Source organism: Aegilops tauschii, chromosome 5, assembly GCF_002575655.3.
Source record: "Aegilops tauschii subsp. strangulata cultivar AL8/78 chromosome 5, Aet v6.0, whole genome shotgun sequence".
Taxonomy (NCBI): Eukaryota; Viridiplantae; Streptophyta; class Magnoliopsida; order Poales; family Poaceae; genus Aegilops; species Aegilops tauschii.
Genome location: NC_053039.3, coordinates 280,688,948 through 280,761,036, shown reverse-complemented (window position 1 = coordinate 280,761,036; position 72,089 = coordinate 280,688,948). Strand labels below are relative to the sequence as shown.

General features: G+C 44.0%; 2 protein-coding genes across 6 annotated transcripts; one reads left to right on the top strand and one right to left on the bottom strand.

Annotated features, from left to right (window-relative positions):
* Positions 1-34,420: 34,420 nt before the first annotated feature.
* LOC109742266 (histone-lysine N-methyltransferase TRX1) lies at positions 34,421-51,575 on the top strand. 5 transcript variants are annotated; one of them, XM_045228870.2, is made up of 25 exons: positions 34,421-35,238; positions 35,354-35,405; positions 35,502-35,576; positions 35,792-36,005; positions 36,559-36,682; positions 36,763-36,867; positions 37,008-37,204; positions 38,320-38,412; positions 38,527-38,624; positions 39,340-39,498; positions 40,373-40,498; positions 40,586-40,633; positions 40,718-40,835; positions 40,905-40,970; positions 41,056-41,117; positions 41,202-41,258; positions 41,334-41,402; positions 41,523-41,670; positions 42,028-42,291; positions 42,757-42,818; positions 43,007-43,084; positions 44,273-44,368; positions 45,034-45,137; positions 45,210-45,350; positions 51,163-51,575. In XM_045228870.2, the coding sequence occupies exons 1-24, from the start codon at positions 34,556-34,558 to the stop codon at positions 45,346-45,348; spliced, it is 3,237 nt and encodes a 1,078-aa protein (XP_045084805.2). In that variant the 5' UTR covers positions 34,421-34,555; the 3' UTR covers positions 45,349-45,350; positions 51,163-51,575. The 5 variants fall into 5 exon arrangements, with proteins under 5 accessions (XP_045084805.2, XP_040245834.2, XP_020156942.3 ...); XM_040389900.3 differs by having other exon boundaries at positions 41,520-41,670; XM_020301353.4 differs by having other exon boundaries at positions 41,481-41,670.
* Positions 51,576-52,939: 1,364 nt separating this feature from the next.
* On the bottom strand, positions 52,940-55,375 carry LOC109742263 (PRA1 family protein H). The gene is made up of 4 exons (XM_020301349.4): positions 54,887-55,375; positions 54,609-54,748; positions 53,439-53,510; positions 52,940-53,356 (listed from the first exon to the last, which is right to left on the bottom strand). The coding sequence occupies exons 1-4, from the start codon at positions 55,309-55,311 to the stop codon at positions 53,262-53,264; spliced, it is 732 nt and encodes a 243-aa protein (XP_020156938.1). The 5' UTR covers positions 55,312-55,375; the 3' UTR covers positions 52,940-53,261.
* Positions 55,376-72,089: the final 16,714 nt, after the last annotated feature.

The following is a 72,089-nucleotide window of genomic DNA, read 5'->3' as shown; positions in this document are numbered from 1 at the left end:
GATACAAAGGTTCCTGAGTCACTTTACCCCCTCTAGTCATAACTCTAACAGCATTATCATTCTTCTTATTATTTAATTCATTGAGCAAATCATTCTGAGCTTTAAGTACTTGTTCTACTTGAGTGGTAACCATAGAAGCATGTTTACTACTGAGTTTAAGTTCACCTTCAACTCTAGACATATAATCGCCCAAGTGTTCAATCATATAAGCATTGCGTTTTAATTCTCTACCAACATAAGCATTGAAGTTTTCTTGTTTGACAATAAAATTATCAAACTCATCTAAGCATTGGCTAGCAAACTTAGCAGGAGGGATTTCAGCTTTATCATATCTATAGAGAGAATTTACCTTTACTACCTGTGTCGGGTTATCAAGACCATGTATTTCTTCAATAGGTGATGGATTAAAACCACGTATTTTTTCAACAGGCGGTAAATTAAGACCATGTATTTCTTCAACAGGAGGTAAATTCTTAACATCTTCAGATTTATACCTTTTTCTTTCATAGATTTCTTTGCCTCTTGCATATCTTCAGGACTGAGAAATAGAATACCCCTTTTCTTCGGAGTTGGCTTAGGAGTTGGTTCAGGAAATGTCCAATTATTTTCATTGGCCAACATATTATTCAATAGAATTTCAGCTTGATCAACAGTTCTTTCCCTGAAAACACAACCAGCACAACTATCCAGGTGGTCTCTTGGAAGCATTGGTTAGTCCATTATAAAAGATATCAAGTATTTCATTTTTCTTGAGAGGATGATCAGGCAAAGCATTAAGTAATTGGAGAAGCCTCCCCCAAGCTTGTGGGAGACTCTCTTCTTCAATTTGCACAAAATTATATATTTCCCTCAAAGCACCTTGTTTCTTATGAGCGGGGAATATTTAGCAGAGAAGTAATAAATCATATCCTGGGGAGTACGCACACAACCAGGATCAATAGAATTAAACCATATCTTAGCATCACCCTTTAATGAGAACGGAAATAATTTAAGGATATAATAGTAGCGAGTTCTCTCATCATTAGTGAACATGGTAGCTATATCAGTTAATTTAGTAAGATGTGCAACAACAGTTTCAGATTCATAGCCATAGAAAGGATCAGATTCAACCAAAGTAATTATCTCAGGATCAACAGAGAAATCATAATCCTTATCAGTAACAAAGATAGGTGAAGTAGCATAAGCAGAATCATATTTCATTCTAGCATTCAAAGATTTTTCTTTAAGCTTAGCTAATATTTTTTTAAGATCACTTCTATTATTGCAAGCAAGAAAGTCTCTAGCAGATTATTAATCCATAACATAACCCTCAGGCACAACAGGCAATTCATATCTAGGGGGAGAATCTTCATCATCACTTTCATCAATATTATCAGTTTCAATAATTTCATTCTCTCTAGCCCTAGCCAATTGTTCATCAAGAAATTCACCAAGTGGCACAGTAGTATCAAGCATAGAAGTAGTTTCATCATAAGTATCATGCATAGCAGAAGTGGCATCATCAATAACATGCGACATATCAGAATTAATAGCAGAAGCAGGTTTAGGTGTCGCAAGCTTACTCAAAACAGAAGGTGAATCAAGTGCAGAGCTAGATGGCAGTTCCTTACCTCCCCTCGTAGTTGAGGGATAAATCTTGGTTTTCTCGTCTTTCAAGTTCTTCATAGTGACCAGCAGATATAAATCCCAAGTGACTCAAAGAATAGAGCTATGCTCCCCGGCAACGGCGCCAAAAAATAGTCTTGATAACCCACAAGTATAGGGGATCGCAACAATTTTTGAGGGTATAGTATTCAACCCAAATTTATTGATTCGACACAAGGGGAGCCAAAGAATATTCTCAAGTATTAGCAGTTGAGTTGTCAATTCAACCACACCTGGATAACTTAATATCTGCAGCAAAGTATTTAGTAGCAAAGTAGTATGGAAGTAACGGTAACGGTAGCAAAAGTAACGGTAATAGTTTTGTAGTGATTGTAACAGTGGCAACGGAAAAGTAAATAAGCGAAGAACAATATGTGAAAAGCTCGTAGGCATTGGATCGGTGATGGAGAATTATGCCGAATGCGATTATTCATGCAACAGTTATAACATAGGGTGACACAGAACTAGCTCCAGTTCATCAATGTAATGTAGGCATGTATTCCGAATGTAGTCATACGTGCTTATGGAAAAGAACTTGCATGACATCTTTTGTCCTACCCTCCCGTGGCAGCGGGGTCCTAATGGAAACTAAGGGATATTGAGGCCTCCTTTTAATAGAGTACCGGACCAAACCATTAACACATAGTGAATACATGAACTCCTCAAACTATGGTCATCACCGGGAGTGGTCCCGATTATTGTCACTTCGGGGTTGCCGGATCATAACACATAGTAGGTGACTAATGACTTGCAAGATAGGATCAAGAACTCACATATATTCATGAAAACATAATAGGTTCAGATCTGAAATCATGGCACTCGGACCCTAGTGACAAGCATTAAGCATAGCAAAGTCATAGCAACATCAATCTCGGAACATAGTGGATAATAGGGATCAAACCCTAACAAAACTAACTCGATTACATGATAAATCTCATCCAACCCATCACTGTCCAGCAAGCCTACGATGGAATTACTCACGCACGGCGGTGAGCATCATGAAATTGGTGATGGAGGATGGTTGATGATGACGATGGCGACGGATTCCCCCCTCCGGAGCCCCGAACGGACTCCAGATCAGCCCTCCCGAGAGAGATTAGGGCTTGGCGGCGGCTCCGTATCGTAAAATGCGATGAATCCTTCTCTCTGATTTTTTCTCCCCGAACACGAATATATAGAGTTGGAGTTGAGGTCGGTGGAGCTCCAGGGGTCCCACGAGGCAGGGGGGCGCGCCCCCACCCTCGTGGCTAGGGTGTGGGCCCCTCGGCCTTGATTCTTTCGCTAGTATTTTTTATTATTTCCAAAAATAATCTCCGTTGATTTTCAGGTCATACTGAGAACTTTTATTTCTGCACAAAAATAATACCATGGCAATTCTGCTGAAAACAACATCAGTCCGGGTTAGTTCCATTCAAATCATGCTAGTTAGAGTCCAAAACAAGGGCAAAAGTGTTTGGAAAAGTGGATGTGACGGAGACGTATCAAAACACTCTAGTTTTGATATACATATATCAGTAAAAATAAATTATGCTTCACTGAAGACATATTCCTCGGGGCTGGTTTGATGAGGTTAGGGTGGGTGTGGCTGGTTTCAAGATAATAATAGATTTTTACAACATTGGTGAAAAAAATTCTAACATTTTGTAGCATGGCACGGCATCCGGTGCACCTAAGCGCCTGAAAAAAAGTGGAGTGCACTCTAAAGATACTTACATGCTCACATTTAGTGGAGTGCACTCTAAACACATTATCTATTTATTTTTCTCTAGCCTTCCCTAGCCATGCAACCAAGCCACATAAGCTAGTCATGCATGCAATCCATAAATTGCAATATACTCCAGCATGCAATGCCGCCACGTCATGTATTTATGTCTGTTAGTCATAGGCTGTTTTTTGCATTAGTCAAAATATTAATGTTTGATCAAACTAAACTCCAAATGTCCGCCGGAGCCGAGGCAGAGGACGTATGACGGGGGTGGTGGAGGCGTCTTCGTAAGAGGAGGAGAGCTCGAAGGATAATCTTGCACGTCCGCCGCCACCTGCATATCGGCACGGGACTCCTCGAGCGCCCACTGGAGCTCGCGCTCCTCCAGGGAGCGGTGGAGTCACGGGATTTTCCTAAACCACGATGGGCACCATGTAGTACTCTTCGTAGCCGGGGGCGCGGTGCTCACGTCCTGACTCCTGGGGTAATGTCTGGAGCACGCGCTCAACCACCTCATGAGCCATGAGGGTGCCATGCTCGCGGTCGTGCTGTTAGAGCACACGCTCGTGCGCCTGAGCGGCGAGGATGCGATATTTGTGGGTGTGCTGCCGGAGCACGTGCTCGTCCACGTCGAGAGCACCGATGATGCGATGTTCGCAGGCGGCGATGATGCGATGCTCGCGGGCATGCTGCTGGAGAACACGCTCGTCGACATTGTGAGCAGCGAGGATGCGATGTTCGTGGGCGTGCTGCCAGAGCACGCGCTCATCCACATCAAGAGCGGCGGTGATGCAATGTCCGCGGGCATGCTCTCGACAATGCGATGCTCGCAGGCATGCTCCTGGAGAACCCGCTTGTCCACATTGTGAGCGGCGAGGACGCGATGCACCTCCTCTTGACTGACCAGGGTGTGCTGCTGGAGCACAGCTACCCCTCATGGCCGACGAGGGCGAGCCGCTAGATCACACTGTCCTCCACATGGAAAGTCAGCGCGCGCTACTCGCGGCCGTAGAGGGCGTGCTCCACCTCGGCGATGTCGGAGACTCCATCCTCTTCCCAGGCCGCGGCACCATCCACTTCGGCAACGGCTGCGTGGTCCGGTGGGTGTTGTGTCCGTATGGGAGCTTCGAGCTATAGTACCAGTGGGGGAAGGGGGTGACCTTTTCGTGGTTTCACGTGGTCTGAGGAGAAAAATAGAATCGGAAGTGGCACAATATGTTGGGATGTGTCGGAGGAAGGCTGGCAGGAGCAGTACAACAAACATCACATGCGGACCATATTTTGAAAAGGGTTTAATGTAATTTGTGTGAAATGGGTATGTGTGATGTATGAGTAGTACATCCATATCATTGACATTCATGCATGCAACAAACATTTGTGTGCACGATTTCACCCTATTTTCTTATTCCGTATGGTAGTCGATTTGATTTCTGTAATCGGAGCTCATTTTTTGTACTTGGTTTCAATTGAAGGAAATATGCCCTAGAGGCAATAATAAAGTTGTTATTTTATATTTCCTTATTCATGATAAAGGTTTATTATTCATGCTAGAATTGTATTGATCGGAAACCTAAATACATGTGTGAATACATAAACAAACACCGTGTCCCTAGTGAGCCTCTACTTGACTAGCTCGTTGATCAAAGATGGTTAAGGTTTACTAACAATGAACATGAGTTGTCATTTGATAATGGGATCACGTCATTATGAGAATGATGTGACGGACAAGACCCATCCGTTAGCTTAGCATTATGACCGTTCAGTTTTATTGCTATTGCTTTCTTCATGTCAAATACATATTCCTTCGACTATGAGATTATGTAACTCCCGAATACCGGAGGAATGCCTTGTGTGCTATCAAACGTCATAACATAACTGGGTGATTGTAAAGATGCTCTACGGGTATCTCCGAAGGTGTTTCCTGAGTTGGCATAGATCAAGATTAGGATTTGCCACTCTGAGTATCGGAGAGGTATCTGTGGGCCCATTGGTAATACACATCATAAGCTTGCAAGCAAACAACTAAGGAGTTAGTCACAAGATGATGTATTACAGAACGAGTAAAGAGACTTGCCAGTAACGAGATTGAACTAGGTATGAAGATACCGACGATCGAATCTTGGCAAGTAACATACCGATAGACAAAGGGAATTACATATGTTGTCATAAAGGTTCGACTGATAAAGATCCTCGTAGAATATGTAGGAGCCAATATGGGCATCCAGGCTCTGCTATTGGCTATTGACCGGAGAGGTGTCTCGGTCATGTCTACATAGTTCTCGAACCCGTAGGGTCCGCACGCTTAACGTTCGTTGACGATATAATATTATATGAGTTATGTATGTTGGTGACCAAATGTTGTTTGGAGTCCCGGATGATATCACAGACATGACGAGGAGCTCCGGAATGGTCCGGAGGTAAAGATTGATATATAGGATGATATGGTTAGGCCAAGGGGTAAGGCCCACGGGGCTTTAAGTTGGTGCAAAAGGAGTTTTGCGGAGGCCAGGGGCCAAATGCCAGACGCCAAGGACTGTGGCGTCTGGTCCTGGAAGTCCGAGAAGGACTCTTCCTTGCGGGCAAAACCGACTTTGAGGAGGCTTTTACTCCAAGTTTGACCCCAAGGCTCAACATATAAATAGAGGGGCAGGGCTAGCACCCAAGACACATCAAGATTCACCAAGCCGTGTGCCGACAACCCCGTCCCCTCTAGTTTATCCTCCATCTAGTTTATGTAGTGCTTGGCGAAGCCCTGCGGATATTGCTCTTCATCACCAACCGTCACCATGTCATCGTGTTGCCGGAACTCATCTACTATTTCGCCCTCTTGCTGGATCAAGAAGGCGAGGATGTCATCGAGCTGAACGTGTGCTGAACGCAGAGGTGTCGTACGTTCGGGACTTGATCGGGACGGATCGTGAAGGTGTACAACTACTCAACCGCGTTGATAAACGCTTCTACTTACGGTCTACGAGGGTACGTAGACAAACTCTCCCCCTTGTTGCTATGCATCTCCATGGATAGATCATTGCGTGTGCGTAGAAATTTTTTGTTTTCCATGCAACGATTCCCAACATCAATTTATACTACGCATGTATTATTGCGAGAGATATATGGAGAGAGAATATTTGTGTGAGAAAGAGGGGGGCGGGGGCAGCGATAGCTAACAAGAGAGGGGCATATGCGTGTTCGAAAGACTTTGTGTGTTGTAGAGAGAGGAGTGTCCGAAAGGGAGAGAGAGGGTGTTATATATATATAGAGAGAGAGAGAGATAGAGAGAGAGAGGTGCGTGTAACGTCGGGATCGACAAGGTTACGAGGTTGCGGATATGGGAGAGCGACAGTGTGTGTGATGAAGGGAAACACTGACAGCGTCTGTTTGCGTGTGAGAGAGCTGGATAGACCTCGACAACATGGCTGTCTAGGGGTGGAAGGTTATGTGTGGTAGAAAGACATAGTAGAGAGACAAATGAATGCTTGTTTGTTGCAAGGAGACCTAACTAAATAGACGGGGGTAGCAAGAAGAAGAGAATGGCAGTGTGCCTTTTTGTCATGGGATGGAAGAGAGACCAAGAGACACACATCGTGTGGAGAGGTGTGTGTGTTTCAAGAGAGAGAGGGAGGCGTGGACCTGAATAATGAGATGGGTGCACATGTGAAGGAATTGTCTAGGTGGTAGTCTTATGATGGCGCCCCAGTCTTTCAATGAGAGTGGGATAAGTATCGACTTGGTGGATTTTGACGTTGACGATCCAGCTATCTCGTACCCGGTGATACAAATCGACAATCGTTACTAAACAAACCTTCGATGGACGATGATCTTGTCGTATGCACAAAATCAACCTGAATAACGAGATGGAGTTCCTCCAAGCAACTGAAGAATCAGCTAGAACTAAGATAATGCAATCGTAATTGCCAATATGAAGTAATTAAGGATAATGGTGGGGTTGTTGGTACTGAACAACAGGAAGTAGTCCTACACACACCCCGCAAATGAAAATTATAGCGAAAACAAAACAATGTGTACACAACAACGCGAGTTCTAACGTAGAAAAAGGGTAGTAGCCTTATTTATATCTATAGACTATATTACTATATTTTTTATTTGTATAGTTATATCTATATCTATTCCACTCCCTCCGTTTGTAATTTACTCCGCACATGTATAGCTTTGACTGCAGCCAAATTTTATAAAGCTTGACTGAATTTGGTGAAAACAATATGAACATTTACACTGACAAATTTACACGATGTGGAGATAAAAGCAATGATGAATCAAATGATATATATTTGGTGGTGTATATGTTAATACATTTTCCTACAAATTGCTGAAAGTATACAAAGTTTGACTTTAGAGAAACCCAATATGCGGTATATGTATTATACATTCTATATTCATTATTTTTCTGGAGTCAATGCGTGTATTTGCACGTACATGATATAAACCGTTGATTGATGTTGCTCCAATGGTCCAGGTGGTTGCGATTTGGATCTACTATAAGTACCCATACACGTTCTTCTCGAATGACTAGCACGACAGTGTGATCGATCCACACAAGAAGCTCTAAATAAGACCTCCAGACGTGCCACATGGCTTCATGGGTTCCCCCCACATCATATTATACATACTACGTTGACTGAAATAAAGATAAATCACCCAAAACAAGATCTTCCCATTTTTTGTTCCTACGATGTTGTGTCGTGCATGCACCTAGTTGTATAGTGGTAGTAGTAGTAGTAGTACAAACTTCGTAGTAGGTGTAGTACGGAGTGCTCCTACTCTATCAACAACTCCCATCTGACACCAAATTTCTTCCCCTCCTCGTTTCTGTTTTCCAACGCAACGGGCGGGGTGCGGTTTGCCGATAGCCGGTTTGCTCAACTGCCGTCCCACATCAAAGTGAAAATGCTAGGCAACACGCCTTCCCTAGGTATGTGGCGTGCCGGACGGGCCGTGGAGTACTCCCGATTCCGGGGTGTGTGGGGGTGCGATGCGAATGTAGCAGGACTTTTCCTTTTACTAGCAATGTGCCCGTGCATTGCGACGGATCCAAAGTAGAATATTACTTGTTCACAAACTTGAAAGAAAACACTCTTGTTTTGATATACATATATACCACTAAAAATATATTACTTTTCACTCAGAATATATTTCTCAGGCTATTTTGATGAGGTGAGGGAGGGATGTGGTTGCTTTCAAGATAATAAGGGGTTTTCTGCACATTGGAGCAGAGAAGTGGGCTATTGTTGCAAAAATGCTACAACTTACCTCACAGCCGTTAGATGCAGATCTAATGGTCAGAAATGACGAATGGCAGACACACCACCATCACCAACTGAGTCTTTTATGGGAGTGGAGAAACATGTATAAATTGTAACATTTGGTTCTGCTCCTTGGCACAATCGATAGATAGAAATAATAATTGGAAACGCTAGGGTGGGGCTTTTCCCGCCAGATAAGCAGGGTAGTAGCTTAGGTTGGTGCATCGTCGGTTTGGTCACATGCGGTCCCACATGTTGTAGTGATATAAAGCCTAGCCAATGCACGTTCACCGGGGGGCGGAGCGACAATGTGATATGCAACAGGGAAGGGACATGCTTCATGTACGTGTTCCAGTTTCTCGTTTTGAACTTGCGAACGTGACAGGCATGCTACACGAGTACTTTTGAATTTATACGTTCGGTCTCAGTTTTTGAATTTAGGAGTAGTTCATAGGTCGGATCAACCATCAAACATAAATTACGAAGTTGATGGAAAAGGTAAGCATGACTTATAAATTGACGGATGGAGTACTAGTTATAGTGATGCATATAATTGCCTCCAAATATGAGCAAAGGGATCACACATGTCTGTATTGACTGGAACGAGAATGCAATAGCACAATAAGAAATAAGGGCACGATGATGCAATCACAGTGGTGGTTACAGGAGGCAAGAAGAAAGATGCATCCATCAACGTATGAACTCCTCCTCCTCCTCAACTCAGTGCGCCGGGCCACCTACCGGCGACTTAGTAGTAGCGGCTTTTGTGGCGAGGTCAAGGTGCTTCTCAACAAAGGCGTCCAAGACTTCCAGACGATGGACAAAGGCCAACGTCGTAGCTTCCTCACCGGCCTTGTAGATACCCATGTACACGACTTCCTCATACACGTGGATGTGTAGGTTAACGAATTATTGCAGGGCGAGGCGCCTCGCGGCGAGCGCGACCTCCAGGTGGACATTCTTCATTGCGTCGGCGGGCAGTCGCAGGGCCACCAGTGCTTGAATGAGGTTCTCGCCATGGATGCCGATTAGGGTGGCAGGCAATGAGGAGCCCGGGCGCGCGGGCTGGAGGAGTACGGCGATGTCGTCCATGAGCTTCTTGACGACGGTGAACTTGTTGATGGTGGCAACGATCATCTGGTCCAACTGAGAGTCGTAGCTGGCGTCGATCATGGCCATGAACCAGCCGGTCGCCAACACCATTTGGAGACGATCCTCGATGCCATGCCGCAGGCCAGCGTCGTGGACCATCTGGCACAACCGCTGGCCACTTGTGCACATCGCCGCCATGGGTCTGGAGTGAGCACTTTTGCACTTAGTGTAGGTGCTTAGGTGCATACGATGTGGTAGATGCATTGGAATTGAGTGGCACCTTTATATGAGTGCAAACTGCGTAGCATTCACATTTTGCTGCCTCTTTTCCCCATCCTCCTCCCGTTACTTCCCTCATGCATTCAGGATGCTAATTGAAGGAGGATGCATCATTGGTCGTTCAACATTTCAGGAACCGCTACCCTCTCCCTTGTCTGCATTAAAGTCGTATTGAGAACGGTACTGGTTTACTAGTAGCTGTCAAATCGAATAGTACTGTGTTGCATGCCCGGCTGAACACGCCTCCTCGCCTCCATCAAACGCCTCCGTTAAACCCGCATGCAAACCAAGAAACCTACTCCGACCACACGTCCGTTCATGAGCGGGCCGGAATTAAATGCAACGCCGGGCGAGCTCCTCCCGTCTGCCCTCAGTTTAAACAAGGCCTGATGCCGGCCAAGCTCCTACTGTCCGCCCTCTATTTAAATGAGGTCAGACAGCGGGCAAGAATCACACCTCTCCGCCGCTCCCCCATCTCCTCCTTCACCATTTTCTCCACTCTTCTGATGGCTTCCGAGGAGCCGCTCTTTGGCATACTACCCGGCTAGGTGGCCCGCCGAGCCCTCCGGATATGAGCGAGGCCGCTCGGTGCTTCACCTACCTCGCTTGGCCCGACGGAGCCAGTTACTGCCCCAAGCCGGTGCGCGGTTCAGCAACTCGCTGCTCCAGTTCAGCTCGATGAGGAGTGGCGAGTTGCTCCACGCCGGCACGACGACGAGCACGGCGGCACGGGCGTCGTCGCTGCCGCATCGTACCGCGCCACCAGTGTCTGCGGTGGCCGCGCCTCCCATGTCTGTGGGCGCTCCTCCCGTGCCTGTGGCAGCGCCATGCAGGCAGAGACAGAAGTTGGGTGCGCGGAGAGCGACGAGTTGGTGGCCAACTTCTCCGTGTCCACCGCCATCATCGAGGAGAAGTAGAACACGGGAGGCCGCCACTGCTTGGGTCCCATGAAGACCAACACCGAGGCGACGACTGCATATACAAGTGGTTTCTTGGCTGCTTCGTCTCTTGCGAGGACCTTCGACGACCCTGAAAGTGTCTGCCGAACATGAGGAAGACAAAGGGATCCGTGGGCGGCCATTTAGATTAGGTATTAATTATACCACGAGAGCCGGATTAGCACCGCTTAGTTCATGTAAATGTAATGAAATCCGTCATGTTTATATGAAGATCCGGCTTTTTATACGAACTCCTTCATGCTTATATGAAACCAGTCTGTGTTTGCACGAATTTCCTCTGGTTTGTTAGAGTTGTGAAAATGTATGCCGCTGGCATTGGATGTTGTCCTTCGCGGAAGGAAGCGGGAGGTAATTTGTCGGTTGCCGTTAGAGAATAATAGTCACATCCAATCCATTTGAGTTAATTGCGTGTATGATTCTCCCTCTATAAAAATTTAATTGCATGTACAGTGTACATGACTTGCAGGGTGGCTACAAATTTGTACAGAAAGCTAAAAAGAAACAAATCCATCCTTAATCTTGTATTCTAAGTACTCTATGGGATGATACTACTCTTATAAAAAACAGAGTTGGTGATGATGGTGTGCCTGTCATCCTACAACATAGGTTGTCCGATTTATATCTGACGGATAGGAAGGAAACTATGGCAATTTTGCAAAAAGATACCCACACCCTCTCCACATTTGCAAATAAGGCCTTCCCTCGTTCACCCTTTTCTCTCAAAAGATAAACTACTCATACAAATGCATCTAGATGTTTCGTGTTGCTAGTATACTCATAAAAAAATAGAGTTGGTGATGATGGTCTGCCTGCCATCCTGCAATATAGGCCCTTCAATTTATCTCCGACAGATAGGAAGGAAACTATGGCAATTTTGCAAAAAGATACCCACACCCCTCTCCACATTTGCAAATAAGGCCTTCCCTCGTTCATCCTCTTCTCTCACATGATAAACTACTCATAATAATGCATCTTGATGTTCCATGCAACGCACGGGCATCTTGCTAGTTTCTTTTTAAATAGTTACTGCGATAATTTGGTTGAAGTGATATATTTTATGTCTGCCCGAATGATCTCAAATTCACTAGTAGTAACAAAGAAAAGGTTGCCTTGTTAATTAACAGAAAACAGGGTGAAAACTATCACATGAGGCCAGTAAAAACAAGGCACACTGGGTTCAGCGTCAGCGTCACTAGAGTTGTGCGCGCGCGAGAATTCTACATATCAGGGGGTTACGGAGAGAAAGACGTATCGAGTGTGTGTGAGCGAGGCACAAAGACACAACTAGCGCGCGCGCGCGTGTGTGTGTTTGAGAGAGAAGCCAATTGATAGATTAAAATCAAGATCGAGTTGTCACCCTTCTATTGTCATTGTTGGGGGTGGGAAGGGGGAGGGAGAGAAAGACATATCGAGAGTGTGCGCGCGGTAGGCACAAAGGCACAACTAGCGAGTGTGTATGTGTGTGTTTGAGAGAGAAGCTAGTATATAGATTGGTATCAAGATCGAGGTGTCACCCTACTCCTTCGGTGTCGAGAAGTGGGTGTGTGTAGGTGGGGGGGCAGTGACACTTAGATATAGGGAGAAGGAATTTGTGTGATATATATATATATATATATTAAGGGATAGGTAGATAGCATGTGTACGAGGCATACATAAAGCATCACGGAGATAAACAAATGGCGCGCGCACGTGTGTGTGTGTGAGTGTGAGTGAAATCTCAAAACAAAAGGTGTTGTGCTGGAATCCCATTGTATGTATTCATATGGTTCCGGGACTCGAGTTAACCTTACACATATGTGTGCGAGACATAGTTATACTTTGAGACATTAGTGGCGGTGGGTGGGAGGAATTAAAGGGGTGGGTGTGTTCGACAGAGAGAGCGTGTGTGTTTTTATGTGAGAGACTTGTAGGATGGGGTAGAAAGACGGATTCTAACCTTGACGGAGGGAGAGAAACACACGAAGTGCGCGTGTGTGATTCCGATGCCCAAGGAGAAATGAGATATGTACGTGTGTGAGAGAGATTGCACAATTCATTCACGTATCACTATCTAGCGATCGTGGACGTGCATTGCTTGAACATAAATCAATATCTACTTCGTATCGTGGCCAAAGATACAATATTGATTCAACGCTATAAAGATTGGACACTCACATATCACATTTTTTTCCAAATAGTCCTTTTCAATTGTGCATGCCAAAGTTTGAGTGATGTTTCTTCAAACAACCATTGTAGTTATCATGTAGATGCACCATTTTTAGTTTTGCATTCAAATCCATTAGTCTTGGATGATTTAAGGTTCTATTATGAAGTAATATATGTATATTCATATATGAATTCAACGGGTACACATTTTATGAAATGGAGGCCATGCAATCATATGAGGTAACACTTTTAAGTAGCGGACTACATTATCCATTTTTTGTGGGACTACAATATCCATTTCTTTCTGTGCCTATATACTAAAATTAACACGTCTATGCGTTATCTTTAAAATAAATAACCAATGGCACTAAATTATATATTTACACGAGAAAAACATAGGCTGAGCGTTTGATCCCTTTTTTGTGAACGCGCCTCTACACCCGTACGATTGGTTGCGCCCATGTGAACGTCCAAGTCATTGGTGCATCATCCCGAGTTATTGTCTTTTTTCTGCGATGGACTTCATACCAGTTCTTAAGTGCCGACGTGTGCCCCGTGTACACAGTCTCGAATGACCTTCCCGCTAGCACTGTCCAAAATTTGTTGAAACTGGATATGAACGATCCCGCGGGCGGCAAAATCTCTCGCCTCCTTTTAAAATTTCCGCCACCTAGTCTTTAGCATGCGAAGTCCCCCTTCTGTCCTTGGTGCACGGAGAACAATAGTTACAATAAGGCCCTCATTTACATAATAGGTCTGGGCTGCTTTGGTAGCTTTCGGTTCCCCCCACCACACGGCACCCCCATTTCCTCACCCCCTCCCGCAAAAATGACTACTCCACAGAACCAGAGCATCTTACATCACGCCGTCCGTACTTCATCGGCCTTACTACCCCTCCCCTCTCGAAACCCTACACTGCTCGTCCACCGGCATACCAGAGCCCATTCACTAACACCGGCATCCACCTCGCCGGATCTGCTTCTGCGGCTGCATCTACCCCTCCCACCTCCCCTAGAAACAAGTAGATTGCTCATCCAGCACTGTGCCACAGCCCATTCAGTGCTGGCCTTGTCCACGGCGCCGGATCTGCTTCGCTGGTACTCTCGTCAACTGCAGAGCATCTGTAGTGGCTCCTTCGTACTCCCCACTAGAGACGCTTCGTCCACACCCCCGGGCCGCCCCACCGACGCCCCCATCGACGGCCTCTAATCCTCTTCGTCGACACCTTTCTCAACCCTACCGAAGCCGCTTCGCCGACACCATCCTCAACCCTATCGGAGTAGCTTCGCCTATACCATTCTCAACCCTACCGGGGCTGCTTTGCCAATGCCCAAGTCCACGGCCTGAGATCCGCTTTGTCGCACCCTCGTCCAACCTACCGGAGCAGCTTTTGACGCCCCGTCCACGGCCGCAGATCCGCATCGTCGACACTATCTTGAACCCAGCCACCGAAGCAGCTTCACCGACGCCCTCGTCCACGGGCTCAGATCCGCTTCGCCCACACCATAGTCCATCCTACCGGAGCCGCTCCACAAACACCCTACTCCACGGTTCTAGATATCCTTACCGGACCCCGACAGCCAGCGCAGCGTCATCACCCTTGACGTTTCTAACCTGATTCCCACCGGCTGGTAAGATGCCAAGCACTCGCCGCGGCCTAGGTACTTGTCACCTTTAAACCTATCCAGCATCACCTGCCCGATGTACTTCAAATATACTAACAGGTCACTGTTACATGTTATGCAGCTGGCAGAAACTACAAGGACGACATTTCTTCTGGATCTAACAGCTTGGCCAACCAAGATCCTGGACTGAGGCATTGCTATGATCTTGTAAGTGCGTCTCTCTCTCTTGTATTGTCGTGTGCTGCCAGCGTGCTTTGCTACGATTTTCGACCAGTAATCCCTTTGTGCAGACAATGATTTTCACTACTGGCTGCTAAATTAGAGATGTAGATGTCATACATGATACTACATTACACAAAATCATAGGTGGCATGTAGGAATTCCAGTGCACTACATTAGGCTCCCTTAGAGTGCCTGCTAGTCCAGAACACACAGTCATGGCTAGTTTATGCTACACACACAATCGTTAATTGTGGTTTAAATATGCGCAAGGGATATGCAATGTATTATCATGTAGAGATATCTGAAATTAGCCGTGTCAACTTACAGATAGGGTTACGCAATGAAAAAGTACAAGATTTCTTAGTACAAGATGTATGTGGCAATTTCATGGAACATCCCAAAAAAAGGAGAGGCAACGGTGAGCCTATACATTGTGCTATGGTAGGTCACTCTCCATTGCAATCATCGTGACATGTTATTTGTATGTCAGTGCTGTTGGCCGAGTTTCTTAGGGACAGTTATTTCGAGTTATCCTAAGAAAATAAGCAACTTTCAATATAAGCTCCAGATAATAAGCCAGCCAGTTCTTTTCATTGTCTGCCTTTTCAGCTTATTTGTGGTATGATCAGCGAAAAGTCTAGATTGCACTATATTTTGTCATTTTGCTACCCATATGAAAATTAATTGTCTTGCAAACATCACAAATTGAACCCAGTGCAGTAATTAATATGATAGGAAAACAGACCATCAATATTTGTTCAAAATGCAAATACAAAGATACCATCTACTTGGCACAATCTACTTTGGGCATTGTTTTTCGTAGAGATCCCATTGCCTAATTTAAATGAAGAATGCATGACCTAAATTTAAATGAAGAACCATTATTTATCGAAATTCGTTGGTCTAAGTGGTTGGTTATTATCATATAGTAGCACCACCTGAAAGCATCATATATCAGCATCAGCTCATAGCAACTCATCATACAACAGCAGGAGCAGCACCTAGCAATTCATCATATACCAGCAGCAGCTCATAGCAATTCATCATATAGCAGCAGTAGTAGCAACTCATAGTAATTCATCATATAGTAGCGGCAGGAGTAGCTCATAGTAATTCATCATATAGAAGCAGCAGGAGCAGCTTATAGCAACTCATCATATAGCAGCAGCAGCTCATAGCAATTCATCATATAGCAGCAACAGCTCATAGCAATTCATCATATAGCAGCAGCAGGAGCAGCTCATAGCAATGCATCATATAGCAGCAGCAGCTCATAGCAATTCATTGTATAGCGGATCAGAATGAAAATTTGGCAAAAAATCAGAGGAGATCCTCACCTTATTAGATGAGCTCATCTTTCAACAGCACCTCGAGGCCACGGCCTGGGAGGAGGGGAGGGGGAACGAGATGCCTTCTATTGGAGTGGGGCATCGACGTAGTTGTGCGGCGACCGTCGGAGTAGTGCGTTGGACGGAGCATAGCGGAGCAGCTGCTGGAGACCATGAGAGTGAGGGGCGGCGCCAGAGGGAGGAGGAGCCGGGGAGATTCGGCCCTACCCGCTGGCCATGTAGCCTAGCTGTACAGAGCATCATCAAGGAGCAGGCTAGATGGGACCAGTGGTGACGGCGCGCTGGAGGAACCCTAGCGCTGCAGGTAGGGGATCGAGGTAGAGGGAAAGGGGAGATGAGATGCAAGCGGGCAGGGCAATGAACGCTTGCGTGTTTGTTTTTACTTGAGGGTCAGTGTGACGCGGGCGTGAGCAGTGGCATTTTGATTGTAATATAGGCAGACAACAGAGTCGTTTCACTATTCCCCTTCCCTTCAATTTTTAGTGAGCTTCGACCCGAAGCACCCCCCCCCCAGCGAAATAAGTTAAGCCCAAGCCCATAACTCAAAAATGACTTCTTTACATCTTTCATGGCTTATTTTGACAATAAGCTCTGAAAAGTCGGAATAGAACTAGCCCTTAACCTGTAATTCAATTGTGGGTGCAATGATGAATCACTCCTGCCTGCTATAGTGTACATTTAGGCATCATACATGGCATAACCTAATACATGTGCATTTCATTGTAGAATCTGAAATATGCAATGTTTATGTTAGTTCATATGTTGCACATGATGTTTAAATGCCCCTTAAATCTGGTCAGTCAAGTGATGGTCTTTAAGCCTCCTTCTATGCTTCTTTTCTTGCTATATAATTCAATGTTGTGCAAGATTTGCTCACACATCTGTGCAATTGCTTGTTTGTATCAGCCAGCCATACCAGGACTGTTTGCTTTGATTACTTGTTGTTCTTGACCTAACAGAGCTTGTCAACGATTTAAACACTAAGGGCTGCTGCAGTGGGGGCTTGTATAACTCATAGGTGACATAAAGGTTTTGCTGTACACTAAAGTAGGCTCTCCAAGAGTACCTGGAGATCCAGTTCGAAGGTATGCCTAGTTTTTACATAGTGAACACATAGTAAATGCTCATTTCATTGTGTGCAAGAGACGTGGCATGTTATGTGGTGTTGTTTTGTTATAAACTCATCCTTTTGTGTTGTTCACGGACTGGAAAGTATGCATATTTATCTTCCAAGGAGACCAGTAACTAGTTTGTGTCACCTTGCAGAGGGGGTGCAATGAAGATAAGATTGAGGATTTCCAAGTACAAGATGTTAGGAAGGAGCTTGGCAAGAGAAGGAGGAGCAACGCTGAGCCTGTTCAACCAGTTATGGTAAGTCACTGTATTACAATTACCAGGACATCCTATTTGTCTGACATTGTGCTTGCGTAGGGTTCTTCACTTGTAACCCAGTCATTTGGCCATTGATTAAAACCCCTTCGCTCACTATTATATGATATTCTAACTTTTTTGTAAATCAGATGTATGTAAACACATTTTAATGTGTCTGTTCACTATTATGGATGTAGTCGAATATCTAAAACATCTTATAGTAGTGAACAGTGTGAAGCTGCTTCCTGCTATGGTAGAGTTGTCGATGTCATATATGTCATAACCAGATGCATATTCACATCATTAGCCTCCCTATCATTACTAGGATCTTGATTACATACTAGTCGAGATACTTCATAGGGGGCAAACAATATTACATTGCTTGTTCCTTTATATAGTAAATGTAGCTAGGCCATGGATGTTATTGAGGCGTGCATGTATGCATGCTGCCAACTCAACAGTTCAATTGCTTGTTTGTTTCAGGCATAGTTAAATTGCTCTTTTCAATTGCTTTATTTGTCCTCAGTTAATGAGATGCCCAAACAATGATGCCTGATGTTGGTTACTGATACGTCTCTAATGTATCTATAATTTTTGATTGTTCCATGCTGTTATATTATCATTCTTGGATGTTTTACAATCATTTTATAGCAACTTTGTATCATTTTTTGGGACTAAGCTATTGACATATATAGTGCCCGGTGCTAGTTGCTGTTTTTTACATTGCAGGAAATCAATATCAAACGGAGTCCAAATGCAGCGAAACTTTTTGTGGGTTCTTTCTGGACCAGAAGACACCAGATGGGCCAAGAAAGTACCTGAGGGGTGCGATGAGGGGAGCACAACCCACCAGGGCGCGCCTGGGGACCCACGCACGCCTAGGTGGGTTGTGCCCACCTCGGTGGCCTCCCGCGCCGCCTCTTTGCTCTATAAATACCCCAATATTCCAGAAACCTTAGGGGAGTCGACGAAAATCAATTCCAGCCGCCGCAAGTTCCAGAACCACCAGATCCAATCTAGACACAATCACGGAGGGGTTCATCATCCTCATTGGTGCCTCTCTAATGATGCGTGAGTAGTTCATTGTAGACCTACGGGTCCGTAGTTAGTAGCTAGATGGCTTCCTGTCTCTCTTTTGATTCTCAATACAATGGTCTCTTGGAGATCTATTTGATGTAACTCTTTTTGCAATGTGTTTGTTGGGATCCGAAGAACTTTGAGTTTATGATCAGATCTACGTTTTTATCCATGAAAGTTATTTGAGTCTTTTGATCTCTTATATGCATGATTACTTATAGCCTCGTATTTCTTCTTCGAATCTTCGGTTTAGTTAGGCCAACTAGATCATTTTTTCTTGCCATGGGAAGAGGTGCTTTGTGATGGGTTCGATCTTACGGTGCTTGATCCCAGTGACAGAAGGGGAACCTACACGTATGTATCGTTGCTATTAAGGATAACAAGATGGGGTCTATTTCTACATAAATATATCTTGTCTACATCATGTCATCATTCTTATTGCATTACTCTGTTTCTCCATGACCTTAATACACTAGATGCATGCTCGATAGTGGTCGATGTGTGGAGTAATAGTAGTAGATGCGGGCAGGAGTCAGTCTACTAATCTTGGACGTGGTGCCTGTATAATGATCATTGCCTAGATATCGTCATGATTATTTGAAGTTCTATCAATCGCCCCATAGTAATCTGTTTACCCACCTTATGCTATTTTTCTCGAGAGAAGCCACTAGTAAAATCTACGGCCCCCGGGTCTCTTCTTAATTATATTTGCCTTCGCGATCTATTTTTATTTGATTTTATTTTCAGATCTGTTAATCCAAAAATACAAAAATACCTTGCTGCAATTTATTGTTATTTATTTTATCTCGTGTTCCCGCGAGATCTATTTATCCAGTCTACTATAATTTTACCTATCTTTTTACCTGTGAGGGATTGGCAACCCCTCTCTTACGTCGGGTTGCAAATATTTGTTCTTTGTGTGCAGGAGGTGTTTACGTGGTGTTACGTGGTTCTCCTATTGGTTCGATAACCTTGGTCTCATCACTGAGGGAAATACCTATCGTAGTTGTGCTGCATCATCCCTTCCTCTTTAAGGAAATACCGACGTAGTTCAAGCCGCATCAGGTACTTGTATAACTATTAGTTGACATAATTAAAGTCCTTACCATTTAATTACTCTGGTGAAGTGTGCCTGAAGCTTCGAAGTCTATTAACCAACTATTACTGCATGAGGCTCACAATCTAGTTTATACGAGGCTAATGATTGCATAGTTTTGCTTGCTGTAGTAGGTTTGTATGAATCCCTCTGCTGTTCATTATGCTCCCTAAGACTTTAATTAAGCTACAGAATGGCCAACTGCTTGCTTACTTATACGCAAGATATATAATAATATATCTACTCTCTATCTCTATCTCTGTCTCTATCTCTACTCTTATAAAAAATAGAGTTGGTGATGATGGTGTGTCTGCCATCCTGCAATATAGGTCGTCCGATTTATATCTGACGGATAGGAAGGAAACTATGGCAATTTCGCAAAAGGATACCCACACCCTGATACGCCTCCGTCGTATCTATAATTTTTGATTATTTCATGCCAATATTATATAACTTTCACATATTTTGGCAACATTTTATATGTTTTATCTGGACTAACATATTGATCTAGTGCCTAGTGCCAGTTCCTGTTTGTTGCATGTTTTTTTGTTTCGTAGAAAATCCATATCAAACAAAGTCCAAATGCGATAAAATTTTACGAAGAATTATTTTGGAATATATTACTTGGAATCAACGCAAACGGGGGCCCATAGTGCCCACAAGACACCAGGTGCGCCCCAGGGGCCAGACGCATGGTGGTGGGTTGTGCTCACCTCGTACGTCGGTTGGGGCTCTACTTCGCGCGCAAGGAAGCTTATATCCGGAAAAAAAACTCGTGTTAAAATCTCAGCGCAATTGGAGTTACAGATCTCCGGGAATATAAGAAACGGTTCTCGGCCCGATTTTGGGAACGCGAAACAGAAGAGAACTGGGAGGGAGATCCAATCTCGGAGGGGCTCCCGCCCCTCCATTACCATGGAGGCCATGGACCAGAGGGGGAACTCTCCTCCCGTCTAGGGGGAGGCCAAGGAAGAAGAAGAAGGAGGGGGCTCTCTCCCGGTGGCGCCGGAGTGCCGCCGGGGCTAGGACCGTGACGGCGATCTACATTAGCAATCTTGCTACCGTCAGCACCAACTCTCTCCCCCTCTATGCAGTGGTGTAACACCCCTTCTCCCCGCTGTAATCTCTACTTAAACATGGTGCTCAACTCCATATATTATTTCCCCATAATCTATGGTTATCCTATGATGTTTGAGTAGATCCGTTTTGTTCTGTGGGTTAATCGTGATCTTGGTTGGTATGTGATACGTCTCCAACGTATCTATAATTTTTTGTTGTTCCATGCTATATTATATTCTGTTTTGGATGTTTAATGGGCTTATTTATACACTTTTATATTATTGGGACTAACCTATTAACCGGAGGCCCAGCCCAAATTGCTGTTTTTTTTTTGCCTATTTCAGTGTTTCGCAGAAAAAGAATATCAAACGGAGTCCAAACGGAATGAAACCTTCGGGAACGTGATTTTCGGAACAAACGTGATCCGGAGGACTTGGAGTCTACGCCAAGAAATCAACAAGGAGAGCACGAGGCAGGGGGCGCGCCTACCCCCCCAGGCGCGCCCTCCACCCTCGTGGGGCCCACGTTGCTCCACTGACGTACTTCTTCCTCCTATATATACCTACGTACCCCCAAACCAACAAAGGCATCCACGAAAACCTAATTCCACCGCTGCAACCTTCTGTACCCATGATATCCCATCTTGGGGCCTTTTCCGGCGTCCTGCCGGAGGGGGCATTGATCACGGAGGACTTCTACATCAACACCATAGCCTCTCTGATGATGTGTGAGTAGTTTACCTCAGACCTTCGGGTCCATAGTTATTAGCTAGATGGCTTCTTCTCTCTCTTTAGATCTCAATACAAAGTTCTCCATGATTCTCGTGGAGATCTATTCGATGTAATCTTCTTTTGCGGTGTGTTTGTCGGGACCGATGAATTGTGGGTTTATGATCAAGTTTATCTATGAACAATATTTGAATCTTCTCTGAATTCTTTTATGTATGATTGGTTATCTTTGCAAGTCTCTTCGAATTATCAGTTTGGTTTGGCCTACTAGATTGATCTTTCTTGCAATGGGAGAAGTGCTTAGCTTTGGGTTCAATCTTGCGGTGCTCGATCCCAGTGACAGAAAGGGAAACGACACGTATTGTATTGTTGCCATCGAGGATAACAAGATGGGGTTTATATCATATTGCATGAGTTTATCCCTCTACATCATGTCATCTTGCTTAAAGCGTTACTCTGTTCTTATGAACTTAATACTCTAGATACATGCTGGATAGCGGTCGATGTGTGGAGTAATAGTAGTAGATGCAGGCAGGAGTCGGTCTACTTGTCACGGACGTGATGCCTATATACATGATCATACCTAGATATTCTCATAACTATGCTCAATTCTATCAATTGCTCGACAGTAATTTGTTCACCCACCGTAATACTTATGCTCTTGAGAGAAGCCACTAGTGAAACCTATGGCCCCGGGGTCTATTTTCCATCATAGTAATCTTCCAACACTTAGCTATTTTTATTGCCTTTTATTTTACTTTGCATCTTTATCATAAAAATACCAAAAATATTATCTTATCATATCTATCAGATCTCACTATCGTAAGTGACCGTGAAGGGATTGACAACCCCTTTATCGCGTTGGTTGCGAGGTTCTTATTTGTTTGTGTAGGTGTGAGGGACTTGAGTGTGGTCTCCTACTGGATTGATACCTTGGTTCTCAAAAACTGAGGGAAATACTTATGCTACTTTACTACATCACCCTTTCCTCTTCAAGGGAAAAACCAACGCAGTGCTCAAGAGGTAGCAAGAAGGATTTCTGGCGCCGTTGCCGGGGAGATTCGCGCCAAGTCAAGTCAAGTCAAGACATACCAAGTACCCATCACAAACTCTTATCCCTCGCATTACATTATTTGCCTTTTGCCACTCGTTTTCCTCTCCCCCACTTCACCTTTGCCGTTTTATTCGGCCTTCTTCCGTTTGATCTTTTGTTTGCTTGTGTTACCATGTACCTTCTTTTTGCTTGCATATTCGCTTGCTAAAAGTTTATGGATCTTCATCCACTTGCTAATCTCTTTAAGAGATCCAATTATGATGAACCTATTGCTAGTGAGTTGAGTGCACTAGATTATCTTTACGAGGTTTTGCTTGAAATTCATGAATCTGAAAATTGTGATGAAGTACTTTATGAAGCGATTCACGATAGATATTTGAATAAAAAGCATGATTGCAATGATTTTATTATAAATTCTATTGATGTCAGTTGTGCTAATAATATGCAAAACCCTAAGCTTGGGGATGCTAGTTTTGCTATGTCTACTACTTGTTGCAACGATCATGATTGGGGGGATTCTTCTTATGATCTTGAAAATTTATTTAAGCCCCGTGATGAATATGAGATTGATAATAATGTTTGCAATAATATTGAAAGTGGGTTTGGAAGAATGTCAACTTTAGATCCCACATATTTGGATAATGTTCAATCTGATGAATTTTTTGATAAAAGTGGGTTTGGAGAGGTCATGACTTTAGTTAATGTCAATCCCACTATTTTGGAAGAGTGCCAACTTTGCATGCATGTGGATCGTGTTGAAAATATTTTATGTGATAGCTATTTTGTTGAATTTGCTTATGATCCCACATGCAAGTATTATGAGAGGGGAAAATATGGTTGTAGAAATTTTCATGATAATAAATTACCTCTCGTTATGTTGAGATTGCTATCGTTTCTTTCCGCTTCCTTGCATATGCTAGTTTTTGCTTGCTATGATAATTTGTTTGCCTATAAGATGCCTATGCATAGGAAGTATGTTAGACTTAGATGTGTTTGTCACGTGTTTTATGATGCTCTCTTTGCACTTCAATTCTTGTCTTTCATGTGAGCATCCTCGCGTCTATGCCTAGCTAAAAGGCTTTAAAGAAAAGCGCTTGTTGGGAGGCAACCCAATTTTATTTTAGTTTTAGTTTTGCTTTTGCTCCTGTTTAGGAATAAATATTTGATCTAGCCTCTGGTTAGATTTGTTTTTATGTTTTAATTAGTGTTTGTGCCAAGTTAAACCTATAGGATCTTCTTGGATGATAGTTATTTGATCTTGCTGAAAATTCCAGAAACTTTCTGTTCACAAAAACAATTGTTGAAAATCACCAGAACGTGATAAAATATTGATTCCAATTGCAGCAGAACAATAAACAAATTTTCTATGTCGTCCTATTTTGGTAGATTTTTTTGAGTTCCAGAAGTTTGCGTTAGTTACAGATTACTACAGACTGTTCTGTTTTTGACAGATTCTGTTTTTCGGGTGTTGTTTGCTTATTTTGATGAATCTATGGCTAGTAAAATAGTTTATAAACCATAGGGAAGTTGGAATACAGTAGGTTTAACACCAATATAAATAAAGAATGAGTTCATTACAGTACCTTGAACTGGTGTTTTATTTTCTTTCGCTAACGGAGCTCACGAGATTTTCTGTTAAGTTTTGTGTTGTGAAGTTTTCAAGTTTTGGGTAAAGATTTGATGGAGTATGGAACAAGGAGTGGCAAGAGCCTAAGCTTGGGGATGCCCATGGCACCCCAAGATAATCTAAGGACACCTAAAAGCCAAAGCTTGGGGATGCCCCGGAAGGCATCCCCTCTTTCGTCCTCATCCATCGGTAAATTTACTTGGAACTATATTTTTATTCACCACATGATATGTGTTTTGCTTGGAGCGTCTTGTATTGTTTGAGTCTTTATTTGTTAGTTTGCCACAATCATCCTTGCTGTACACACCTTTTGAGAGAGACACACTTGATTCGGAAATTGTTAGAATACTCTATGTGCTTCACTTATATCTTTTGAGCTATATAGTTTTTGCTCGAGTGCTTCACTTATATCTTTTAGAGCAAGGCGGTGGATTTATTTTATAGAAACTATTGTTCTCTCATGCTTCACTTATATTATTTTGAGAGTCCTACAAAACAACGTGGTAATTTGCTTTAATTATGATAGGCATTCAAGATTAGTAAAAAAAATCTTATGAGTGTGTTGAATACTATGAGAAGTTTGATGCTTGATAATTGTTTTGAGATATGAAGATGGTAATATTCGAGTCATGCTAGTTGAGTAGTTTTGAATTTGAGAAATACTTGTGTTAAAGTTTGTGATTCCCGTAGCATGCATGTATGGTGAACCGTTATGTGATGAAGTCGAAGCATGATTTATTTATTGATTGTCTTCCTTATGAGTGGCGGTCGGGGACGAGCGATGGTCTTTTCCTACCAATCTACCCCCCTAGGAGCATGCGCGTAATACTTTGTTTCGATAACTAATAGATTTTTGCAACAAGTATATGAGTTCTTTATGACTAATGTTGAGTCCATGGATTATACGCACTCTCATCCTTCCACCATTGCTAGCCTCTCTAATACCGCACACTTTTCGCCGGTATCATACACCCACCATATACCTTCCTCAAAACAGCCACCATACCTACCTATCATGGCATTTCCATAGCCATTTCGAGATATATTGCCATGCAACTTACCACCGTTCCGTTTATTATGACACGCTCCATCATTGTCATATTGCTTTGCATGATCATGTAGTTGACATTGTATTTGTGGCAAAGCCACTGTTCATAATTCTTTCATACATGTCACTCTTGATTCATTGCATATCTCGGTATTCCGCCGGAGGCATTCACATAGAGTCATATTGTTGTTCTAAGTATTGAGTTGTAATTCTTGAGTTGTAAGAAAATAAAAGTGTGATGATCATCATTATTAGAGCATTGTCCCAAGTGAGGAAAGGATGATGGAGACTATGATTCCCCCATAAGTCGGGATGAGACTCCGAACTAAAAAAAAAAAAAGAGAAAGGCCATAAAAAAAGAGAAAGGCCATATATAAAAAATGAGAGAAAAAAGAGAGAAGGGACAATGCTACTATCCTTTTTACCACACTTGTGCTTCAAAGTAGCACCATGATCTTCATGATAGAGAGTCTCTTATGTTGTCACTTTCATATACTAGTGGGTAATTTTCATTATAGAACCTGGCTTGTATATTCCAATGGTGGGCTTCCTCAAAATGCCCTAGGTCTTCGTGAGCAAGCAAGTTGGATGCACACCCACTTAGTTTCTTTTGTTGAGCTTTCATATACTTATAGCTCTGGTGCATCCGTTGCATGGCAATCCCTACTCACTCACATTGATATCTATTGATGGGCATCTCCATAGCCCGTTAATACGCCTAGTTGATGTGAGACCATCTTCTTCCTTTTTTGTCTTCTCCACAACCACCATTCTATTCCACATATAGTGCTATGTCCATGGCTCACGCTCATGTATTGCGTGAAGATTGAAAAAGTTTGAGAACACCAAAAGTATGAAACAATTGCTTGGCTTGTCATCGGGGTTGTGCATGATTTAAATATTTTGTGTGATGAAGATAGAGCATAGCCAGACTATATGATTTTGCAGGGATAACTTTCTTTGGCCATGTTATTTTGAGAAGACATAATTGCTTAGTTAGTATGCTTGAAGTATTATCATTTACCTACTCGAGGACGAGCAGGAATTAAGCATGGGGATGCTTGATACGTCTCCAACGTATCTATAATTTTTTATTGTTCCATGCTATATTATATTCTGTTTTGGATGTTTAATGGGCTTATTTATACACTTTTATATTATTTTTGGGACTAACCTATTAACCGGAGGCCCAGCCCAAATTGCTGTTTTTTGCCTATTTCAGTGTTTCGCAGAAAAAGAATATCAAACGGAGTCCAAACGGAATGAAACCTTTGGGAACGTGATTTTCGGAACAAACGTGATCCAGAGGACTTGGAGTCTACGCCAAGAAAGCAACAAGGAGAGCACGAGGTAGGGGGGCGCGCCTACCCCCCAGGTGCGCCCTCCACCCTCGTGGGGCCCACGTTGCTCCACCGACGTACTTCTTCCTCCTATATATACCTACGTACCCCCAAACCAACAGAGGCATCCATGAAAACCTAATTCCACCGCCGCAACCTTCTGTACCAGTGAGATCCCATCTTGGGGCCTTTTCCGGCGTCCTACCGGAGGGGGCACTGATCACGGAGGGCTTCTACATCAACACCATAGCCTCTCATGATGTGTGAGTAGTTTACCTCAGACCTTCGGGTCCATAGTTATTAGCTAGATGGCTTCTTCTCTCTCTTTGGATCTCAATACAAAGTTCTCCACGATTCTCGTGGAGATCTATTCGATGTAATCTTCTTTTGCGGTGTGTTTGTCGGGACCGATGAATTGTGGGTTTATGATCAAGTTTATCTATGAACAACATTTGAATCTCCTCTAAATTCTTTTATGTATGATTGGTTATCTTTGCAAGTCTCTTCGAATTATCAGTTTGGTTTGGCCTACTAGATTGATCTTTCTTGCAATGGGAGAAGTGCTTAGCTTTGGGTTCAATCTTGCGGTGCTCGATCCCAGTGACAGAAAGGGAAACGACACGTATTGTATTGTTGCCATCGAGGATAACAAGATGGGGTTTATATCATATTGCATGAGTTTATCCCTCTACATCATGTCATCTTGCTTAAAGCGTTACTCTGTTCTTATGAACTTAATACTCTAGATGCATGCTGGATAGCGGTTGATGTGTGGAGTAATAGTAGTAGATGCAGGCAGGAGTCGGTCTACTTGTCACGGACGTGATGCCTATATACATGATCATACCTAGATATTCTCATAACTATGCTTAATTCTATCAATTGCTCGACAGTAATTTGTTCACCCACCGTAATACTTATGCTCTTGAGAGAAGCCACTAGCGAAACCTATGGCCCCCGGGTCTATTTTCCATCATATTAATCTTCCAACACTTAGCTATTTTTATTGCCTTTTATTTTACTTTGCATCTTTATCATAAAAATACCAAAAATATTATCTTATCATATCTATCAGATCTCACTATCGTAAGTGACCGTGAAGGGATTGACAACCCCTTTATCGTGTTGGTTGCGAGCTTCTTATTTGTTTGTGTAGGTGCGAGGGACTTGAGCGTGGTCTCCGACTGGATTGATACCTTGGTTCTCAAAAACTAAGAGAAATACTTACGCTACTTTACTGCATCACCCTTTCCTCTTTAAGGGAAAAACCAATGCAGTGCTCAAGAGGTAGCAGTATGATTGTATATTTTATTTATGGTGATGTCCTACGGTGCCCTTCGTCTCACGCAAACATGAGGGGTCCTCGCTGTAGGGTGTTGCAATGCATTCATGATTCGCTTATGGTGGATTGCGAGAGTGACAGAAGCTTAAACCCGAGTAAGTGGATTGTTGCATATGGGATAAAGAGGACTTGATACTTAATGCTATGGTTGGGTTTCACGACCTTAATGATCTTTGGTAGTTGCGGATGCTTGCTAGGGATCCAATGATAAGTGCGTATGATCCAAGTAGAGAAAGTATGTTAGCTCATGCCTCTCCCTTATATAAAATTGCAAGAATGATTACCGGTACTTGTTATCGATTGCCTTGGGACAATTGACTTTCTTGTTGACAAAAGCTATCCACTTTTATTGCCCTGCAATTTATTCGTAGTTTTATTCTCGCAAAGTACTCGTAGTTTTATTCTTGCAAAATAGTTTCATACTTGTTCTAGGTAAAGCAAGCAAACGTCAAGTGTGCTTAGAGTTGTATCGGTGGTCGATAGAACTTGAGGGAATATTTGTTCTATCTTTAGCTCCTCATTGGGTTCGACACTCTTATTTATCGAAAAATACTACAAACGATCCCCTATACTTGTGGGTTATCACACCCCTCTCCACATTTGCAAATAAGGCCTTCCCTCGTTCATCATTTTCTCTCACAAGATAAACTACTCATACAAATGCATCTTGATGTTCCGTGCAACACGCGGGCATCTTGCTAGTATATATATATAATGTTCAGTAGCTCCGTGTGGTCTAAATTTGTAACATGTCTGTGTTTTGGATTTGGCCCCAACATCATTCTCCTCTAGTGAGCTAAGAGAGATTTCTGTATGCGGGCTGCACAAACTATCATTTTTATAATTTTTAAAATATCACCTGCTTATGCTTCATGACATGTAACATTATTGTTAGTCCTGTTTTGCCATGTACAAAATAGTCTGTCTTGCTTGCTTCACTGTTGTAACTATATTTTTGCCCTAGTCATGTGTACTTACATAAACATTTCAAGATGAAGTGACATCAACACAATGATCTGAGAGCAGTGCGGCATGGCCGTTACCAAATGATTATGGATTGGAATTGGAATATGCCGATGTTCTCGAGCATCAACTAGAGGTGGCAAGACAACGTGTACATGATTCTCAACATGCAATCAACATGTTGAGACTGGACTTGCAGGTATTAGATGTAGGAGTCAAAAAAATGAAACAAGACAATGAGGTAACCACAAAGGAATTGGAGATTTTGTAGACTGAAATTTGTGCTATCTGAAACGGCCAATCCTATTTTTTGAAGAGATTATAGTTCAAATGATAAGTTCTGTTGATGCGTGCCCATGATGTAGAGGGGCGGAGCCAGGATTTGCACATGAGGGGGGAAGGTCACGCAAAAGATTTTTCTTTTCCAAACACACAAGTAACTGTGTGTCGTTTTGTATTAGAATTTTATTTGGATGATAAAGCACAATACATCTAACACAATATATCTAAACAATACCACTGAGATAAAAGAAATAGCAAAAATATGTTGGTAAATATGAAAAAGGTTCATATGATTGGATTATAACTATATGCTCATTGAACAATGAGATAATCTCATCCCGATGACATTTTGTTGCTATTTATTTTCGAGTATAGCGATAATGTCCAAGTAAGTCATCTCGTATGAACCAAAAAACGCATCTAATATGTAGATTAATAAAGTGACGTACAAATCCAAGTGAAGCAATATTGATTAGTTTGCGCCGTGTGGTAAACTAGTTAAGACAGAATCAAGAAACACTACTAGTAGTTAATTAGACAACAACTGTGAAATCCATTAGAAAATAACTACCCTGGATGTGGTACCTGATTGCTTGAGGAATAAATAAGCTCATCGACGGGCTCATGCCCGATGGCATGGACGTCGGCGTCTCCTCATCACGGCAGGATCTACTCAGGCAAAGGCAATGCCAACGGGCTTGGATAGATGGCGCCGCGACGGCTGGTGACAAGCATAGCAGTGAGCGGCGTACAAGTAGAATCGGTGATCGATCTGAATAGCTTGCGCTAGGTCACAATTGACCATCGCCTAATAATACTCCAAAGATAAATATGGGCTGTGTTGTGGGCTTCGGTACGTACATGTGATACAGGCTATCAACGTTTTTGGGCCTTAATGTACTTTTTTTACAGGAGTAATTAACTACGGACATTGGCCATCAGCAGATAATACGCTGCTATACAGTAGTATTAGGCTGATCGATTCATTGAGGGGGGCCTATCGATGGGGGGGGGTCTAGCCCCTGCTCGCTCCTGTCTCCGCCCGTGATGATGTATGAGCTTTATTTGCCCAGTGTATGTAATTTGCTGTTTGTGTACGCTTTATTATCACTGGTGGGTATAATCTGTTGTAATTTCTTTATTGTATAGTGTAGGATTATTATTCGTTTCTATGCCTTAATCTCTTTATTGTATAGTGTAGGTTTTATAGAGGCGATAGTATAAAGTAGGATAATTCCTTGTATATGGTATATCATTGAAACGGGGCCAACACGCCCAAACATTACCTGGACGCCATCCGAACGAACAAACATGTGTAGTCAAAGCGGGCCTTAATTGGGTTGGTCAACTTAATATTTAGCGGATCCCAAATTATGTGGCCCACCGTAACAATGGCTCTTAGTAGGCCGTTAACAGGCCGAAAGCTCGATAGGGCCGTATAAATGGAAATGGCCCGCGGGCACTAGCATGCCGAAATAAATGTCAATTTTGTCTCGGCCCTTTTACTCGACGGGCCAGTAAGAGGCCGGAAGTGTTTTGGGCCAGAAGAGGCCCAATTTGCAAACTAGGCTTTTAACAGGCCGAAAGTCGCGTCGGGCTGAAACTGTGCCCTGCGGAACGTGGGCCGCTAATGGACCCAAATTCAGGTTACACCGTCAAAGGACCAACTGTTGTGCGGGCCGTTAACAGGCCGAAAGACAGAATGAGCTAGGAATTGGCCCATTTACCTAATGGGCCGAGGAAAGTCTGAAAGTCACAACGGGCTAGAAGTTGGCCCAACTGTAGAATGGGCCGAGAAAAGGCCGAAAGACGTACCGGGCCGTTAACGGGCTGGAATTGACGATGGGCTGCTAACAGGCCAAAAGAAGGTCAGGTCGTAATTGGGCCCAAAGATGTAGCGGACTCTTAACGGGCTGGAACTGACGATGGGCTGAAAATTGTCAAATCTAGAATGGGCCTTGATGGGCCGATTCTGTGTAACTTGTATGGGTCGTGCTTGTGAATGGCCCTGACTCAAGTAGGCCGCTAATGGGCCAGCCCGCTTATTTTGACAGGACCCGCCTTTTAACCTAAACGGGCCACTGTTGGGCCGAGCCACGTGTCGACGTACCATATGCTCGTCCCGTCCACTCACTTGATGACACCTGTCCCAACCAGGAGCTGCCACGTGGATACTAAGGCGAATCAGAATTTTACATGTGGAAAATCCCCATTGGTCCGGGCGGTTAACGGGTTATCGGATCCAAACCGGAACCCGATAGCTTAAAGGCGACCGGTTACGGTGGATGCCACGTGTCGGTTACCCTTGACGAAAGCACTTCCATGATGCGCTATTTATCGTCATGGAAGTGGACACTTCCGTGATGATAATTTTGGTATTGTCATGGAACACTTCTACAACAGCACAAGTATGACTATCTTGATTCTGTCATAAAATCGTCATGGATGTACATGCATGACAAAAAACGTGACCTACTGTGACAAACACGTATTATCACGGAAGTGCATTTTTTTGTAGTGTAGGGTCAAGGACCCATCACTTGGGACCCACATGGGACCCATCACCATCATAGGTAGGTCCCTGGACCATGCCAACATTCAGATGCATACATCGGGAAGTTCACTCGGACAACTTGACGACACTCGGACAACCACACGTCACTCGGCTGATGTACCACCAGTCGGACATAGAAGGCGGGAGGGCGTAGTGGGAGCCGCAACGGTCGAGGAATCCTAAGTCATCCACTAAATAGAGTTATACCTACCGTTACCTGTAACTGTTGTAATATAGGCTCATTATACTGGTAACTGACCCATTCAATGTCATTAACTGCCTCGGCGGCGTGGGAGACATGGGGCTGCTGCGCACTCTATATAAGTCGCACCCCCCTCCATAGCCAGACACGAGCAATCTTTGTAACCACACCCATAAAATCAAAGCAAGACGTAGGGCTTTTACCTCCGTCGAGAGGGGCCTGAACTCGCTAAACACCGAGTGTTACACCTGCGCCGTAGCTAGGTTTTGCCCCTTATTCGTACCCCTAGTACTCATTGTCAGGATCGTAACCCCGACACCAGTGACCTGAGAATAATCTCAACAATCGTCACTAGCTCCATTAACCACATTTCCATCACACAATGCCATTTAGAGATGAATGCACTTTCATGGAGGTACATGTCCCCGGAGACCTAAGCCATATAGAGGGACTTGTTTCTAATGGGTTGGGGGCTCCGGGAACCTGGAGGTCCGCGAGTTTGGGGACCCGTGGTGTCCAAAGGTAGAATGACAAGGACTCTAGGGACCCATCCCCTAGACCCGGGGGACCTAGGGGGTCCCATCACATCTTAGATTTGCTTAGGGTTTTACCCTTTGAATGATTTGGCGTAGCGGGAAGAATGTATGTATAGTAGGTATGTTCCCCAACTTCCTTAAACACCTTGACCCCTCTTAATAATCATGTTGTCCTATGACTCAAACGGAATTGAAAAACCTTAGAGTCTTCGGAAAACCAATGTCCTTTTCCATTTTGAAATATGAGGTCAATCTTGTACGTAAACAATCACCGAGAGACCAATGTCCCGAGGTAAACTTGATAAACGACATTAGTCCTCACTAACCCTATTATCATCAACACCAAACTAAATTTTGGGAGACAATGCAGTTTCACTAGTCCAGACACCTTTGTGGGGTGGATGAGTTTATAGTCGTAATTGATCACACATAACAAAATTATAAACATGATAAGCACAACACTATCCATTAATTTTCAACAGGATTGAGCAAGTCGGATGACTAAGTTGGCTATAGGGCCCTATGTTTTCATGAGTAACACGTTTAGAGATATGATGTACACATTCACCCTATATTAATTTCCAATTGCCCGAGCATTACTAAACTAGAAGGTTAACTTGATATTGGCATGTATGATATAATCCATTTATGCACGAAGGTATGTCTTGCAAGGCCTTTGTTAACTTGAAATAGAAGGTTTTATCTCATGGTAACCATGCATTCCCAAAATACCTCCCACTTTGCCGCTTTCATTCCCGTGCACACATTTGTTCGTCTTTCTCACATTGTTTCCTTTTTTGCCAACAAATCTAGAATTGTATGTTTTCCACAGCGTGCTTTCGACACCGCCACACCATTCTCTTCTCTTGGAGGCAACAATAAGGATCGACAATGTTCTTGACCGAGCAACGACCCTGCAAAGCTTCAATCCCCGGTGACAGAGGTGAGTAATTAGCGTGTGTGATTCTATCTTCATCTTGGACGTAAGAACAAATCTAGATGGAAGCTAATACAACGAACTGTCAAAGGAGCGATGGACATGCGCTTTGATTCAATCGACGATGAAGATGGATTTCTCTATCCGTTGACCTTTGATGCAAGCAAAGAAAGGGACTACTGTTTTTCTCGACTTGACATCAAGTACTATTGCCAATTCAACATATTTATTTCTCAGTTCAGATGCTAAACACTAAAGAATTGACGGTTTGCTATTCCCTGGTTTGCGTGAAAACCCTAATCGCATTAGTCTGTTCTTGCGGGAAGGAGCGGCAACACATGAGGCCAACCCGGGGATGGCGCAACGGTCAAGGCATCCTCGTCGGGGCCTCCTTAGGAGTGAGCCGCCGCCGCCACGGATTGCAAACAGAGGCGAGCTAGAGGTTAGACATGTGCATATGGGGGCCTTTTAGCTTCGATCACCGCTCGGATTGTATGGAGCCTGAGCCGGCTTGGACGGGAACTCTCCGGAGACGAGGCGAAGGGTGGGCTGGGGAGGGGGAGAAATCTTTGTCCCATGAGAGAGGAGAGGATGAATATGAAGAGCGCGGGAAGAAAAACGGTCGGAGGAAGAAGACGATGATCTCGCCGCTCGTTTTAGATTCAATGGCCCCAAGCCGTCCGTTTCAAATCGACTGGTTTGCGTTTTTTTCCATATTTGAATGTTTAAGCCGGATACCATGCACTTTGATAGACCCCAATGCAAGTATAAAATCTGTCTAGAAATACTATTATTGTATCGGGATTCATATTCTTCTTACATCTAACTCGAAGCCTAATTGGAACACTGACGGAGAAGAAAAGAAGACCGCAGAGACCCCGTGGTATGATGGCGAGAAGACCAGCAAACGGGCAATGCACACTGGCACTGGCAACAACGGGAGACAGCAGCGCAGGCGCAGCAGCCAGCAGAGCGGAGGAGGGTTGCCGCGGAGAAAAGAAATCGGGAAATCCCCATCCAGCTCCGCGGTGAGAGAGATAGAGAGAGGCGCGGAGGCGATGCTAGCTCCCGCGCTGAGCCCCCCCAAAAGATTTGGCGACGCGTCGCCCACCCCAAACGGGAACCTCCCCCCCTCACTGAACCCCCCTGCAATCCCCAAATCCCCGAAAGCCCTAGGGCGTGCAGCGCTGGAGGAGCGGCACCCGAAACCCTACCCGCCGGCCATGGTGATCGCCGTGGAGGGGAGCTTCGTGCACCAGGACGAGGGGGAGGACGGGGACCACCCCATGCGCTACCTCCCCCTCGGCCGCGTCTACTCCTCCACCGCCCCCTGCCCGCCCCCCAAGAAGCCCCGCAGCTCCGCCTCCGCCGCCGCGGGCGGCAAGCCGCCCGTGATCGTCTACTACCGCCGTCGCCGCAAGAAGCCGCGGCTCGAGGAGCCACGGCCGTCCTCGCCCGCCACTGCGCCGCGGCAGCCGGAGGAGGAGGAGGAGGAGGAGGAGGAGGAGGAGGCGCTGGGCAGGGGCTCGCGGCGGAAGCGCCCGCTCAAGCACGAGCTGCTCAGCCTGGGGTCCGCCCCGCCTGCATTGGGCGCGGATAGAGACGGGGAGGAGCTGCTGGGGCGACGGCAGCCGAGGCGCAGAGGGGGAGTGCAGAAGGAGAGCACTTCGGCGCCCCGGAGGCGACGGCGCCGCAGCAGCCAGCTGGAGGCCGCCTCTCCATCTGAGAAGAGATGGGTAGAGTAAGTTGGATCTGTGCTTGCTTCGCAATGAAACTCTCCTCACGGCTTCAGCAACAAGGAACGGCCAACTAGAATACTTGTTCTCTGTGTAATTTTGACGCTGGCTTTGTCGCAGGTTGGAAATTCAGGGTGCCGATCCGCAGGCGTTTGTCGGTTTAGTGTGCAAGGTAAGTTCTTGACGACGTCTGTTGTGAGCATGTGGTTGTTTCATCACTATATGGAATGCAGCCAAACTGGGGCCTGAATTTTGATGGTGAATGCAGGTTTTCTGGCCCCTAGATGATGATTGGTACAAGGGTTCCATCACGGCCTACACGGAACTAACCAAGAAGCATTCTGTATGCTTTCTACATCCCTGGTTCTTATTTTTCTTATTCATGAAAATTTGCTGTGCCTCAGTGGATTATCCACAGTTGAATTTGATAATCTTTTCTGCATTTTCCTTACTAAAAGGCTCGTTATGTACCACTCTGTTTTCCATGTAATGTCTGCACTATGAAGAGTGCCATGTGAAATGTTGTGTAGTTGATATCTAAAGCTAAACGAATTGCAGGTGAAGTATGATGATGGTGAAGCAGAAGACCTTACCCTAGCTAATGAAAGGATACAGTTTTCCATTTCATCCGAGGAAATGAAGAGCCTGAACCTGAAATTTGGAACATCTAACCTGGATAAGAAGGGATACGATGAGCTGCTTGCACTTGCTGTCAGCTTTCATGACTACCAAGGTCTTGATCCAGATGATCTAGTGTGGGCTAAAATAACAGGTACTCCTATGTCTTTTTCTTATGAGTGCCGATGCTTCCAGCTGTTAACTGCGATTAGATGCCAACGGTCCTTTCTGTTTATTCTGTCAGTCATCACAAGTTTTATTCCATTGTTTGTAGTCATTATCCAGATTACTTTGAACTTTTACCATGTGATACTTTATTTATTATAGTGTTTATTATAGTTTTGCATCAACTTACAACTTTATTTGATTTCTCGTGCACATCACATGTGTTAGATGGTTAACTGTCTCTTTTGCAGAAAATGCTTTCTAATGTTAAGCCCAGTATTGATTTATTATTTAACATTTTCATTATTCATCTCCTCAATTACCTGTCATACTTGTTATTTGATAATTGAGTGCTATTTTCCTCCGCATTCCTACATTCCTAAAGTAAACAAGTGACATGGATTTCCCTTTCTGTTCAATTGTTTCATTCAGTTATGTGGTTGATTTGCCATCTTTCAGTGCTCCCTTTTACGTGTAGGCTCTCACTTTTCTCAGTGACTTGAAATTTGTTCTCATGTAATGAGCCTAGTGTGCCTCAACAGGTCATGCAATGTGGCCAGCTGTTATAGTGGACGAGTCAAATGTTCATGCTAGCCGGGCCCTCAAGCCAATTCGGTTAGATCAATCAATACTTGTTCAATTCTTTGGCACCCATGATTTTGCAAGGTTTGGTTCTGTGAAAAGATTATAGCATATTTTTTCTTTTTCTTTCAAAGCAGTACACTAAAGTTGTGTTTCTACCTCAGGATTAAGTTGAAGCAGGCGGTGCCCTTTCTGAATGGCCTTCTTTCTTCCTTGCATCTCAAATGCAAGCAAGCACGCTTCTCCCGAGGCTTAGAAGAAGCCAAGGAGTATGAGTCCAGAACCTCTTATATATTTTTAAGCAATAATTGTTTTTTTTTTCCTGAATACACATCATAGACTTGAAAGATTTTCTGTTATCTTTCATGATGCCCTATTGGTATGATACTGAAAAATATCGATTGTGTAGGTTTCTCCTCACCCAACAGCTTCCAGAAAATATGTTGCAACTTCGGAAATCCATTGAAAATGATGGTTCTGATGTTAATGGCCAAGATGACGCGATAGGCTCTTGTGATAATTTATCAGAAGAAAGAGCAGAAGAAAATGGAGAGGATGCTGAAATGACTCAAATAGAACTAGGGAATCTTCGTGTGAGCAACCTAGGTATGTTCGAGCAAATAGTACAGTAGCTCCCCACTCCCCCCCCCCCCCCCCCCCCCCCCCCGGCGCGCGCGTGCGTAAATAGAGTAACCAGCTAAGTTTAAAGATGCAAAAAATGCTCTGGAAGCATGTCCATCCTACCCATTTCAAGGATGCCCTGTTTCTCACTTGAATCTTGGACTGCCTTTTTGAGCTACGATGCTGCCGCTTTATGCAAGTTTTCCTTGGTGGGAGACACAAGCAGACTTGGCACTTCTGGATAGCACTGTTTTTGAGTCGAGCGACTAGTCGCCGACTAATTGACGAGTCGCAACTGGCAGGTCGGCTCAACATGTCGACTCGACTAGTTGGATGAGTCGATCGACTAGTCGTGGTTTTTGAGTCGAACGACTCATTTTTTATTAGACTATTAATAAGTATATATATATACTATGGTAATTTTATTGATGTCCAGGTATACATATACTATGGTAAGTTTATTGTACCTATTGCCTAACTCATGTCGACTGTCGCACGTCGACTCATCGACCATGAGTCTTGACTAGTCACGACTAGTCAAGAGTTGCTACCCCAGAACGACTCGTCGACTCAAAAACCTTGCTGGATAGTGGAATTATATCTGTTCCAGAGATATGGACATATGTTATATGTTCAAGGATGATGCAGTTCAGATTGCACTAGCACCAATAATCCAAAACACTGATCTGTTTTAGTTTGTTCTTCCTACCCATAACCCTTCAAAAGAAATAATTGATTTCCATTTACTCCCTCCATCCCAATTTATGTTGTGTCTTCATATTTTGTCATTTAACTTTATGTGCCATAAAAGTTATACCATTGAAACTCCATTTTGATTGTGTTTAATGTAGGCATAGAAGGTTTCCATCAGAGAAATCATTCTGAACATTACTTAAGATGACACTCTATTGCCTTCGAGCATATATGGAGCTCTTATTTGTCATATACATCTTCTGTTTATGCTGTTGTATATCTTCTGCTGACCCCTTTTCTTGGTGCTGACTGAGCTCTGCATGTTTATGTTTATATGCGTCTGCATTTCCTCCTTTGTTCGTTCTTCTGAGTATATAACAAACCTGATTGTTTGAGTTTATTTCCAGGCAGGATAGTATCTGATTCAGACCATTTCCATAACAAAATGCACATATGGCCTGAAGGGTATACTGCTTTCAGGAAGTTCGCATCAGTAAAAGGTATTTGTTCAGCTCCAGACTGTCATCAAGCTTGCATGAAATTTGGTGTTCCATTTTGGAACAGTTTACTCTCATGAGAGTATGTTTTATGAGTACATTGTAATACTTTCACAGATCCACACCTAGTAACATCTTACAAAATGGAAGTACTGAGGAATTCAGATATAAAAGCACGACCGTTGTTTAGGGTGATCTCTGAAGATGGATTGCAGGTAAGCAGATTGAAATTTTTGTACTAGTACCGATCCTGTTAATGTTGGTACTCCATTTTGCTGAATCTTTAGTGTTAAGCATAAGCGTAAAGCATATCATGATGTTGTGTTGCATTGCCATGTATGGAAGGGATATCCTAAGGACCAATGCAGATGATAGTTTCTTAGCAATATCAACAATGAATATTGCTGTCTGCGTCACTTGCTAAAATTTAGTTTACTATTATGAAGAAATTCACATATATAAGCTAGTGTCCTCGTCTCATTGTGCATGTTGCATGATGCTGTGATGGAATGTTTGCTTTACTATACTTGTAGATGATGCTCTAATAATACGTCTATCAAGCTCGCTTAGGTGGCATTGTGACTAAATGTACCTTGAACTGCAGTGAATAGCTGCCTTCATATATTCCTGGCTGTGTTGCATCACCTTCTCATTAGATTATTTCGGTATTTCCTACTTCCGTGGCTAAGTTTCTGCAGCAGATTATAAAATAAGTTAAGTGCAACACAATGCAGTAACCACAAACTGAGTCTCTTCTCAAATCAGCCAATTTATTTACTGCTCTGAATGATCACTGCACAGTTCATTAAAAAGAGCGTATTTTAGGATTATCAGCGAAACCCTCTTGATATACCTTGGATAGCAGCATTTTGACAAATTCAGCAGTTCGAAATCTGTACATTTACTAACATGATGCCTTTTGTTGACCAGATTGATGGCTCTACGCCTAATGCATGCTGGAAGGAGATATACTGCAGGATAAAACAAAAACAGTGCAATGTTGCCTCGGAACTGGAAGGAAATGTTTGTCAGAGATCTGGTTCAGACATGTTTGGCTTTTCAAACCCACAAATTAGGCAGCTTATTCAGGTTTTTAAACAAATAGCTTTCATGGTTTTCACGCTTCATTTTATCAGTATTACTTTTGTTAGGCAATGCATTGGTGCTAGACAATTAATTCATCTTTAAGAAAGGTCTTTTGTTTCTTTTATAAATGCACATTTGTTTTGATAATCATTTCTGTAAGTCTAAGTTTTGTCTATGGCCTTTTGTTATTTGTATTTCAGCTCAGTATTATTGGTTATTTGATTTATACCCACCCATGTATCTGGTACTGGACTTTTGTGGATTGAAAGTTTTGTTGTCTCTGTGAATATGTGATTGGCTGATGCCATACACTTCAGCCGTCAACCTAGTATTTCAAGTTAGTCAACACTCTATTTTACTTAGTTTGGCGATGCTTCCCATTGCTTCAGATAGCCCTTTTGTTGGATGAGGAGACATTACCATTTATTGCAAATTCATATTTTGTTCATTCATACTAGTATTACATTATGATCAGGAAAGAGCCAATGCGTTCTTTAATGTCTGAGTTCTTCCTCATGGACAAAAAGGAGAATATATTTTTTGTTTATCTTGTTCACCCCGAGGTTGGGATTGAATAAATCATTTATGTTGGTGAATCTACTTTTATGCTTTGATACTACCGTGCTCGCCTTACCAGCATTTCCTTTCATTTTCCACAAAAAAAGAGTTGTCTTTGGTGAAAACATTGATGCACATATTGTAGATGCGTGTTTACAAGTTTCATTGAAAAATGGAAATCATTGTTGCCATGTAGTGATGTCCTTCTCTGTCAGGGCTTTTGCCTTCTTCTTTGTATTGACTTCATATTAGTATGCTTTAGATAATGCATACCATTCTTTATCTTTGTTAACTTCAAAGTTACTTGTGTATTTGTTAGGAGTTGCCAAATGCAAGGTCGTGTTTGAAGTATTTTGAAAATGGTGGGGATACCCTCCGTGGTTACAGAGCTGTTCATGTTAATTGGAAAGATCTAGACTTTTGCAGTGTATGTGATATGGATGAGGTAAATGATCCAAATCCTGTTCTCATGCTTATTCAAAATGCAAGTAATCAAACTGAAAAGTTACTTAAATTCTCTTTTGCCTTCCAGGAGTATGAAGACAATTTGTTCTTGCAATGTGACAAGTGCCGTATGATGGTATGCACTTACAGGATCATTCAACTCCATGAATATTGTCAAATATAAGTATTAACAAATCCTGACAGCCTTAACGTGATTCAGGTTCATGCTCGGTGCTATGGCGAACTAGAACCATTGAATGGAGTACTTTGGTTGTGCAACCTGTGCCGACCTGGGGCACCTCGCGTGTCCCCACGATGCTGCCTATGTCCTGTCACAGGTATACAATTGTGTTGTACTTATTGCAAAGCGAGGCTATGTACTTATAAGATGCAATCTCTGTTTGTAGGGGGTGCAATGAAACCTACAACAGATGGCCGTTGGGCTCATCTAGCATGTGCAATATGGATTCCTGGTATAATAACTTAACCACTATATTTTTTCTTAGTGGTATCATATCATGACATACTTTAGTTTTCTTAATCTTAAATTGGTTGCAGAAACTTGCTTAAAAGATGTAAAGAGAATGGAACCCATTGATGGATTGAGCAAAATCAACAAGGTTTTCACCCCTTTCTCTCTTGATTTCGGTGACAGTTTTTGGAGCATTTTTGTAGAAACATTTTCAGTTTTAAGTTATCTCCAGGACCGCTGGAAACTTCTATGCAGCATCTGTACAGTTGCTTATGGAGCTTGCATACAGGTACTTCAGGAACTGTTTAAGCTTATGTTGTGACACCTATAATATATTATGACCCTTCTCCATGCATCAATGTAGTGCTCACATCCTACTTGTCGAGTTGCATATCACCCGCTCTGTGCACGTGCTGCTGATCTATGTGTTGAGGTAAATTACTTCTATGTAAGTGACCCTACTTTCTTGGGGACTAATTTTATACCTTAATTAGTATTATGTTAATTTTAGCTTGAAGATGATGATAAAATCCATCTCATGTTACTTGAGGAGGATGAGGACCCATGTATTCGTCTACTCTCGTATTGCAAGAAGCACAGACAACCATCTACTGAACGTCCATCTCTTGAAAGTAATCTTGGTAACCCTGCTCAGTTAGTTCAGACAGACGCGGCTTCATCATCTGGTTGTGCAAGGACTGGTAATAGCAATGTTTATTTGACTAGCATCTTTCCAAAAGTTCTGCACATATTCATTTTGGTTGTGTATTAAGATAGTCACTTTTAACCATCCTCACAAAAGAAACACCTTAAACAATATGCCCTGTTGAATTTTGCTCTCCTGTTCAGCTTTTTTTATATAGATTTGTCGGCTTGTCGCTCAGATATTATTATTATTGTTTTGGTTTGAAAGTGAATCTTGAAGTCTTATGGGGGCTGCCTAGTTCTTGAAAAGGCTATATTTGTTTATTAGTAGACGATCTCCTATCCTTATGATTACCTATCTATTCTGTTCTCGCTCCTTGGTGACATCTCTGTTTACTCATTCCTTTGTTCAGAGCCCTATAATTTTCACCGGAGAAGAGGCCAACAACAACCTCAAGTTACAGCTACTGCTTCTGTAAAGCGTTTGTATGTGGAGAACATGCCTTATATTGTTAGTGGCTACTGCCAAAATAAAGTAGGCTGTGATACTAGCTGTGAACCAATTCAATCAGTCGCCTTGTTGGATGCTGCATCACAAGAAGCTTCTGTCAATGTGTCTTCTATGGCTGAAAAATATAAAAGCATGAAGGCCACATTCAGGAAGAGACTAGCTTTTGGTGAGTTTTACTAATCTTCGAACCAATGGCATCTCCATAGCATGATTTCTGAAGATGATTAGTTTCTTTTTTATTATCTTGTTGAAGAAAAAAAGTGTGTTTTGAAAATTTAAGACAGTATTGTTTTGTGGTCTTATTTATTTGCAAAGCATTTTTTTTGCTTTAACTTGAATACACATACTGTATCATATAAGTATTTATCAACTGATGCTTCATCATTTATGCTGTTCTGTTAACTCTTTTGTGGATGCTAGATGAATCATTTTCTGCAATAATAGTCAAATCTATAGGAAGTGTATACGATCTTGGTATAAATCTGTCCAGTGAAAACATGTGCATATATTAGCATGAGCTCTATAAAGAGACATGCCAGTGGGTGGATTATAACTGAAGCTTAGTATTAGTTTGGTATTCTGATTTATGCTTTCTATGAATTGTGTTTTATGTTATGATTTTTCTTGGCAGGAAAATCAAGAATTCATGGGTTTGGTGTTTTTGCAAAGGTTGCACACAAGGCAGGAGACATGGTATGTTTCTGTAACTTCCCCTTATAGATTGTGGTCGCTTCTGGAAAGGAGATGGGTTTCTTTTAGGGAAGATTTTGTAACTGCCTGATAGCACTGCAAACAGTAAAATATGTCGGTTATTTGAAGATGACTGTGATGCTATTTGTGCTAATGTTCTGAAATTCTCTATTTTGTATCTACTTGTTCAGATGATCGAATACATAGGGGAGCTTGTTAGGCCACCGATATCAGACCTTAGAGAGCGGCGTATATACAATTCTTTGGTGGTAAGTTCTGTTTGGAATTTACATCTTTTGGGTGTTCAGAATTGTTGATACGTCAATATGCACAACAAAATTTTGCAGCTTTTAATATGGTAGCTTGTACAATGATCTTATATTGAATGGGTGTCAGCTATTATTACATGAGCATGGGTGTGGAGACCTTCCCACACGTCCTCTGACCCTGTGTGCTCTGACCATTATCCATGACGCCACTAGCATCCATGTCATGCCCCTTTCCCTCTTGCTGCTTCCCGCTCTGCCTCTCCTTCGTCTAGCGATGGTTTTGTTGCTGGCCAGCGGCAGTGGAGACAAGAATGAACACAGAACCCATTCCTACCTTTAGGTTGTTGAATAGTAACTTTCAACCCCACAAAAGTAAGCATTTAAGTGGAGCACTTCCAGTTTTCAACTGGTACCAACTGTCCATTCTCATATATTCATGACATCTGGAATTAACAGACCTTCAACTGATAAAACCAACTGTCGATTTTAACAAATATATGAAATTCAACCCCCTCCAAACTCACAATTGACACTCCCTCCGTCCCTATTTACATGTCGCCCTCGTTGTTTGTGATAAAATTCCAACCATTAATTTCACCGACAATATATTAATTATATGTAATCAAAATGTACAAACTGCATTTTAATACGTACAAATTAAATGGTGCACGTGTTGTGACACAACCCACATTTTTTGGTCAAAGTTGAACCTCGAATAACGTGTGCGCCATGTAAATAGCGACAGATGGAGTAGCTTTTAAATCGAAGTATTGTGAAAAGAATTTGAGGGACGCAAATGTCAGGAGAGAACCATGTACCCGATTTGGTTAAACAAAGAAAATGAAAGGGATTGAATGAAGGGCCATTAGAGGACTAAAAATTCCGACAGTACTGTACATAAATTAGAAGATTATAGACCATACATATATTTTCTCACTGCCAGTCATAAATGGACATCTCTTGTATCTAATAGCTTCTGCTCGCATGCTTGTCACTATTACACTAATCAATGTATGTTAGAATTAACTTTATATTTGGTACACATGGTCCAGCTTGGTACCCACTGTCTCAAAACGTTAGCTCAGTATACATGCCTCCATGATACTGGTAGAAAACACCTGTTATCTAACTATGCTCTACCTGGATATTAATTACAATCTGTTAACTACTCAAAGTAACTCTATGCAGGGTGCTGGGACATACATGTTCAGGATAGATGATGAGCGTGTTATTGACGCTACACGAGCAGGAAGCATAGCCCATTTGATCAATCACTCATGCGAGGTAAGAAAAATCTTGGTCTACTATGCATGTGCTTTCCACTTTGTTAGCAGCTCAGATCCCTTCATATCTTTTATGTGCCGAGGAGTATGGATTATATCCTCATTAATTGTTGTATAACCTTGGCATGGTATTTCTTCGAATTCTGGGCCACTACCTACTGTACATATGGGTAGTTGGACAACGGGGTATATTTTGAGGAAATTCATGTTGAACATTACCTGTGCCTATTCTGGCCATATTTTTTTTCACCAAAATAAGAAATCAGCATGAAAAAGGAATATAGTACAATTGGCATGAGGATGTCTCTTTTGAAGCAAATAATTTTTCACAACGAGTTATGAAAAATTTATACTTGTTTGAAGATAAGGGAATAATCAGCTTTACCAATATACTTTGTATGTTGGCCTTATGTTGTGTCAGCTTATTAAAGATCAAATTATTTGTTCTAACAATTCAGAGGCACTACTATTAATGATGACATACTGATGTATTGTGTTACTGCATAGTGCATACATGAGTGATCCGGTTGATGGGAATGGTTTCGTCATATAGCTGCTGCCGGCATACTCTATAGTCTAATCTTTACCATTTTTAGTTTTTGATCTTATATTTGCTTTTATGGTATTTTGGTAGGCAATTTTCATGACATCTCTTCATCATTGCAGCCTAATTGTTATTCGCGTGTGATAAGTGTTCTTGGGGATGAGCATATCATCATTTTTGCAAAGCGGGACATAGACCCATGGGAAGAGTTGACCTATGATTATAGGTCAGATCTGAATATCATATTGCTTTTGGTCTCACGTTGTAGTTTTACCAATAATTTATATGCTTTATTCAGGTTTGTTTCGAATGAACAACGGCTTCCTTGTTATTGTGGATTTCCAAAATGCCGGGGAGTTGTTAATGATGTTGAAGCAGAGGTCCAATCAACCAAAATAAGAGTCACCAGGAGTGAATTATTTCAGCAGAAAGACTAATGGTCAGTCCTTCCTATGCAAGTGTTAGTGGGAAGTCGAACTACCGACAATATTTATCATTTTATCTATTTCTCCAATTCAATAATAAATGGCGGCACATTGCTTATGGTGTCTGATGCCCTATCGACGTTTCTTTGGGTGCAAGCTCTAATAGATACACATGATGTGGAGGAAGTCCTCCAAAAATTATGGAATTTACATGTTATGTGTATGACAATTACAACTCTTCAACACTAATTAAGGCCTGTATTGCAATGTTAAAGGGGGTTAGCAATTACTCCGTATTTGTCATAGGTCTCATGATCGATGCACAGGAGTTGCGTCCCCCACCACCAGGGTTGTATGAACAAGGATTGATGTTAATTATTTCTGAACATGGTTTAGTTTAGCGTATGAATATATAATGTTGAATGGTTTTTATTAGTGAGTTGGTTAAAATTTTCATAACACACTCTTGGCTTGTGTTGGTTCTCTAGATTGAATCAGTTAGGATTGGCTAAAAGCATCCATAAAGTTAGTGCATCTCAGCGCTAATACTATCCCCTCTGGTTACTGCTGCAAAGACTTGATCGGGCAGAAAATAATGGATGTCCCTGGACATGTACCATGTCTCAATAATTGTGAAGACTGGTGCAAAATCGAGCAGTTTGCTGCTTGACATCTGGATTGGTATATCATTATGTAAGCATGAGTCGGTCGCTTTGACTTAGCATGGGTTAGACCTATAGAATAGTGAATCGTTATCAGGAATGAGGTGGTTATCAGCTTGCTGTTAGGAGCCGGCTATACTGGTCATGGAAAATTTGATCAGCTTCAGCGCATATCCAAGGGGACTCCCCATAGCGGCCCCAATTGTTCGGACAGACAGTCCGGACACAACAACAACAAAGCTTTTAGTCTCAAACAAATTAGGGCAGGCTAGAGTTGAAACCCATAAGATCTTGTAACCTAGTCATGGTTCTGTCGTGGATAGCTAACTTCCACATCCCCCTATCCATGGCTAGTTCTTTGATGATATTCCAATCCTTTAGGTCTCTGTATGTCGAATCGCCGTCCTATAGAACCTGACTCTTAGGTTTTGTGGCACTCTTGTCACAGAGGACCCCAAAAGCTTGGTGCCACGCCATCCATTTGCTTTGGTTCGATGGATCACATCTGCATCAATATCAACATCTTTCTGCAACATGTACCCCAAACATCAAAAGGTGTCCTTCTAAGGTACCGCCTGCTCACCGAGGCTAACCTCCTCATGCCTAATAGTAATGATGAAACCACACCTCTTGTACTTGGTTTTAATCCTACTAAGCCTAAAACCTTTCGATTCCGAAGTCTGTCTCCACAACTAACTTTCTATTAACCCCTGTCCGACTAGCACCACATCATCTGCAAAGAGCATATGCCATGGAATATGTATATCCCTTGCGACCTCATCCATCACCAAAGCAAAAAGATAAGGGCAATTCCAACGCGGATCACCAAATAACCCCTAAATGTCTGGACCAGACATCCCATACATTTTTTGCCATCTAACATTGATCACCAAATTTGTCTGGGCATTCGAAATCTCACAAATCGGAACCAGACGTAGGGGAGGCATCCGGAGATCTGCCATGTAGGCCTCCGACAACGCGAGCCCATGTCAACAACCCTCGTTCCGCTCCGCCTAGAATTCTCACTCTGTTTTTCGCGCCGCATTCATACCAGTCAAAGAGGACGTAATCGGATGAGATGACGAGACATTTCGCTACATGCATTTATGTGTGTTGACCTGCCAGCCGTCTGGCATTCACATCAGCACGTTGTCCGAGAAGCCTACTTGGTTTGCTGCCCGTGTTGAAGCATAGCCGGTTCGTTTGCCCCGGTATTTAAGCTGGCTGACCGCAAACGCAAACCTTACACCCCTGCCTCTCCTCCCCCAAATCCGTGGAACTCCAGCTCCGGCCACCGTGATGGGCAAGTCGGACGGCTCGAAGTGGTTCTCCGCGACCCCCCCCCTCCCCGGCCCTGGCGGGAGCTCCTGGTGTCGACGATCACGTTCTCTGGGCCCGTCAGCATCAACCGCTCCGTTGTAGGTGAAGCCGGAGCCCATCTCCTCAAACGTCGTGGAGTAGCAACAACCGCCCCTCTTTGCTGAGGCTGCCGCGACGGACGAGGAGTTGCGGTACGACTGTGGTCCGGTGCCGTCTTCCTTGCCGCTCTCGCTCAACAACGGTATCCAAATCAAACGCCGCATGAAGGGGCCGTAGTCCCCTGCGCAGCAAGGAGGTGGTGCCGCCGTCCCTGGCTGTTGGCAGTCCGAGAGCCAGTGGCGCCTGGTTGTCGCCGTGAAGGAGCTATCTTCCCCGCCTTGGCGACAGTCTGGCACCCGGTCGCCGTGAAGGAGGAGCCTCCCTATCCGGCGATCTCCAAAGCGTGCGACTGCCTTGCCTAATACCTCTGTGGTGGTGACGACGACTTGTCCTGCACAGTAATGTCGGCTTCCCGGGTGGCTTCCGAGGCGGGGTGCCGGGAGCGTCGTTCTGCTGTCGGAGGTCACGGCGCCTTGGGTCCCAGCGGACAAGTGCCTCCGGAGGCTTGGGCCATTGATCGGTCCAGGACCACCATGGAGACCTCCACTCGTCACTGCCGGATCAACGACCAGCTCCACAAAGAGGGGCTGGAGGAGTCCGAGCGCTTGGCCCGGTTCAAAGGCAATGGCAGGCGGTGCTAGATGGAGGCAGTGGAGCAGCTGCATCACGAGCGTGCTACGGCGGCCGATGAGGGCTGCCGCGACCATTGGCGGGCCTTCCGTCACTGGAAGGACGGCGATGGTGACGACGACAAGTTGTCGACGGCCTTGGAGGCCATGCCTTCCAGGTCATCGTCCGGCACCTCACTTAGTTTAGTTTAGGCTTAGTTAAAATTTTGTTCAATTTAGTTGGAACTTTGTTAAATTTTGTCCTTTTTGGTTGTAGTATATCAAAATTTAACAAATATCAACCTTCTTTGAAAAATCCGTTTGAAATGGGGCGGACATTTGGTGACTACGATTGGATGGCCTCCGCCCCCATCGCTGTTCGTGGACACGTCCGGATGTGCCTACGGACATTTGATGATGTCCGTTTTGCTGATCCGCGTTGGAGTTGCCCTAAGAGCTCAAAGCTGACCCTTGGTGCAGTCCTATTTTAAAATTGAAAAGTCATTGGTGTCATCATCACTTGTTTGAACACTTGTCACAACATTATCGCACATGTCTTGATGAGGGTAATGTACTTTGTTGGGACTTTGTGTTTGTCCAAGGCCCACCATATGACATTCTGTGGTCTCTTATTGTAGGCCTTCTCCAAGTCAATGAACACCATATGCAGGTCTTTTTTTGTGCCCCTTATCTTTCCATAAGTTGTCGTACCAAGAAAATAACTTTCATGGTCGACCTCCCAAGCATGAAACCAAACTGATTTTTGATCACGCTTGTCATTCTTCGTACGCGGTGCTCAGTGACTCTCCCATACTTCATTTTATGGCTGATCAACTTAATCCACGGTAATTAGTACAACTTTGAATATCCCCCTTATTCTTGAAGTTGGTACATTCTTTGGGCATCTTGTTCCTAAAAATGAGATTGAACAACTTAGTTAGCCACACTCCAAGGCATCTCCACACTTCAATTGGGATACAATCAGGGCTCATCACCTTGCTTGCTTTCTTCCTTTTTAAAGTCTCCTTGATCTCAGACGGATTGGTTGCACAAAATGTTGTTGGTATCATCAAAGGAGTCGTCCAGCTCAATGGCTGAGCTCTCATTCTCTCCTTTGAACAGTTTGTTGAAGTACTCTTGCCATCTGTTCTTGATCTCCTTGTCCTTAACCAGAAGTTGATTTTTCCATCCTTGATGCATTTGACTAGGTTGACATTCCCCATCTTCCTTGTAGTTGTCCCTTTCGCTTCCCTCATGTTTAAACGCTGAAAGAGGCCCGACCCATTGCTTCACTCACGGCTCGCTTTGTGGTCTCTTTGTCACCTTGTACTTCTATATGTTGTCTGCACTCCTATCCAGGTGTAGGCGAACATTCTTTCTTCTCCTTAATAGCCTTCTGGACATCATTGTTCCACCACTAGGTAACCTTTGCTTTGCTTCTACTTCCCCTCTTCACCTCAAACTCCTCTGAAGCCACCTTTCCAACTCAAGTTGCCATCTTCATCCACCTATTGTTTGCATGACCTCCTTCCTCCCAAGAGCCCTCCTTAATAACCCCCTCCTTGAACCCTTGAGCTTCCACCACTTCGTTCTAGCGACTTTGGTGCACTTATTCCGCCAGACAGATATCCGAAAGCGGAAGTCAGCCAGCACAAGCTTATGTCGTGGGACAACACTCTCTTTAGGTATCACCTTACAATCTAGGCAAAAACACGTCTGTCTTCTCTTCTCGAGAGGATGAAATCAATCTGGCTAGAGCGTTGACCACCACTACAAGTCACTAGATGGGATTCTCTCTTTCTAAAGAGGGTGTTAGCTATGATCATGTCATAGGCTAAAGTGAAGCTTAAGACATCCTATCCTTCTTGATTCCTGCTGCCATAACCAAAGCCCCATGCACCCCTTTGAAACCTGCGTTTGGTGTACCCACGTGGCCATTGAGGTCTCCTCCTATGAACCTGTGTTTGATGTACCCACGTGGCCATTGAGGTCTCCTCCTATGAAGGGCTTCTGGCCAATAGGTACACTCCTAACCATGTCTTCCAAGCCTACCTAGAACTCCCTCTTGGTGCTCACATCATGGCCTACTTGAGGGGCATACACGCTGATGACATCGAGAATCAAGTCCCCAACGACCAGCTTGACCAGGATAATTTGGTCCTCTTGCAGCTTAACAACCAGCTTGACGGTGGCACACTCCACTTCCTTCGCCTTCCATCCCTTCCATTTGGTTTCTTGGATGCATAGGATATCAGCACCTTCCTCACCGTTGTATCAACTAACTCCCGTAACTTACCCGCCAGGGACCCTCCGTTCGAGCTACCTAAGCGGATCCTACTTGGCTTGGCTAGCTTCCTTACCCTTCGCATTTGTCAAGTCAAATGCGAAGACCCTTGCTCATATTTCATTACACCTGGGCATCGATGTAGCGTGCCACTAAGGATGCGATGACCTTATCCTTGCCCACTTATCACTGTATCCATATCAACATACGACTCACCAAGGGGTGAGCCTGACCCTTGCCCATTTAAACACCACACCCGGGCAGTCCAAACAAAAAATACCGGTCCTACGGTCCTCCCCAAACCGGCCCCATTGTCCGTACAGTTCGGACCGTCCTAAACCCAGCTCAAATGTTGGTCAGATATGGGCTGTCTGGACATGTCCGCCATGTCAGACCCGACAAGCCGGCCCCACCCCAAACAGACCAAATCATTATCTTTAAATTTGAACTATGTACTCTGGATAATATTTATGTTTGAATTATGTATTTTTAAATTTGAACTGTTTATTTCTATGTTCAATCTAAACCTTTCTAGTATTCAACAAGTTTGTTTGAAAAAAAATGAGAAGGGCAAGAAAATGGGGCCAACAAATGGGGAGGGGTGAAATGGACCCCGCTGTTGTAGGGGCGGAAAATGGAGGAGCCCGATCCCTGCTGTCCGCAGACATATGGGGCTAAAATTTGCTACTTGCCCTTGGAGATGCTCAGCCGGATATTATCGGAAGTATTGGTATTCCACTGGAGTCAATGCTATGTGTAGCCCTACCAATCGAGGCGTCTAGCAAATATATTTTAACAAAATTGTTATTGTGATTACGTGATTGCAGCCATTCTGACACTTCAATTTTCGCAGAGTGAGTATCTGGAAATGCCCAAGGCTTGGATTTACCGAATTGAGGAACTGCGGTGCTGCCTGAGAACTGTGGTGCTGCCAGTGCTTGCTGTGATATTCTCAAATTGACCGGCTTTATGATTCTAGGAATGCTAACGATTCATTCTCACATTGTTTTAGATGGAATGCCAGTGTAGTGTATAGATACTCAGAAGTAGGTTGGGCAATCCAACATGCATGATTGCCTACCATAACTGAAATTGATGATCATGTAGGGCATCAAAATTCAAAAATATTCAGAGTTTACATGTAATTCGGCCATTCACTGTTTCCAGTGTGCCCTGCCATAGGCACAGCCCATTTGATGTTTAAGAAGTCATGATGTTAAGTGGTGACTGAAAGACTTTCTAATGCTAATTGTTATCAGTTGTAAACCATGTGCCTGGCTTCGTGTTTATTTTCTTTTGCTAACGTGCCTGTCGTAACGGACATGCTGTTACTGATTTGTTGGCTGCTGCTTGTTTTTGGTGTTTGAAGTCGCTTTTCAAGGTCTTGTCTTGTGTAACATTTGCCTAAAAAAGCACACCCCTAGGTGGCGGTAATACCAAATGATGGGCTGATGGCACATATATCATGAATTAACACAAATCAACGATGTTAACATGCATCACGACTAGCACACATGAGACTACCTGTAGTACAGTGGGAGTAACATAGTTGACACCTAAGAAAAAAGATGATGTGGCAGCTAATTAATGAGAGAGACAAATTGAGTAATATAGCTAGTTATTCACCATATGAGTAGCATCACACATATTAAAACAAGATGAGTTTATGACTTAATAAATGAAGTGTTGCATGAGACCACATGTATATTACTTCCCACTATAGAACATGTATCATGGCAACACAAGAGCATCAATCGTGCAGGTTCAGTTATGAAATTATTGTCCGAGTAATTGAGATGTACTCCCAACGTCCTAAAATGTAATACCATTTTTATATTTTGGAACCGAGGGAGTAACTATTCAGAAAGGAAGAGGCGCCTCATTGCTTCAACATTAAACATTGCTTGTGACTTGGCATTGATGGTCGCATGTTCCTTGATTTATTTTAGCCTTTGAACGATGTGCGTTCAGTGGGATATGTTCCGTCGCCTGCGAAGATGTTTTTGGCAACTTCGTCAATTTCAAAATTATATGCCAGCTCAGTCTTTCAAGGGTGTTTATAGAGATAGGGCATTGCGTTCATAGGGATGGGTATATGTGTATGTATTAGCGTTTGCGTCTATTGTGTTAAAAAAAATTGTCCGTGTGTTGGAATGAGGCATATATATTTCAGTGTTAAACACCAATCGAGTCAAGCATATTACCTTACACCCATCATATTGGAGTATAGGTAGAAGAAGGCAAGAAACATTTTAATTTAATTGAGGTTTTGGTAAAATTTGATTTGATTTCAATGCAGGACATAATATCGGCAATATTTAATTAAGTTTAACAATATTGGTAAGCTTTAATTAAGTTAATGCAGGACATGTGGTTTCCAGTAGGATAAGAAAAGAAAAATATCGATTCACTTTAGATTATTTCCAAGACAAGGGAGCATTATTTCTAAGACAAGGGAGCGTGAAGGAGAAAAACCCAAAGCAGAGGGCTGTAGAGAGGAAACCCCAGAGGCCCAATTGGCTTCCAACAGCCTTATTAAGAAAAGAAAAAGAAAAAGAAAAAAGATATTACCCACACAAACTTCCGTGCAAGATCAAGGACATAAGTGCAATACTTATGGCACATCTAGATGTGCTTTAGCAACACTGTATTAAGAACTCCGAAATTTCTTCCAAAAATTCTTTAATGCCAAAACTGGATTTTACAGTCCTAGGATTGTAAGCACACATTGTTCCCACATTCCGCTGTGCTTACAGTTTCACTCTTGCAATCGTCTTCCCCGTCTCCGAACTCATGCAGCCAATATCTTTTGACATAACCCTGTGGAAGGATTGAATGGCGTATATAGTCGGAGCACACGATCTTAGGTGTAGAATCGCTTTCAGGGCAGTGGCTCCACCGTACTACGACGTGGCAATGTACCTGCCATCTGCAGCCTACCTCCAATGGCAACTAGCTTCGTCTTGGTTGTGCCCTCCTATTCTTATTTGCTGGAACAGATAGGCTTGAGGGAGTCAACTTCCGAAGAGAAGCATGCAGCATCATGACTGCAAAACATAGCACACTGAGTTATACAAGAATAATCAGAAGAAACGGAAAGGAAGGAGAGAGGTAAAAGGGTTCATTCACCTGCATAACTCAACCCAATGGCATACACAAGAGCAAACTGCAGGTTGCATACATATAGTAGTACAGCAGTGGCTGTTCAGGAGCAAAACCGACGGATAGTTAGAGACGAGAGCATCAGAGTACAGGTAACACCATTCAAAATAAAAGAAAGCTTAAACAGGATAGCACCAAACCACAGGTATGGTATTCAAAACGAAAAGAACGATCAACATGACCCATGTGTCTTAAAATCATCTGTGCAGGTGGGATCAAGGTGTGAAAGAAAATTGGTAACCTGGCACTGTCCTAAGAATGTACTCCCTCTGTAAAGAAATATAAGAGTGTTTGGATCACTACTTGAATGATCTAAACACTCTTATATTTCTTTACGGAGGGAGTAGGCCTTAAGGTTTGTGTTTTACGCATCAAAAACCAGGTTGCTGCACTAGCGCCATTGCATCTGAGATTTCAAGTTATGCAATGAGCAACGAGCAACTCCCATCCATGTATGTACTGGGCACATGGATTAAACTCCACAGTTTGTACAAATATTTTCCAATTGATCAAGAAATGAATAATTGAAAAAATAAATGAGGAATTATTCTTAATGTGTACTGTGTGACAGCTCCTCATGATATAAATAGCGAATAAGAAACATGCTGCATGGGATAATCAGTAAATTACATAATAAATACTCCCTCCGTCCCAAAATAAGTGACTCAACTTTGTACTAGCTTTAGTACAAAGTTAGTACAAAGTTGAGTCACTTATTTTGGGACGGAGGGAGTATATATTATGACTAAGTTGAACAACTTTAACAAGTTATGTGTTTTGTCATATTATCTATAATTTCTTGAAGAAAATAGAACTTTGTGGCATTTTTCTTGCTCGAAGCATTTACAAAGTTGCTGAAAAATTAACGAAGCAAACACGTCAGAATCATCATAAAGAAAAAATAAGTCTTCCAACCTGTACGTTGCTCTGTTCAAGATATTCTTTCTACCCCACAAGAATATTAAGAAATGAATTCCATATATATTCACTACCAATCTTATCTATTTATACTAGAAAACAAAGGACCTATGCCTCTACACTGTCAGTAATGCTGCTGCAAATGAATTCCACCTAGCTCGTTTCATCATTGCACTAGCAATGTTTGCGCAGAAACTGCATTCGAAACCCAACACTCACCAATCTGGGCACAGTGCAGAAGAGCCTGCCCAATTCCGGGCGCTCGTGTGGCGAGCTCCCACCGGTTCCGGCAGTACCGCACAGCCTCCCACACGGCGAGGCTTGCCAGCAACCCCAGCAGCGACATAGGCATCCGGTACCTGCACACATGCCGCCACAGACAGCAGCAGCAGCAGCTGCTTTAATACTCCATCCGCACGCACGGACATGCAAAGACACTAAAGATAACGAAACGAAGGCAGGATGAAGGAACGAGGGCAGATAGCAGTGGCATATACAGGCAGCAGGCGAAGACGAGGATGGATAGCGCGGCATAGTTGCGGGCGTAGCGGCGGACGTTCTCCTGGACGCGGAGTCGGGCCTGGGTGGGGGTCGGGGGCCAGGAGTAGGAGGCGACGCCGGGGGCGCCGATGAAGGCGAGGGACCAGGAGGGGGTGGGCGCGGCGAGGTCGGCGGCGGAGAGGCACGCAAAGGGGTTGAGCGCGAGGAGAGAGGCTAGGGTGCGCGCGAAGGCGAGGAGGTCGGCGGCGGCGCCGGCCCCCGAGGAGGTGGATGCGGGGCTGGCGCGTGTTGGGGCGGCGGCGGCGGGTGCGGGGGCGGAGGAGTCGAGGAGGTCGAGGTAGCCGGAGTCGCGGAGCCAGCGGTCGAGAGCGGGGTCCGGTACGCTCAGCGAGAGGGGGTTGGGCTTGAACGACGACGACATGGCGCCGCTGGGCCGTACGATTAGGAGGACAGGGGTGGTGGCTGCTTTGCAGCGTGTTTCTCTTCTCTTCAACTTAAAGAAGATCAGGAGGAGCGACCGCGCGTGCGCCGTGGGATGGGGAACGGAAATATTTTTGGCACAATCTTAGAGCAGCCCAGTTAGGTAGAAAAATAATGAGGCATTGGTTTGATTTTTTCTCACCCAATGCCCTAAATTGAGGCTATCATTACAATGGCCTCATCTGTGTCATGTTTTCCCTCTCGTTAGAGTTTCTTTCCTCTCGACGCCGGCGGCGATTGTTGAGACCTGTTTTCCTCCTCCTCTGCTGGATCGGGGATCCGTTCTCCGGCCAATCTCGGGGTAGCCTCGTCTGCCCCCGGCCTGGCTTTCTGTCTCTACTCGCAGGGGCGTGAGGGTTTTTAATCTCCCGGACGGTATCCGACCCTGGAGATCGATCTATCTGCTTCGACAACCCATGGCGAACCATGGCGATCCAGTGGCTTCGGGATCAAAAGGAAAGGGCAAGCTAGAGGAGCTGACGAAAGAGCTGGCCCTGAAGGAAGACGACCTCGATGACGTCGTTTTTGAGGAAGATGACGCCCCGGCGGAGGAGGACCTCCGCTGGATGATCTTGGCTAGAGTTCACATGGACAAAGGGTGTAGTACCTACTGGTTCTTCCGCAACATGAGGGCAGCCTGGGACCTCGCTAGGCCGGTGAAAATCAAAACCCTAGAGGATAACCTCTTCCAAATGCAATTCAACTGCCTGGGTGATTGGGAGAGAGTTACCCAAGGGGGGCCGTGGCACTTCCGAGGAGACCCGGTCATCATTGCCCCATATGATGGATTCACAAAGCCAACAGAGATAGAGCTCTACAAATTTGAGATCTGGGTCCGCATCATCGATCTTCCTATCGGCTTCCATGGGAAAGTAAAGGCTCTTGCTGCCAAGATTGGCGAGTTTGTGGATCCAGAGCCATCTTCTTTTGACTTTGAAGCAAACTTCTACAAAGTTAGGGTTCGCCTTGATGTGAGAAACCCTCTCAAGAAAGCAATCTCGCTGATCCGTGGAGGAGAGAGGGTGATCTTCGCGGTAAAGTATGAGCGTCTACCTGACTGGTGCCAGGTCTGCGGCATGATGGGTCACGAGTTCAAGGAGCACAGGGACGGAGTCCACCCCCCCTCAGCGCTAATCTTCAAAAACTTGAGAGCACCGGCGACCACTGCTTGGGGCACCCGCCGACGCAACAGGAGCCAGAAACCAAAGGCCCAAGGGGGTCAGCCCGGCGCAAGCTTAGAGGAGGGGACAAAGGACCTGGAGGAGCAGCATGCTATTGATATGGAGCTCTCTGATTCCAACCGAAAGCGTTCATCGCAGCAGGTTGTAGAACCCACCAGCCAGACGGGATCTACGGGGATGGAACTGGTTTTGGTAGCTAAGTCTAGCGATGGTGCAGCCCCAATGAGCCCCCCGCCAAAGCAAGACCCCAAGAGAACCAAGACCACCCAGCAGACTGAGAAACAAGCCATCGTAGCTCTGAACAAAACCACAGCAGCGGGGAAGATCAATGAAGCAAAATCGGCGGCCTCCTTCGGGGAGGACCGCTGAGCACAATGAATCTGATATGCTGGAACTGTCGCGGGATAGGCAACGCCCCGACAGTTCAAGAGCTACGTGAACTCGCGATAAAGTTTGCCCCTGGAGTACTTTGCTTAGTGGAAACCCAGATTAGTGGGGTTATAGCTGAAAACTTAAAAAGCACTCTAGGTTTTGATAACTCTTTTTATGTTGACTCCTCTGGTAGGAGCGGAGGTTTAGCGATGTATTGGAATAATGAAATAAAGATGGAGAATTTGGGTTACTCGCAGTATCACATAGATATGAAAATCTCAGAGCTTGGTGGTGACCCGTGGAGGCTGTCATGTTTTTATGGCGAAGCGCAAACACATATCCGACAGAGAAATTGGGACACAATGAAGAATCTGGCAACGCTCCATAACCTGCCATGGGCCTGTATAGGAGATTTTAACGAGGTGATGCGCCACGACGGGCATGATAGCATAGGCACGAGGAACCAAACACATATGCAAGGATTCAGGGATGCGGTGGACATGTGTGGCTTAATTGATCTAGGTTTTCAGGGACGCAAATGGACCTTTGAAAAGAAAGTGGCAGGTGGATCTTTTACTAGAGTTAGGCTGGATAGAGCCTTTGGCTCGACCGAGTGGTGCGCACAATTCCCCCTGGCCGCCGTGGAGCATCTCACTGCGGCAACATCCGATCACTCGCCGATCCTGCTGCACCTTAGTCCACCGGCTAGAAGGAGAGCTGAGACGAGGTTTAAATACGAGTGCATGTGGGATACCCACCCTGGGTTGATCCCCACCGTCCAGAATGCATGGGAGGCGAACGGCCCCAATCTGATGGCTCGGAGGTGCGAGCTAATTTGGCAGTGCTATCTAATAATCTTGGCGAATGGAGCAAGACGTCCTTTGGTAGTGTTAAAAGAGAAATCAGACGGCTTAAGAAAGAGATGGAAAAGCTCAGAAATGATCCTCTCAAGGCTGGACCGAGTCATGCAGAGATTAAGATTAATGATAGATCGATTGAACTCTATTTGCATGAAGAAATCATGTGGCGTCAGAGATCCCGTGTTCAATGGTTGTCTGAAGGCGACAACAACACACATTTTTTTCACCTGAGAGCGTCTATGAGGAGGCAGAAAAACTTAACTAAATCTTTGCAAAAACAAGATGGGCAGGTTACGGAGGACCTCATGGAGATGCAGGCTCTAGCATTGGAGTACTATAAAAACTTGTATTGCTCCGAGGGGGTACAAGATATGGAGGTACTCCAGCACGTCCCAGTTAAAGTGACAATGGCTATGAATGACCAACTTCTCGCCCCTTACACGGAAGTGGAGGTCAGGAACGCTCTCTTCCAAATGTTTCCCACCAAGGCCCCGGGGCCGGATGGTTTTCCTGCACACTTCTTCCAACGTCATTGGGACACTTGTGGCACTGCTGTCATGAGAGCAGTACTCGGCATTGTGCGGGGGGAGGAGAGTCTGGAATGTGTCAACGACACACTACTGGTATTAATACAAAAGGTATCAAACCCTACCTTGTTATCACAGTTTCGTCCTATCAGTTTATGCAATGTTTTCTACAAGATAGCATCGAAGGTTCTGTCAAATCGGTTGAAGGTTATATTGCCAAAGATTATTTCAGAGGAGCAATCTGCATTTGTCCCAGAAAGGCTGATTACTGACAATATAATTTCTGCTTATGAATGCTTACATTTCATGAAGAGGAACAAATCAAAGGGCAATAGTCACCGTGCACTCAAACCGGACATGATGAAATCTTATGACAGGGTCGAGTGGAATTATCTGGAAGCAATCATGAGGAAGTTGGGTTTTGCGGAACCATGGATCACGGTCGTCATGAACATGGTCAAAACAGTTTCATTTTTATTCTATTTAACGGCAGCATTTTGGAGGGTTTCAACCCTTCTCGAGGTATTCGACAGGGAGATCCTATCTCTCCATACCCTTTCTTGTTGGCAGCAGAGGGCCTTTCGTTCCTGTTAAAGTCTCAGAATGAATCATCCCAGCTCAGCGGCATCAATGTGGCACCATCGGCTTCGTCGGTGAACCACCTTTTATTCGCGGATGATAGCCTGCTGTTTTTCAAGGCGAGTGTTGATGGAGCAGAAGAGGTGTCAAACCTTTTGGATACATATTGCAGGGCCTCGGGTCAGAGAATTAATAGTGACAAATCATCAATTTTCTTCAGCAAGGGGTGCCCGCAAATTGTCAGAGATGCAGTCAAAGGTTGTCTACAAGTGCCAAATGAATCATTGAGTGATAGATACCTTGGAATGCCAACTGACGTCGGTCACTCAAAGATGGGTACGTTCGAACACTTGAGCGATCGGGTCTGGAATAAAGTCAAAGGCTGGATGGGTAAGTGCTTGTCAGCAGGAGGTAAAGAGGTCCTAATAAAATCAGCAGCACAAGCAATTCCCGTCTATTCAATGTCATGCTTCAAATTGCCTAGAGGACTTTGCAACCACATCAATTCTATCATCCACAAGTTCTGGTGGGGATGCAAACAGGGAGGAAGGAAACCGGCATGGGTCTCTTGGGATGTGATGACAAGACCTAAATACCTAGGTGGAATGGGTTTTAGGGACTTGGAACTTTTTAACTTGACACTTCTAGCACGTCAGGCGTGGAGGGTGCTTAATGACCCTACTTCCTTGAGTGCAAGAATCCTTAAGGCCTCTTATTTTCCTGACACCTTCTTTCTCAGAGCCGAGCTGGGTTCACGACCGTCATAAATTTGGAGAGCTTTGCTTGAAGGGAGAGACATCCTCAAACATGGATTAATTCGGAGGATTGGCAATGGCCAGAGCACGAAGATTTGGGAGCATAATTGGATCCCCAAGGAATCATCCCTGCGCCCAATTGTTTCACGGGTCCAAAACCCGCCGGAGTTGGTCTCAGAGCTGCCTGTGCCCGCAACGGCATCATGGAACTCGGCGTTGATCACATCAGTTTTCCTGCCTACTGACGCCGAGGCAATAATGAAGATTCCGGTATGTACCAGGAACATAGATGACTTTTGGGCATGGCATCCTCCGCATACAAGTTCATGGTAAAAACTAAGATCACAAGAGAAAATTGGCTTGAAGGGAGAAGTGGCTCCTCTACTTGTGAGAAGAAAGAAAATGACTGGACGAGTCTTTGGAACATGAAAGTTCCATCGAAGTTGCATGTGTTCCTCTGGCGTTTGGCTCGCCACTCGCTCCCGACGAAGGATGTGATTAACAGATGAAATATTTCAACAAGGGATGCATGCCCATTGTGCGGAGTGGTAGATTCTTGGTGTCATGCACTGTTAGCATGTACCCACGCGCGGTGCACTTGGGCTTTGGCTGATCCCGTAATGGTGTCAAAGATGGCGGAAAATGAGGAGCCCCAAGCCAAGAACTGTCTCTTCCAGCTGAATGAGGATCTTGATCGGAACATGTTCGTATGGATGGTGGTAGCTCTTTGGTCGATTTGGTTTGCACGGAGACAAGCTATTCACGAAGGAATATTCCAATCGCCAGGGCAAACGTCATCTTTCGTCGAGCGCTACATAGTTGAACTTGATCAGGTCCCCTCTCAAGTTGCTAGGCAAAACCCTGTTGAGGGGGGCCGACAGAATGCACCCCGGCGATGGTTGCCGTCGACGGAGGGAGTAGTTAAAATCAATGTTGATGGTGCATTGGCGTGCAATAGGAGAGAAGGTGCAGTCGCTGCGGTGTGTCATGATCACACTGGGACGTACCTTGGATCCTCCGAAGTGGTATTCAGTGGGATCAGAGATCCAACAATCCTGGAAACTTATGCATGTAGGGAAGCTTTGGCTCTGGCGGATGATCTTCTCGAGCGGAGGCTAAAAGTGGTGTCAGACTGCCTGGGAGTGGTGAATGATATTAACAAGGGCACGAGAGGAGCCCATGCCGCCATTGTTCATGAAATAAAAAGTCATTGTAATAGTTTTGCTTTCTGTTCTTTTGTTCATGAGGCTAGAAACCACAACTTCGAGGCTCATAACCTCGCCAAGTTTGCTTGTAACCTGAATGTAGGTAGGCACGTATGGCTGGGTAATCCCCATGACCCTGCACGTGTGCCTATGAACATCCTTGAGTAATAAAGTGGCGAGGCTTTTCTCAAAAAAAAATCTGAACACCCAGCGTCATCTCTGGCCTCCTTTTCCCTCTTTCTCTTCTCCTTTTCTTCTTTCTTCCAGGGAGCAGCGGCCTCCTCTGCACGCCACTCTAACACACCACAAGGCTACTACTCGAGCTCCATTTGGTATCCTAGCCTAATTGGATAGTGGGGCAGCATGTTTGAAGCATATCATTGGTCATTGCCCTTATAGGTGTTTTATAAGTATCTATCCCCTTCGTCCTAAAATGTAAGATTCTTTTTACACTATAATATTGTCAAAAAATATCTTACATTTTGGGATATCATTTTCTTGCATTTATGCTACTTTTATATCATTAATTGCATATTTTTGATATTTTTCTTACGTTTATACTAATTGTTATAATTATTGCATATTTTGGACATAATTTTATATTAATCATGTTGGACTAACCTATTAATCCAATGTTGATTGATGTTTTTTTGCATGTTTTTGAACTTCTAGAAAAACATCGTGTTGACGACAAAAAAGTATATTTAAGTATTTCTAAAAGTTTCTCATCCGGAAGGAGCCAGTGAACCAGAAGCCAACAGAGGGGGGCTCTATGGGCCCCACATGGCCCATGGTTAGACCGTAAGGTGAGGGAGTGTGGCCGAGCCGTCGACGACGTTGATCCTTAGTGTCATAGTTCCTTCTCCGCCCCGGATCCTTCCCCCACACCCGAAGTGGCGCTGGCGTAGGAAACATATGATCAGATGTTAGTGACGCCTTTCGAGCTGGCGCTAACACTTCAACGCCGGAGGAGAAGAACTCATGCTCGAACCGGGCACCGACCTCAGCGTAGCGGGGCAGCATGAAGCTTGTGCGGGATCAGGCGGACGCCATGAACAAGGTCGTGAAGGGCATGATGGATGTCTTCGCAGCTGACATGTAGGTAAGTGTTCATTGTGCAATTTATTTTATGCATGATAGTATAGCCAGTAGCACTCAAGGTATGTACCGGCTCAAAATCCGGTATGCATCTCGAGTCTAAAAAAACTTTGCTCGGCAATTTTTCATACCCTGCCCTTCACCAGGGTGCAACTCAGTAGGAAAGATGTCGGGCTGTAGGTTGGTGAATCACCACATCTAGAAAAAAAATACAGTGTGCAATAGCCCCCGAGACTAAGATCGGGCGCAAGCGGGTGACCTGAGGATCGAACTCCTTCTCGGTAGCACTTTGAAAATTTGAAGTAATAAACCGCTGAGCCAGTAGCCCCCTAGACTTAGGTAAATTTGCCACAACCGGTCCGAGGATCAAATCCAGACTAGGGAACTAACTTAGAGGTAAACATATATGCATTAGCTCCGAGACTCAGGTTGTGCGGCTGACTTGAGGATTGAATCTTCCTCAGAAACACTAGCATTAGTTATATTTTCTTTAAAACGCGGGTGTAGTAGCCCCCGAGAGTGAGGCCTTCTCCAAGAGGTGGCCTTAGGATCGAATCATATCATGTTCTTTAACACTATTCCTTTTATGTTTTGTCTTGTGTAGAAGGTTGCACTGGAAATCCAGCAGCTCACCAAGGATCCAGTGACGATGAAGGAGCAACTCAGTTAGTCCGAGCTCAAGTTGTAACACCTTGGGTAAAGCACCGAAACCGCCACTGGTATGACACCTCACTTGTTATGCTTGTGTGCTCACATCCTTAATGGAATTTAGTAATGGCTTACATGTTTTGCCAGCATTTGTGAAGCGGTCGAGCGACGTGTTGCTGAGCTGGAGATCCAGCTCTGGACTACCTAGCAGCAGGCGCATTCAGAGGGGTAGGAAGCTCGACTCGCCTGAAAGACAGTCGAGAAGACCACCACGTTGCTCAAGGAAGAGCAAGAGGCCAGCAAGGCTATCCGAGAAGCTTCCCTCCTTCTCCAACAAGATGTCAACAAGCACGTTGAGTACTACGGTCAACTCAAGTCTAAGTGTTACACCTTGGTCGAGGACTTGCAAAAGCAAGCCCATGACTTGAATGAGGCCAAGGTGCGCTGGGCTAGCGCCTAGAAGGAGTTGAACTAGGCGTTGGAGATCATGTCTAGTAAGCCATATCTTCTGTAGTGCATCGCGTCGTGCTTACATCAACAAATCGCTTGCGAGTTTTGGCAGCTTGATATCCTGGTATAACCTGCGTCAAGATCGCCGTTTTGTTTTGATCAGGGCCCATGACATTCACATGCGCCTTATTCCCAAGAGTCTGGTTGTCCGTCAACTGGGAGGAGCTAGAGAGAATTGGACAATGCAAATTGCTGTCTTGAGGCCTAACAACTAGAATGCTTTCCTCCCAGAGGTCCTGCCGCGCGGGGGAAGACCCACCACCCCCCGATCGTAACCCAAATCCAATGTTTGGACCTGAACTCATCGCGGAACAACTCAATCAGCAACGGGTACACAACTGGTTTGTGTAGAACAGAGCTCCCGTTTTTGCCGCACCTCCATGTAATTTTGCTGCTCCTCATGACCAGATGGAGGAAATTCAGTTTGCTGCAGTTTGGGAACCGTGGCCTCAGCCACGAGCACCTGTTCTACCTCCTCATTTGATCAACTTCAGGGTCTCCAGGTGCAAGATTGGATTCTTCCTGACGATAACACATCAGATAGTGCTGCCCAGGCGTGGAATGACTCGATTACTGTTGCTGACAACTCATGCTCGGGCAATGCTGATCTTACTCTTGCTACTTTTCCCGCTCATCAGATTCAACCCATATATGTGGAAGATAACCATCAGGATGATATGGTCACCATCTTTGTCGCAGTTCACAACTCTGGCCTACAATTCAATCTTTCTACTCAGGGTGATCACGTTGCCTCTCTCATACTGACTGATACTGTTCCAGCGCGACAACTTAACACTATCCTAGCAACTGCTATTCGCCCTCTGTTGGCTACTTATGGGCCCTGGAATGCTAGGTATGGGCTGTATGACAATTACAGAGCGGAGGTTCAGATTGCCCAGACCTCAGCTGGGCTTCTCTTCACTGAGATTTCACAACCACAGGAAGAACTCAGGATGCCCAATCACTCCAATGTGGTTCTTGAAGAACTTTCTGAATCTGATACTACTGATACAACTGACACGCCTCCTGGTTTCATGTTGACTGAATCACACCCTGTGCTTGCTGCCGACTCTTCTTTCCAGTCCTAGAGCGAACCAACTGGGAATCCCTCTGCAACTACTGAACAACTAATTATCAGGCCTGCTCAGATGGGTCCTAGATAGCGCAAAGGGAAAGCACCAGCACCAGTTGACTCCTCAACTCTGCGTCGTAGCGAAAGGGCAAATAAATATGATGGTTTTCGTGTTCATCAGCCAATAGATAGTTGCCCGCATAAATCAAAGGTGAAGCCCCGCATCCTCCCTTCTGCTTCGATTGCATCATCGGCCCAAAAGGCTCAATATTGCACAGGGCTAGAGACAGAGATTCCTCCACCGACCACCATCCCAACAATGCAAGCAGTTGGAACTCAGCTCTGCACAATTCCAAAAGAGGAGCTCACTGTTGAGGCTCTCAACAAGGAAGTGGAAGGCCCCCCTCCTCTTCTGCCTAATTATCTTTCCTGCTTTTTATTATGGCACTTTTGCAAACTTGGAATGTTCTATGTTGGAATGTACGTGGCCTTAATTCTCCTGCAAAACATTCAACGCTATCTAATGCGATTACGTCCAGCGGCTGTGCTATCATTTGCCTTCAAGAAACCAAAATGACCACCTTTGATGTTGTGACTTTAAAATCTCTTTGTCCTAAGCGTTTTGATAAATTCACATATATTCCATCAAGAGAAGCATCTGAAGGATTAGTCACGATTTGGAATAGTGCATTATTTTCTGGTGATGTTATAATTTCTAAATCCTTTGCTTTGGGCATCAGTTTCACCTCAAAGCAATCCTGTAACACCTGGAAATTAATCAATGTCTACGGCCCATGTCAGGGTGATCATAGGGAATTTTCACCAAATGGTTGTTTGATCTTGACATACCTTCTTCTAAAGACTGGCTCATCTTAGGCGATTTCAACTACCTGAGGGCACTTGACAACCGTAACAAGCCGGGCGGTGATGTCCATGACATGTTTATGTTTAATGAGTTCATCTGTGAGCAAGAACTGATTGAATTACCCATCAAGTGGCGCTCCTACACTTGGAGTAAGATGCAACACGACCCTCTGCTCGAACAAATAGACTATTTTTTCACGTCACTCAACCGGACCTTGTCGTTCCCTAACAGAATGGTAAAACCACTAGGACGACCTATCTCGGATCATGTCCCATGTAATATCACCATTCAGACCAAAATCCCCAAAAGCAAATTATTTAGGTTTGAAACATATTGGATTGCTCACCCGGGATTCATGGATGTGGTCTCTGCAGCCTGGAATGAACCAATTAGATTTGGCAAACCTACAATGCAGCATCAGGTTTATGTCAGAAGCTTAAGTCAGTCCGTCAAGCTCTCACTCAATGGAGTAAGAAAATCTCTCGCTTGTCAACTGCAATTGAAAACACAAACAAAGCGATTCTTCAGGTGGACACACTTGAGGAATTGAGAACATTGACTTTACAGGAAGCCAACTTCAGGATAATTCTCAAGAAACACCTCCTGCGTCTGTTGAAATACCAAAAAGAATACTGGAAAAAAAGATGTACGATTCGTTGGATCAAATTTGGAGATGAAAACTCTAATTTTTTCCAAGCTACTGCAACTTAACGCTACAGGAAAAATTGCATTGCCAACCTCCATTCTGATGAGGGCGATATTGTTAATGACCACGTTGGAAAAGAATCCATTATTTTTGAATCTTTCAAAGATAGACTGGGAAAATCAAACCCACCGGCTATGCAGTTTGACCTCCCTTCGCTCATCAACTCTGACGATAATCTTGATCAACTCACGGCTCCATTCACACATAAGGAACTTGACTCGGTTGTAAAAGAAATGCCTGCAGATCAAGATCGTATCACCTCAAGAACACGAGAGAGAGAGAGATCAAATACATAGCTACTGGTACATACCCTCAGCCCCGAGGGTGAACTACTCCCTCCTCGTCATGGAGAGCGCCGGGATGATGAAGATGGCCACCGGTGAGGGATCCCCCCTCCGGCAGGGTGCCAGAACAGGGTCCCGATTGGTTTTTGGTGGCTACAGAGGCTTACGGCGGCGGAACTCCCGATCTATTCTGTTCCCCGAAGGTTTTAGGGTATATTGGTATATATAGGAGGAAGAAATACGTCAGGGGAGCCACGAGGGGCCCACGAGGGTGGAGGGCGTGCCCGGGGGGTGGGCGCGCCCCCCTGCCTCGTGCCTTCCTCGTTGCTTCCCTTACGTGCACTCCAAGTCCCCTGGATTGCTTCCGTTCCAAAAATAACTCTCCCAAAGGTTTCATTCCATTTGGACTCCGTTTGATATTCCTTTTCCGCGAAACACTGAAACAAGGGAAAAAACAGAAACTGGCACTGGGCTCTGGGTTAATAAGTTAGTCCCAAAAATAATATAAAAGTGCATAGTAAAGCCCATTAAACATCCAAAATGGATAATATAATAGCAGGAATACTTCATAAATTATAGATACATTGGAGACGTATCAAAAATGTACGGCTTATCTGTTAAGTTAGTGTGACTCGGGCGCCCGCGATCTGTAAATCGGAAGTAACTTATTGGAACAAATACATCTTATATGTACTAGTTAGGAAGGTAGATAATGAACATATATACGCTCTCCATTATTTTATAGCCAATTTGGAAACATACGGAACGAAATAGGAAGAGGGATTGCGAGGAAATATGCCTCACCGCGATGGAGAGCAGTAACTAACAGGTTTCTTAATGCAAACCCGACAGGACCACAGGAGAGGCGTGGGGTACATGATCGATATGCTCGAGGGTGGCTGGCGAGCAAACGAAGACGGCGAGGCGCAGGCAGCCGCGTGTTGGGAACGACAGTGGAGGTAGGGTTGACGCCGAAGAGTGGGCACACGGCCGGGGTGAGCACGCCGGCGCCAGAGAGGGTTCTGCTGTGGATCTGGGGAGGGGGGAGCTGGCGATGGAGATTGGGTGGACTAGTTGAGTGAAACGCGGGCGGACGGTGGGTGGGGGGGGGGGGGTGTTGGCGGCCTAGGTGAAAAGGGTGAAAAAATATCCCTGGTTGCTGCGCGGAAAGGCCTATGCAAACGGTTGCCTCTAAGCGCTCATGTGCACAATGAGAATTATTTCGTTTGAAATGAAGACGTACTAATTTTGAATTGAAGACGTGAGTTCATTGTTTCTCCTCTAATTTTTTCCCACGTTAAGCAATCACCATTATACCACGGGTTTGATTTGCTGGCGCATTTCAGGTCTCGTATACTATATTTAAGACATTTTTTGGCATTTACCGTGCATTTTGGCATATAAATCAAATCCTAGCCAGACTGCATTTGCTATCGAAAGGGATGAGGATTGCCGTTCGATCTGGGAGCATCCAATGGTGCAGACGTACAATCCGTGGGGTTTGGGTTCTGGCCAATCAGAACGCACGACTCAGATCGCGCGCGCAGTAAGGGGGGGCATCGGCCACGGTTTGGTAGGCACACGGCTTTCGTGAGTGAACCGTGTGCCATTTGAAAACATTTACATGAACTAACAACATATTTTCGTTTGAATGAAAACAAGAGTTCATTGTTTCGCCTCCAAATTGTTTTCCATGGTAAGAAATCACCATTGTACCCTATGGTTCGATTTTCTGGTGCATTTGAGGTATCATTTGCTATATCTGAGTCGTTTGCTATAGTCGCAACTACACGTGGGTGCTAGCTAGCATGATCATTTGCATGTCGCTTTGGGAGTTTTCATTCATTGTTCGAGAAACGGGAAAAAAAATTCAAACAGCTCGGTCACAGGGTGCGGCCAGAGGCGTAGGCCTTGTTGGTATTCTAAATACAGGAAATGCATATAGAGTCCGAAAATAACAAAAATCGGTGTGTCACCGTGGCGTGCTCTCAGGATCCCATGGAATTTTTTTGGTAAAGTTTGGCACAAGTTTTGGTGCTCACACCTTCCAAATCGGAGCATCTCACAAGAAGGATCATAGTTTCCAAAAGGAGACGCGGCACTTTGGACTCCAATTGTCAGTGACTACATCGTTCCGCCTCAAATTTTTTTCACGGTAAACAATCACGTATATACCCTAGGTTTGATTTTCTGGCCCATTTCAGGTCTCGTTTACTATATTTAAGTCATTGTTTGCACTTACCTTGCATTTAGTGCATATAAATTCAAAACCGTTCTACAACTACATCTAGGTGTTGTTACCTCTTGAGCACTGCGTTGGTTTTCCCTTGAAGAGGAAAGGGTGATGCAGCAAAGTAGCGTAAGTATTTCCCTCAGTTTTTGAGAACCAAGGTATCAATCCAGTAGGAGGCTACGCGCGAGTCCTTCGCACCTACACAAACAAATAAATCCTCGCAACCAATGTGATAAGGGGTTGTCAATCCCTACACGGTCACTTACGAGAGTGAGATCTGATAGATATCATAGGATAATATTTTTGGTATTTTTATGATAAAGATGCAAAGTAAAATAAAAGCAAAGTAAAAAGCAACGGAAATAACTAAGTGTTGGAAGATTAATATGATGGAAGATAGACCCGGGGGCCATAGGTTTCACTAGTGGCTTCTCTCAAGAGCATAAGTATTTTACGGTGGGTGAACAAATTACTGTTGAGCAATTGACAGAATTGAGCATAGTTATGAGAATATCTAGGTATGATCATGTATATAGGCATCACGTCCGAGACAAGTAGACCGACTCCTGCCTGCATCTACTACTATTAATCCACACATCGACCGCTATCCAGCATGCATCTAGAGTATTAAGTTCATAAGAAGAGAGTAACGCCTTAAGCAAGATGACATGATGTAGAGGCATAAATTCATGCAATATGATAAAAAAAAACATCTCGTTATCCTCGATGGCAACAATACAATACGTGCCTTGCTGCCCCTACTGTCACTAGGAAAGGACACCAGAAGATTGAACCCAAAGCTAAGCACTTCTCCCATTGCAAGAAAGATCAATCTAGTAGGCCAAACCAAACTGATAATTCGAAGAGACTTGCAAAGATAACCAATCATACATAAAAGAATTCAGAAGATTCAAATATTGTTCATAGATAAACTTGATCATAAACCCACAATTCATCGGTCTCAACAAACACACCGCAAAAGAAGATTACATCGAATAGATCTCCACGAGAGAGGGGGAGAACATTGTATTGAGATCCAAAAAGAGAGAGGAAGCCATCTAGCTAATAACTATGGACCTGAAGGTCTGAGGTAAACTACTCACACTTCATCGGAGAGGCTATGGTGTTGATGTAGAAGCCCTCCGTGATCGACGCCCCCTCCGGCGGAGCTCCGGAACAGGCCCCAAGATGGGATCTCGTGGGTACAGAAGGTTGTGGCGGTGGAATTAGGTTTTTGGCTCCGTATCTGATCGTTTGGGGGTACGTAGGTATATATAGGAGGAAGGAGTACGTCGGCAGAGCAACATGGGGCCCACGAGGGTGGAGGGCGCGCCTGGGGGGGGGGGAGGGGGGTAGGCGCGCCCCCTACCTCGTGGCTTCCTGGAAGCTTCCTTGACTTAGGGTCCAAGTCTCCTGGATCATGTTCGTTCCAAAAATCACGTTCCCGAAGGTTTCATTCCGTTTGGACTCCATTTGATATTCTTTTTCTGCGGAACTCTGCAATAGGCAAAAAACAGCAATTCTGGGCTGGGCCTCCGGTTAATAGGTTAGTCCCAAAAAATAATATAAAAGTGAATAATAAAGCCCAATAATGTCCAAAACAGAAGATAATATAGCATGGAGCAACCAAAAGTTATAGATACGTTGGAGACGTATCAAGCATCCCCAAGCTTAATTCCTGCTCGTCCTCGAGTAGGTAAATGATAAAAACAGAATTTTTGATGTGGAATGCTACTTGGCATAATTTCAATGTAATTCTTCTTAATTGTGGTATGAATATTCAGATCCGAAAGATTCAAGATAAAAGTTCAATATTGACATAAAAATAATAATACTTCAAGCATACTAACTAAGCAATTATGTCGTCTCAAAATAACATGGCCAAAGAAAGTTCATCCCTACAAAATCATATAGTTTAGTCATGCTCCATTTTCGTTACACAAGAATGCTCTCATCATGCACAACCCCGATGACAAGCCAAGCAATTCTTTCATACTTTAGTAATCTCAAACTTTTTCAACCTTCACGCAATACATGAGCGTGAGCCATGGATATAGCACTATGGGTGGAATAGAATATGATGATGGGGGTTATGTGGAGAAGACAAAAAGGAGAAAGTCTCACATCAACGAGGCTAATCAATGAGCTATGGAGATGCCCATCGATTGATGTTAATGCAAGGAGTAGGGATTGCCATGCAACGGATGCACTAGAGCTATAAATTATGAAAGCTCAAAAAAAGAAACTAAGTGGGTGTGCATCCAACTTGCTTGCTCACGAAGACCTAGGGCACTTGAGGAGGCCCATTGTTGGAATATACAAGCCAAGTTCTATAATGAAAAATTCCCACTAGTATATGAAAGCGACAAAACAAGAGACTCTCTATCATGAAGATTATGGTGCTACTTTGAAGCACAAGTGTGGTAAAGGATAGTAACATTGTCCCTTCTCTATTTTTCTCTCATTTTTTTGGGCCTTCTCTTTTTTATGGCCTTTCTCTCTTTTTTTTTATTCCTCACTTGGGACAATGCTCTAGAGAATGATGATCATCACACTTCTATTTATTTACAACTCAATGATTACAACTCGATACTAGAACAAAGTATGACTCTATATGAATGCCTCCGGCGGTGTACCGGGATATGCAATGAATCAAGAGTGACATGTATGGAAGAATTATGAATGGTGGCTTTGCCACAAATACTATGTCAACTACATGACCATGCAAAGCAATATGACAATGATGAACGTGTCATGATAAACGGAATGGTGGAAAGTTGCATGGCAATATATCTCGGAATGGCTATGGAAATGCCATAATAGGTAGGTATGGTGGCTGTTTTGAGGAAGATATAAGGAGGTTCATGTGTGAAAGAGCGTATCATATCACGGGGTTTGGATGCACCGGCGAAGTTTGCACCAACTCTCAATATGAGAAAGGGCAATGCACGGTACCGAAGAGGCTAGCAATGATGGAAAGGTGAGAGTGCGTATAATCCATGGACTCAACATTAGTCATAAAGAACTCACATACTTATTGCAAAAATCTACAAGTCATCAAAAACCAACCACTACGCGCATGCTCCTAGGGGGATAGATTGGTAGGAAAAGACCATCGCTCGTCCCCGACCGCCACTCATAAGGAGGACAATCAAAGAACACCTCATGTTTCAAATTTGTTACATAACGTTTACCATACGTGCATGCTACGGGACTTGCAAACTTCAACACAAGTATTTCTCAAATTCACAACTACTCAACTAGCACAACTTTTATATCACTACCTCCATGTCTCAAAACAATCATCAAGCATCAAACTTCTCTTAGTATTCAACACACTCATAAGAAAGTTTTTACTAATCTTGAATACCTAGCATATTAGGATTATTTAAGCAAATTACCATGCTATTTAAGACTCTCAAAATAATTTAAGTGAAGCATGAGAGATAAATAGTTTCTGTAAAACAAATCCACCACCGTGCTCTAAAAGATATAAGTGAAGTACTAGAGCAAAACTATATAAGTCAAAAGATATAAGTGAAGCACATAGAGTATTCTAATAATTTCCGAATCATGTGTGTCTCTCTCAAAAGATATGTACAGCAAGGATGATTGTGGTAAACTAAAAACAAATCATACAAGACGCTCCAAGCAAAACACATATCATGTGGTGAATAAAAATATAGCTCCAAGTAAAGTTACCGATGGAAGTAGACGAAAGAGGGGATGCCTTCCGGGGCATCCCCAAGCTTTGGCATTTTGGTGTCCTTAGATTATCTTGGGGGTGCCATGGGAATCCCCAATCTTAGGCTCTTGCCACTCCT

Bases quoted from the DNA above. Each gene is read 5' to 3' on its own strand.
- LOC109742266 (XM_020301353.4), top strand. From the start codon at position 34,556: ATGCTAGCTCCCGCGCTGAGCCCCCCCAAAAGATTTGGCGACGCGTCG. The intron at 35,577-35,791 runs GTATGCTTTCTA...AACGAATTGCAG, and splicing joins AACTAACCAAGAAGCATTCT to GTGAAGTATGATGATGGTGA. The intron at 40,634-40,717 runs GTATGCACTTAC...AACGTGATTCAG, and splicing joins GTGACAAGTGCCGTATGATG to GTTCATGCTCGGTGCTATGG.
- LOC109742263 (XM_020301349.4), bottom strand. From the start codon at position 55,311: ATGTCGTCGTCGTTCAAGCCCAACCCCCTCTCGCTGAGCGTACCGGAC. The intron at 54,749-54,886 runs GTATATGCCACT...GCATGTGTGCAG, and splicing joins CTCGTCTTCGCCTGCTGCCT to GTACCGGATGCCTATGTCGC. The intron at 53,357-53,438 runs GTGAATGAACCC...TATGTTTTGCAG, and splicing joins CATTGGGTTGAGTTATGCAG to TCATGATGCTGCATGCTTCT.